At 34.9% G+C, this 72,089-nt stretch overlaps 5 long non-coding RNA genes and 2 pseudogenes across 6 annotated transcripts in view; 6 read left to right on the top strand and 1 right to left on the bottom strand.

Moving 5' to 3' along the window:
* LOC144354878 (uncharacterized) overlaps positions 1 to 414 on the top strand; it is a 7,446-nt gene extending 7,032 nt beyond the window's left edge. The window contains exon 2 of the long non-coding RNA XR_013421091.2: positions 211 to 414. This is a non-coding gene — a long non-coding RNA (uncharacterized LOC144354878). The remainder of the gene's footprint in view (positions 1 to 210) is intronic.
* Positions 415 to 4,409: 3,995 nt separating this feature from the next.
* On the top strand, positions 4,410 to 19,359 carry LOC146729917 (uncharacterized; annotated as a pseudogene).
* Positions 16,569 to 17,067, top strand: LOC146729918 (uncharacterized). The gene is made up of 2 exons (XR_014927984.1): positions 16,569 to 16,720; positions 16,880 to 17,067. It is a non-coding gene; the product is annotated as an uncharacterized LOC146729918 (long non-coding RNA).
* Positions 19,360 to 19,420: 61 nt separating the features above from the next.
* LOC146729919 (P2X purinoceptor 7-like) lies at positions 19,421 to 20,644 on the bottom strand (annotated as a pseudogene).
* Positions 20,645 to 26,479: 5,835 nt separating this feature from the next.
* Positions 26,480 to 27,205, top strand: LOC146729920 (uncharacterized). The gene is made up of 4 exons (XR_014927938.1): positions 26,480 to 26,588; positions 26,685 to 26,793; positions 26,891 to 27,006; positions 27,104 to 27,205. It is a non-coding gene; the product is annotated as an uncharacterized LOC146729920 (long non-coding RNA).
* A 1,816-nt stretch (positions 27,206 to 29,021) lies between these two features.
* Positions 29,022 to 30,061, top strand: LOC146729921 (uncharacterized). Its single transcript, XR_014927820.1, has 3 exons — positions 29,022 to 29,135; positions 29,741 to 29,858; positions 29,956 to 30,061. It is a non-coding gene; the product is annotated as an uncharacterized LOC146729921 (long non-coding RNA).
* Positions 30,062 to 32,069: 2,008 nt separating this feature from the next.
* Positions 32,070 to 33,014, top strand: LOC146729922 (uncharacterized). Of its 2 annotated transcripts, XR_014927992.1 has the most exons (4): positions 32,289 to 32,397; positions 32,494 to 32,602; positions 32,700 to 32,815; positions 32,913 to 33,014. It is a non-coding gene; the product is annotated as an uncharacterized LOC146729922 (long non-coding RNA). The 2 variants fall into 2 exon arrangements; XR_014927991.1 differs by lacking the exons at positions 32,289 to 32,397; positions 32,494 to 32,602 and adding an exon at positions 32,070 to 32,183.
* Positions 33,015 to 72,089: the final 39,075 nt, after the last annotated feature.

Raw genomic sequence — 72,089 nt, forward strand, 5'->3', positions numbered from 1 at the left:
CCCTGGGGCTGCCATGTTTGTTTATTAGAGGGCACTTACGAGCGTAATCATTCCATATTTAGAATTTATGTTCCCTAATATGGTAGGATGAAAATAGCCTGTGCAATACCCAAAGTTAGAGCACACTGTAACTGTTTCGGTGACAGTTTTATAATAATAAACAATATAATCTTAATAAGTACATTTCAACTATTAACATTTCTGATCTAGGTATCCAGATAGTGAATAAAGTTTTAGTAAAAGTGGAAAGACTAGAGAGTGGGATGCCACTAAAGCCGACATAGTGGATGAAACTACCAACAACAGAGACATGGGAGACACTGGTATCATCAAAAGGGAACAAAGCAACTACCAGGCAAGATTTGATTGGTTAGTTCCTTAGCTGTTGTCATAGTTACCTGAATAAAGCCGAAATGGTTGAAAAAATCAAGGTACAGTTATACCTGATTGCATGCATTGCTATACAAAACATAAACCATGGCTGTAAACAAATATTATCAGAATTTCTTCACATTACTTAAGAATGAGGTCTATTAATTACTTAATTATGTACTTATGACAAGATTTCAAAGTTGGCTGACTTGTTGAGCTGTGTTTTTACAGTATTTTGTATTATAACATTTCCCAAGTTCCCAACAAAAAATATTGTTTCTGGTTCCAGAGTTTTGAAATGATTACATAATGTCATGTGACTGGTATATACCGGCAGTATATACCAATGCATAGTGCACCAGAAAGTTGTGTTATTTCAGACTTGCATGCAGGTTTTTTTTGTTATTTCTTGTTGTTTGTTGTTTCTCCTCTCCCAGAGTTGTGAAATTTATAAAAATGTCTGAAATTAAAGATGCAATATGGACGAGAATTGACATTTTTGTTCACAGTCGTTTGATACTACATCCTGTAGAAGAGATTGTAATGTGATTTATCAGAATCTAAAAGCGTAACTCTTGTAACGCACTAAATAATATTCGTTCAGTGAAACAACAAAACACGCGTCTACGGTTTGTTATTGTACGTACAGGCAAAACCAATGTAAATACAGGAATTGCAACGTCATAGGTTGATAATGCGCATGCGTTAGGGCTTAGTACACAGTCTCTCGCTGTGATTACCCCCGGTAGTACCACACTAGAAGCAAGCATGTCTGCGCCACTGAAAAGGAAAGGACGACCTTTCGTTACTGACTCAGCCAAAAAACGCATCACCGAGAAAAGAAATGCCGGGAAAATAAATATTTTCGGCGAGATAGGGCGGTGGAACACGATTAAGTCGGAAATGAATTTCCAAACCAATGTGGCAGTGGCGAAATCGATCGGTAAGTTGACTGATATACGTTTGTTTTGTTTTGTCCATTATGAATTTTTTTTTTATCACGTCGTATTCCATCATTAATATTTCACATTCATTTTAATAATTTGTTCATCGTTACTGTCGACAATTCAGTGTCAACAGTCAGTTGTCAGCAAGTTGGCAGTCATCGAAGTATGCGGCTGGACAGTGACTGCCGACGTATCTGTGTTAATTTCGGTGTTTAAGATGATAATATTCTTCTGTTTTTTATATTGTAATGTAACTGATTGTTGATTGGATTATTATTCTATATTGTCTTCCATCACAGGTAGATGCTTTATATGCTTTGACATGGGTTGGCTTGCAGCAGCATTACCGGTAGATTATTTTTAAAATAATATTGGTGACTTACACTTAGGTACTATATGTATACCAAGCAACCTGAGGCTGGAGTAGCTAAAGTACAAGTAGTTACATCTACCCCTGTAACTGGTGAACACAAAATACTAGACGGACCAAGCTTGTCGGATATATCAACAGAATCTGATGGAGGGTAATGTTTTTTGTTATTATGTTTTGTGTATCGAGTAGATGGAAGGTTCTCTGACCTCTGAAATGCATATTTGAGCCATTTACAAAGATACTGTGTATACAATTTGAGTTTCAAAGGCATGTCATGTTCTAATTGCTGGTTAATGAATTTCTTATTAAAAATTATTCTTAAAGTGAAGCAAATTACCAATTCTAGTGTCAGTCATATATTGTATCACATGGCACATTAGCAAAAATTTACTAGCATATTTCTGATTTATTCTAAAGTGTGAGATTCAGTATGCATATTTTTCAGTAGCCAGTATGCATATTTTTCAGTAGCTTGATTGTCAAAATTTTTCACACATACTTGTAACATTCAAATTCATCTTTTTCCATGTTTGCAACAGAAGGGGAAGTAGCACTCTTACTGCTATGTCAGGAGTGGAAACTGTTTCAGCTACAGAGAGTGTATGCAGCACTAGCAAACCATCTACATCAGCTAAATACAGTGGTAGTCAGAAGTATGTTACCCTTATTGTCACACGCAACGTAATATTACCGTAATTGGTATAGTACAGGTGTGATGGTTCAAATACCAAAATGGCAACAGTAACAGAAAGACTTCCCTGGCTGCGATGATAAAATACGAACACGGAGCCAACAGATGAGGTTTCAACTGGTACTGGAATTATTATACTCTGCAAACATCAAGTACAAAAACTCGGTAAAACTCCACTACTCCAATAACTAGATACTTAAACTCCAATACAACTCAACGAGATCTCCGATCTGAACTCAGTGCTAAACAATTCCCCTATATATACCCACATTGTCTATAAATAGACCATTACATCAGCATACATAATGAGTCTGGCACTTACTACAAATTTCTAGAATGTTCCATTACCTTCTATTGCCTCCTACAGTGTTCTATTACCTATTCAACCAGTTTCTAAACAAAATCTAGAATATTCCACCCAAACACAGTACAGTTCTAGAACATTCTCAGTGACACGGGAGTGGTAAATAAGTCGTATGCGACACTTATGTTACAACTGCTTAAATGCATCTTTAAATATGAATCAATATTCTTATGCTATGCTTTTGTGTACTTGACAAGTAAACTGAATATTCTGATTGTGATGTTTTTCACCAGTTGAAAAATAACCATTTTACAAATGTTTTTTGTTCACTACAGGCATAGAGGTATGTGCCTTGTTTCAGCTGCAGAGAGTGTATGCAGTACTAGCAAACCCTCAACATCAGGTGAATACAGTGGCAGTCAGAGGTATTTTAGCAGTATTTCTGAGTTGTAATCAATAGTTGATTAAAATATATAGCTGATTTTAACCTAAATAATTTCAATGTCCAAGCTTGCAAGCACATTTGTGATATCAGTAAGTTCCATTAAGACTATAACTTACTATAGCCTGTTTGTAGTGTAGTACCAGGAATTTATAAATTTACTTCCATCATCTGAATCAAACAATATTCTACACCTTGTGCCTCATACCATGGAACTATAAACCTATGGTTTATAGTTCCATGCTCATACAGACCTAATGGGTTAATTAGCTGATTACATACCAGTCTGTGAAGGGATGATGTTTTACTTTCCCATGCATTTCTCAATATCATACCCAGCCCCAATTCGTAACCTTGGTTACATTTTGCTCCACACCTGCATCAACACATAGTTAATTAACTAAAGCCATCTGTGCTTGCATTTCATCAGACTTCTTTGTTTCATGTCAACACATAGTTAATTAAATTAATCCATCTGTGCTTGCATTTCATCAGACTTCTTTGTTTCATGTCAACACATAGTTAATTAAATTAATCCATCTTTGCTTATATTTCATCAGACTTCTTTGTTTCATGTCAACACATAGTTAATTAAATTAATCCATCTTTGCTTATATTTCATCAGACTTCTTTGTTTCATGTCAACACATAGTTAATTAAATTAATCCATCTTTGCTTATATTTTATCAGACTTCTTTGTTTCATGTCAACACATAGTTAATTAACTAAAGCCATCTGTGCTTGCATTTCATCAGACTTCTTTGTTTCATGTCAACACATAGTTAATTAAATTAATCCATCTGTGCTTGCATTTCATCAGACTTCTTTGTTTCATGTCAACACATAGTTAATTAAATTAATCCATCTTTGCTTATATTTTTAATGCTGCTTTTGTTTCTTGTTTACATTCTGTATGCCTATTCATTTAGTTGTTTATTCCATAATCCCCATATCAACATCCAATCAAAACTCTTCATATTGCAATCACTTTATTACCTCCAATAATATGTTGTTTGTCTAATTATAGTATATTTTACTTGACAGGTGAAAAGAGAAACCATCAATTGAAAAAAACACTGTCATCATCTTTCACAGATCCATTACAGTATGTCATACTTCTAATGATTTATTGTTACTACTAAATGTTTTGACCTAGCATGCATGCAAAGTGTTATAATACATATTGCATGGGTAAGACACTGTGATGTTAAATTCTCTAACCACACTGTGCTCATTACACACTGAGTATTGATGTTACTTTTGATAATGAAGAGCAGATCATGACTGACAGTGATGAAGATGATGCTGAATATGAGTCTAGCTTTGATATTACACTAAAGTGAGTTCTACATTATACTTCACTTGCATAATATGATGGTTGCCAAAATGTAATGTTAATTGACTCTTTTTAGAGCCATGTTTTCACAAAAGACCCCAAAAAGGTACTCATAGATAGATTCACTTGTAAATGCATGCTTTCATCTACACCTAAATCCTGAGCATACATGTACTAAAAACTTTCAAATTTTACACATGAATAAAATGTGTATTTAGTTAATCAGCCTATTCTAGATGGCTTTTTAATTTTTTTTATTAATATTACAATAAAAACATGTTGTCATGACAGTAATGTTAATAAGTCTAACGCAATAAATTGGCATGTCCTTTTATAGAGTGGTTAACATAATGCAAAAATGTTTAATTTTGTTTTGTCCACAATTTTCCAGTCCACAAGGCATGGATGATTTTTCGTGTGAGTCGGATATCAGTTTTGATGATGAAAATGTCACAGAAAGCAGCACAATAGAAGAAACTGGCAATGGAAGTAGGAAAATTGTGTCAGAAGAAGACATTGGCACTTTGTTAGGCGGACATTTTATCATGGCTTTTGTTGACCAAATCCTACTTCTGGTCAATGCAACCCCAGTCTTGGTGTGTAATCAGTGTCAAGGATGTGTCAAGATCAACCTTACGTACAGGGGAACAGCTATGTATTTAAAATGGGTAAGTCTCAACTGCACTTAGTATTACTGAATGTAATAGTGGATGATATAAACTGATGGACTGAAAGTTTTACTTTGTTGACCAAATCCTACTTCTGGTCAATGCAACCCCAGTCTTGGTGTGTGATCAGTGTCAAGGATGTGTCAATATCAACCTTACGTACAGGTGAACAGCTATGTATTTAAAATGGGTAAGTCTCAACTGCACTTAGTATTACTGAATGTAATAGTGGATGATATTAACTGATGGACTGAAAGTTTTACTTTGTTGACCAAATCCTACTTCTGGTCAATGCAACCCCAGTCTTGGTGTGTAATCAGTGTCAAGGATGTGTCAAGATAAACCTTACGTACAGGGGAACAGCTACGTATTTAAAATGGGTAAGTCTCAACTGCACTTAATATTACTGAATGTAATAGTGGATGATATTAACTGATGGACTGAAAGTTTTACTTTGTTGACCAAATCCTACTTCTGGCCAATGCGACCACAGTCTTGGTGTGTAATCAGTGTCAAGGATGTGTCAAGATCAACCTTACGTACAGGTGAACAGCTATGTATTTAAAATGGGTAAGTCTCAACTGCACTTAGTATTACTGAATGTAATAGTGGATGATATTAACTGATGGACTGAAAGTTTTACTTTGTTGACCAAATCCTACTTCTGGCCAATGCAACCCCAGTCTTGGTGTGTAATCAGTGTCAAGGATGTGTCAAGATCAACCTTACGTACAGGTGAACAGCTATGTATTTAAAATGGGTAAGTCTCAACTGTACTTAATATTACTGAATGTAATAGTGGATGATATAAACTGATGGACTGAAAGTTTTACTTTGTTGACCAAATCCTACTTCTGGTCAATGCAACCCCAGTCTTGGTGTGTAATCAGTGTCAAGGATGTGTCAAGATCAACCTTACGTACAGGTGAACAGCTATGTATTTAAAATGGGTAAGTCTCAACTGTACTTAGTATTACTGAATGTAATAGTGGATGATATTAACTGATGGACTGAAAGTTTTACTTTGTTGACCAAATCCTACTTCTGGCCAATGCAACCCCAGTCTTGGTGTGTAATCAGTGTCAAGGATGTGTCAAGATCAACCTTACGTACAGGTGAACAGCTATGTATTTAAAATGGGTAAGTCTCAACTGTACTTAGTATTACTGAATGTAATAGTGGATGATATAAACTGATGGACTGAAAGTTTTACTTTGTTGACCAAATCCTACTTCTGGTCAATGCAACCCCAGTCTTGGTGTGTAATCAGTGTCAAGGATGTGTCAAGATCAACCTTACGTACAGGTGAACAGCTATGTATTTAAAATGGGTAAGTCTCAACTGTACTTAGTATTACTGAATGTAATAGTGGATGATATTAACTGATGGACTGAAAGTTTTACTTTGTTGACCAAATCCTACTTCTGGCCAATGCAACCCCAGTCTTGGTGTGTAATCAGTGTCAAGGATGTGTCAAGATCAACCTTACGTACAGGTGAACAGCTATGTATTTAAAATGGGTAAGTCTCAACTGCACTTAGTATTACTGAATGTAATAGTGGATGATATTAACTGATGGACTGAAAGTTTTACTTTGTTGACCAAATCCTACTTCTGGCCAATGCAACCCCAGTCTTGGTGTGTAATCAGTGTCAAGGATGTGTCAAGATCAACCTTACGTACAGGTGAACAGCTATGTATTTAAAATGGGTAAGTCTCAACTGCACTTAGTATTACTGAATGTAATAGTGGATGATATTAACTGATGGACTGAAAGTTTTACTTTGTTGACCAAATCCTACTTCTGGCCAATGCAACCCCAGTCTTGGTGTGTAATCAGTGTCAAGGATGTGTCAAGATAAACCTTACGTACAGGTGAACAGCTATGTATTTAAAATGGGTAAGTCTCAACTGCACTTAGTATTACTGAATGTAATAGTGGATGATATAAACTGATGGACTGAAAGTTTTACTTTGTTGACCAAATCCTACTTCTGGTCAATGCAACCCCAGTCTTGGTGTGTAATCAGTGTCAAGGATGTGTCAAGATCAACCTTACGTACAGGTGAACAGCTATGTATTTAAAATGGGTAAGTCTCAACTGCACTTAGTATTACCGAATGTAATAGTGGATGATATTAACTGATGGACTGAAAGTTTTACTTTGTTGACCAAATCCTACTTCTGGTCAATGCAACCCCAGTCTTGGTGTGTAATCAGTGTCAAGGATGTGTCAAGATCAACCTTACGTACAGGGGAACAGCTATGTATTTAAAATGGGTAAGTCTCAACTGCACTTAATATTACTGAATGTAATATTGGATGATATTAACTGATGGACTGAAAGTTTTACTTTGTTGCCATTATCAAATAAACGTTTGAACATTGCAATACCAGTTTCATAAAGCATTGGAAACTTGGTTAATGGAAATATAATGTACTGTAAAATTCTTTATTTTCGCTGGAATTAATTTTTGCTTAAAAGACTTTTTGGGGTGCTTTGTATGGAATATATTTTTCACTGATTTTTGATGAGTTGAATGTAAAATATAGGAAAAACATCATCCCTTCAGCGAAAATAAAGTATTTACCGTACATATATACTGTAAAATACTTTATTTTAGCTGGAATTAAATTTTGTTGAAAATAATCTTTAGATGTTTTGTATAGAATTTATTTTCACTTGACGAGTTGAATGTAAAATATAGGAAAAAAGGTATGGTATATTCGCTGGATTTTTTTCCCACTGAATTATTCCTTTTGCGAAAATAGCAAAAATAAATTCCAAGCGAAAATAAAGTATTTTACAGTACTTGCTACCTGTCAAGACACAGTTCACATTTTGTAAAGATGGAAATTATAAATATTGAATGACACTTGATTTAAAACTTGTTTTTTGTGTTTAATTGAAAGGTATGTGCTGCTGGTCACTGTAATTACAGTTGGTGTTCTCAACCCATTCTAAATAGGGGAATGCACAGTGGTGATTTGCTCACTGCAGCTGCTGTGATGTTATCTGGGAATAACTTCTCCAAGATAAGTTTTTTCACCAAGGTGTTGAACATGAAGATGATGTCATCAGATGTGTTCTATCGTATACAGAGGCATTATCTTGTTCCTTCTATTGACAATCTATGGGTTCAGTATCAACAGGAAATTATTCAGAAATATTCTGGTGAAAAATTAGTTTTGCTTGATATGAATTATAAGTGTTGTAGATACTGTATTTGCTCTACTACTAGTGCATACATATGTGTGATTGTGATCAAAATATTTTGCATTTTTAAAGATCCACTATACATGCAACTACACATGTTGGTTAAAGATGTGCTGCTAATAATGTAAATACTGTATTGTATTTTTAAAGATCCACTATACATGCAACTACACATGTTGGTTGAAGATGTGCTGCTAATAATGTAAATACTGTATTGCATTTTTAAAGATGCACTATACATACAACTACACATGTTGGTTAAAGATGTGCTGCTAACAATGTAAATACTGTATTGTATTTTTAAAGATCCACTATACATGCAACTACACATGTTGGTTGAAGATGTGCTGCTAATAATGTAAATACTGTATTGTATTTTTAAAGATCCACTATACATGCAACTACACATGTTGGTTGAAGATGTGCTGCTAATAATGTAAATACTGTATTGCATTTTTAAAGATCCACTATACATGCAACTACACATGTTGGTTAAAGATGTGCTGCTAATAATGTAAATACTGTATTGCATTTTTAAAGATGGCACTATACATGCAACTACACATGTTGGTTGAAGATGTGCTGCTAATAATGTAAATACTGTATTGAATTTTTAAAGATGGCACTATACATGCAACTACACATGTTGGTTAAAGATGTGCTGCTAATAATGTAAATACTCTATTGCATTTCTAAAGATGCACTATACATACAACTACACATGTTGGTTAAAGATGTGCTGCTAATAATGTAAATACTGTATTGCATTTTTAAAGATCCACTATACATGCAACTACACATGTTGGTTAAAGATGTGCTGCTAATAATGTAAATACTGTATTGCATTTTTAAAGATCCACTATACATGCAACTACACATGTTGGTTAAAGATGTGCTGCTAATAATGTAAATACTGTATTGCATTTTTAAAGATGGCACTATACATGCAACTACACATGTTGGTTAAAGATGTGCTGCTAATAATGTAAATACTGTATTGCATTTTTAAAGATCCACTATACATGCAACTACACATGTTGGTTAAAGATGTGCTGCTAATAATGTAAATACTGTATTGCATTTTTAAAGATCCACTATACATGCAACTACACATGTTGGTTAAAGATGTTCTGCTAATAATGTAAATACTGTATTGCATTTTTAAAGATGCACTATACATACAACTACGCATGTTGGTTAAAGATGTGCTGTTAATAATGTAAATACTGTATTGTATTTTTAAAGATGCACTATACATGCAACTACACATGTTGGTTAAAGATGTGCTGCTAATAATGTAAATACTGTATTGAATTTTTAAAGATGGCACTATACATGCAACTACACATGTTGGTTAAAGATGTGCTGCTAATAATGTAAATACTGTATTGCATTTCTAAAGATGCACTATACATACAACTACACATGTTGGTTAAAGATGTGCTGCTAATAATGTAAATACTGTATTGCATTTTTAAAGATCCACTATACATGCAACTACACATGTTGGTTAAAGATGTGCTGCTAATAATGTAAATACTGTATTGCATTTTTAAAGATGCACTATACATGCAACTACACATGTTGATTAAAGATGTGCTGCTAATAATGTAAATACTGTATTGCATTTTTAAAGATGCACTATACATGCAACTACACATGTTGGTTAAAGATGTGCTGCTAATAATGTAAATACTGTATTGCATTTTTTAGCTGCCTACTAACAGATGTAGTCATTAGTCACCCAAACATTAATGATTTGGATGGATGCTTGTATTGAAATGACTGGACATAGAAAACTTCCTACTTAGTTCATAAATTAAACTTATATTGTTAACAAATCTACTACTACCAAAGTAACTAAACTATGAGTTTTGAAATTTGCAAGTATGTGTACTTAGTCCGTGTATTACACTTTAACTTGTAGGTGATGGGAGAATGGATTCCCCTGGACACAGTGCTCAGTATTGCACATACACTTTTATGGAGAACAAGTCTAAAGACATTGTGTCTATAATAACAATGGATAAAAGAGTCACAGGTAAAAAATGTACCAACTTAGAGAGAGCTTGTTTCAAAGCTGGAATCACATACCGGGAGATAAAAGGGCACAGATTGCAGAGATAGTGACTGATGCTCATCCACAAATTGGAGCTGATACGAGTAAGCTAAATTCTGTTCACATTTATAGCAATTTAGTCATAGCTGAATAAATGAGCTGGCAAGCTATAGTATAATGTTAACTGGTAATATTACTATGAAAATGATCACAAAATATGTAGCGTTGCTTTAAACTGATATTTTTAAATTTTTGTTAAAAACCGCTAATCTGATTGCTTTGTCACTATACATATAGGTATCTCAGGCAGACCTCTCTCAGATTTGTTCATTTTCTAATTATATCTTCAGTTCTTTAATTAAAATGTTCATTGCTAACAGTGGGGCAATCTCAGCCGAGAAGCTACTTGTTTTAAATGCAACTTTGTTATTACTAGATAGTTTGAATGATGATCACCTCACTGGAACATGCTGTCTCACTTTCATTAGAGATAAACAAATCTTTATTTATTTTTGCAGAGAATATATATCCAGAAATAAAGCACTCCTTGCATATATGGCATACTGCTAAGAATCTTACCAAGAAAATTGTTAAAGTAGGTGTTTTACTGAAATATAAACAAAAACATTTTTGACAATCTGGTTCATAATTGTACTTGGCAACAGGAAATTACCTGGCCATTATTTATGCCTTTAGGATTGTTTTTATTCAAATCACTGTTGCTGTTATAACCAATATGCATGGTTATTTAACTTGTTAAGGTAGCGAGAAGGGAAACTTTCACTTTTTTCTTGATTTTTCAAAAATTGATAAAACGGTTACTTTAGACCTTGATACACCACCCCAGGTTTACAAAAGATCGAAATTGCGAAATAACGTTGCTCAAATTTGTGTTTTAAAACACTAGCAGAAAAGACTACAACTGCCGTTTCGTGGATATTTGCATAGTGTTTATCTTTGGAAGGAATTAAATGATAACATCTTATCTGTATACTCTGTTGTTGACGATTCTGATATAACGGGTGATAAGCTTCTAGTTGCAAACAATGCGTGTTTATCTAACGTCCATTGTCAGCATTATTGTCAGTCGAGACTTCGTCGGAGAAACATGGTGATAAGGTACTCATTTCGCCCAACCTTCCGCTTTTACATCGACCGCTTATCGCTTAATTTCCGACCACGCGGTCTTGTCCGACCGGAAACCGACCGCATTTTAATCGCGTTTTTTTTTCGCTCGCTCGCTCATTGAAAACATTTACCGCTCGCCCAAACACTGAAAACTGGCACATGGGTGGTCGAAATGGTGGTTTTGATAGTAAAGTGTGAACATACAACTAGTATTAACTATTATTACATTCTGAACGACACTTCAAATCTAATAGCTGTATTACACTTGTATCGTGAAAGCAACAAACAATCGAAATTATCAACGAAAGACGAGATTTTTCTAGATATTTACAAACATACTGTCATGACAAACGTATGTAAAATTAACAAATACACAAAGAGGTGTAATATTAGGTTTTATTTTAGGCTTAGAAATATTTTCTTTCACTCAGCCCATGCATGTAACTGCCATTTAGCTTTAAGGTCCTTCAGCATCGGGGGAAAACAACATTAATTATACAAAACACATTGCGAAGACTCAACAATCAGGAAAGAAACCCCAGACAACCCTGTCGTACTTGTGTTGAAATACATTTTGTATTTCACGTCAGAATATTGTTTAAAATAAAATATTCAGTCCAAGCCAAATCGAGGTCAAAGGGTCAGGTTGCGTGCATATAATTATATATAGTTAAAACAAAAAGTATTTGAACTTTTGTCATCTGTTCAACATCTATAAAAACCAGAAAGACAATTATAAGACAATGTGAACCTCGGAAATTATTCTGTTAGTCCGAATCTTAAATGCGCGCGAGCGAGCAGGTGGGCGGTGATATTTCGGGGTTTGCGCGTTCGAAAATAAAGCGGAAATTGTCCGGTCGAATTCAACAAGCGGTCGCAAAAGCGAGAGAAAAGGGTGATTGGAAAGCGGAAGCGGGCGGGAGGTTGTGCGAAAGGAGTACTGTAACTTTGCACAACTTTCTTTTAAATCGTTTTATTTTCCAAGTCAATATTCTATTTTACTAATACATTTTATCTCTAACGCAATGGCGAAGAAAAGAAAGAAAGCGTTGACAGACGAGGCAAAGAAAAATCTGCCACTCAGTGTCGCACTCTGACACAGCAATTTTTTTTCAAACATCGGCCATTTTGTTTCACCATGAAAACCGTTTTATTAGATGTCTTATCTGAGACACTTGAAGGATTAGCTTGTTTGTAAACTGTCAGCGTGTACAATGGGACAGTAATGTTTGTCAGAGGATTATCCCTCGTTGTTCGTTTGCATAACAATGGAAAACCCGAACGTTCCTGGAGTACGGACTCAAATGCCAGCAGTTTTCTTCATTTTTCGCGCTCGAGCTTGAAATTATTCATTATCTGACACTCTTTATGAGTTCTATGATATCAGTGGTTAATATGTTTGGCCATTTTTAGTGTATATTTATAATAATGCAGCAAATCTACAGTGTTTTATTAACCAAAACTGTTTTTCGCGTTTTTCTCGAGTTGAAGTTTTGATCGAGAACGACTCATTGGGACCGCCGCCAAATCAAGTGCGTTCGGACTTGGACATTCAAACTCGCAGTTATCGTTCAAAAGATAATGATGGTGCGAAATTTGTCTGGGTTTTTAAAGAAAATGCTTTGTCACAGAATAATAGTCTGTTAAAGGTGCCAAGTATGAAATAATTTGGGGACAAAAAAACAAACCTGCATAGAAATCGGAATAATAGGTCTTTTGATTGTCGGAGACGCATTTCAATGGACTTGATTACGGACAATGCATAACTTAAATTTCACCAGGAAATTCCGCAGTGTGCTCTCGCAATCGCGTACTTAGTCATTTTTACAAGGTTCGCCATTTTTGATGTCACGTGATAATTATGTAAACAATGTCTGTCCAGTTTGTGCGAACTTGCACCTCTATACTTAGTCTTTTGATATATATAACCTAAATTACTGTTCTGAACGAGACAACAGACAGAGAATGTTTTATTTAAAAACGTCACAAAACCTTCTCGCTACCTTAAACTACATGATGGTGTTAATTCTTTGAAGGCACATTAACTTATGCTTATCTCATTTATATTACAATGAATCAATCATATTCTGTATAACCATTTGTTTCAGGCTGGGCAAGTCAAAGATTGTAAGATGCTACTAAAATGGGCAAAGCATATTGCTAACCACTTTTGGTACTGCTGCCAACAGGCTTCCACAGAAATGGAGTTTCTGGTAAGATTTTTGACTCCTGTGTGTGAAGCACACAATGGGAGTCTTTGCAGTGTATCTGTACGTGGGTATGTGAGTGTCCGTCTGTTCCACTGATATCTCAAGAATCATACACCGGTTTTTGATGAAACTTGGTACATGGATGTCATAGGACACTGCACAGACCTGGTAATATCAGTACATATTAATTACCTACTTTGCATAATTAATTAATTTTCAGCTTTTCCACTGGTTTCTCAAGTACTAATAATCACATATCAATGAATCTAGGACTATGCAGAGACCCAATTAGTTTTCGGTCAATATTTATGCTTATGGTTAAATTCTGTTCATATTAATTCCCTATTAGCATAATTCATATTATAAACTTGGTACAGAGATGGTCTGTTACATTGCGCAGACCTTATTAGTTTTACACTCAAATCTGTTAATTCCCTAATTAGCATAAGTCATATTATAAACTTGGTACAGAGATGGTCTGTTACATTGCACAGACCTTATTAGTTTTACACTCAAATCTGTTAATTACCTAATTAGCATAATTCATATTATAAACTTGGTACAGAGATGGTCTGTTACATTGCGCAGACCTTATTAGTTTTACACTCAAATCTGTTAATTACCTGATTTGCATAATAAGTTTTCAGCGTTTCCATAAATATGTTAAATACAAGTAATTTTGAATTCATTTTCTCCATTATTCTTAGCACATGGGAGTTCTTTCTAATCTTTCTTTGATTTGATAGTGTGCATGAAAACTGTAATCCCAATTGCTTTGATATTTTATATATAGCTACCTTTAGTTGACCTTTCTCAGATTTGTTTCTTTTAAGCTAATGTTTGTGCAAAAATCTTACTGAATGCAGATTACGTTCAAAACTGGTGGCCATTGTTTTATTCTTGCATAATGCACATGAATTATTCACTATCAAATCCAAAATGATTGATTACAGTTTTATGTAGCCACATTTTATGCATATCACCTCAACAATGTGATGTTACATGCCTATAATATAAATGTACTATGTGCATGGCAATACTTTGTTTCAATGATTGTAATTGTGTTCTCATTACAGGGAATGTGGGGTGGTTTATTACACCATGTTGTAAATGAACATGAGTGGAGCTTGACTGTGGACCAGGCTGGAACTGGTCAGTGCCTCCATGGCCCCTTAACTGAAGAAGCTAGTGGTAATCGAGGGTGGTTACAGAGAGGTAGCAAGGCACTTGATGAATTGCGCAATATTGTATTCGATAAACGCTTTCTGAAAAAAATACCTTACTACTTAAATGCTAGGTGAGCTTAACAATCAAGATTACAAGGCTGTCATTTCCTTTTTTAATTCGGTCTCGGTCTGTCCGTGCGGAGTCATATCTCAGAATCCCTCGGATCGATTCCGTTCATTCTTTGCATGTGCTTAGTACTTTATGTGTGACATATGCACATGCAGTGGTTTAGCGATTTGATTCAAAATGGCCGACTGGCAGCCATCTTGTTTTTTGAAAATGTTGTATTTTGGACATGCTTTGTCAGTTGTCATTCAAACTTGGTACATAGATTATACATGTTAGGATACATGTCCATGACGATTTATTTCACAATTGGATCAAAGATGGTCGACTGGCAGGCATCTTGTTTTTGTTTTTTTATGCGGTATCTTGGACGTGCTCTGTCAGTTTTCATTCAAATTTGGCACATACATGTACTTTATACATGTTAGGATGCATGTCCATGACAATTTGTTTCAAAATCTGGTCAAGGATGGCCGTTTGACAGCCATCTGACTTTTTGGTCTTACTACTATATTTCCTCAATTTATGTAACATTTTTATTCGTATTTGGCACATACATCATACATATCAGTGTGTTTCATAATCAGATCAAAGATGGCCGAATAACGGTTGTTGACTCCCATGTGCGAAGCACAAAATGGGAGTCTTTGCAGTTAGTGTGTCTGTATGTGTGTATGTGTGTATGTGTGTATGTATGTGTGTATGTGTTCCACTGCTATCTCAAGAACCATACATCGGTTTTTGATGAAACTTGGTGCATAGATGCTCTGGGCCAATGCGCAGATTTGATTAGGTTTTGGTAAAAATCCATGCTCGTTAATTACCTAATTTGCATGATAATTAGCTAATTTTTAGCTGTTCTATGATTGTTCCACCGATATCTAAAGAACCACTCATTGGATTTTGATGAAACTTGGTACATAGATGATCTGAACATATGCGCAGATTTGATTAATTTTTGGTAAAAATCCGTGCATATTAATTACCTAATTTGCATGATAATTAGCTATTTTTTAGTGGTTCCATGACTTTTCCACTGATATCTAAACAACCACTCATTGGATTTTGATGAAACTTGGTACATAGATGCTCTGAACTAATGCTAGGTTTTGATTAGTTTTTGGTAATAATCCGTGGTTACTAATTACCTAATTTGCATAATGATTAGTCAATTTTCGGTTTTTCCACTGATATCTCAAGTACTAATCATCGTATTTCAATGAAACTTGGTACATAGATCCTTTAGGACTATGCAGAGACCTGATTAGTTTTAGGGTAAATAATTGTGCATATTAATTACCTAATTTGCATAATTAATTTTCAGCTTTTCTACTGATATCTAAAGTACTAATCATCACATTTCAATGAATCTAGAATTATGCAGACCCAATTAGTTTCCGGTAAATATTTGTGCATATTAATCACCTAATTTGCATAATTAACCAACTTTCACACTGATATCTCAGGTACTATACATCACATATCAATGAATGTACATGGATGCTGTAGGACAATAGACAGACCTGAATAATTGTGGGTTAAAATCTGTACATATTAATTACCTAATTTGCATAATTAACCAATTTTAAGCTTTCACACTGATATCTAAATTACCGTAAAAACTCCAAAATTTCGACCGGTTTTAAATAATTGGTGTTAGAAATGTGACATGTTTTTAGAGTCAAAATTAAGGTGCATTTTCGGACGGTCGAATTTTTCAGAATAGAAATCAGCAAATGAAAAAATGGGGATGATAGACAGTGTGCTTCATTAGTTTTTAAAAAATGCAATGTCCGTCAATTGACGTAAACTTCCTCATGTTTCACGGTAAAAGCAAAGGTCGTGGCCGAGTTGTAACTCAAAATCTAAACAAAGTCATCAATCAGTGAGTATTATGACAAGCAAAACAAAACATCAAGACGCGGAGAAGAGGTCAGCGCAAAACTAATAGGTCAAAAGACAAAGCTGTCTCGCACTACCTAGGAAAACTTGCGAATGTTCGAAGTACAGGTACCCATTGGACAAAAGATACATGGAAGTTTAGCAAACTATCTCCCCGACCCAGTGCAATGTATCCGGTTAGAATCAAAGCTCACGTGTCCCTTATTTGAGGGACCAAATTCTGCCGTAAATTCGCCCTTGGATTAAAAAATAAAATGGGATTTAAGAAAATAAAATGGGACTTTTAAGGTGTATTTTGGCGTCGTTTTTCGGACATTTCAATCAATCCTGCCGGCTAAAATAGAGTAAGTTTTACCGTAGTCATTGACGTCTGTCTATTCAAGAGTACACGCGTATGATTTTTATCGTGACTAGCGTGAGCGGGTAAGCTTCCTTTCGAGAATGAGCTGTTATCACTGTGAACAATGTTAAATTATTCTTCAGATGCCCAGTTTATTTTTTAAAAACAACTAATTTTTTTATTTAAAAAAATCATGCCGTTTTCGCGTCAAAATCCAAGCCAAAATATCGTACTACAACATCAATCTCTTCCGCATTGCGTTCAATAACATTAACATATTTAAATAAGCTATGGTAATTTGAACACGTTGGCATCATCCAGCTTTTTGATTGGTTAATTAGCGATTTGACCTATTTGACCTAAGAGAACATGGCGGATATCCTACAGCATCAAACGTTTATACGAGACCGGAATCATTCGCTTACGATGAAACTAAGTTGACTTTTATTTGTATTTCATAACCATTCAACAAATTTATTTTGTGTACATTATTATAATCACTACTGAGTACAGTAATAATCAACAATTCAGAAACGCGGCATGCCGAGATTTTTGTGTTCGTTTTTATTTGAAACTTCGTTTATTTAGAATATATTTTCGTTACCAATAAAATAAAAATCTCTCAGTCAATCAGAAACCCGGATTCATGCCTTCGAGGAAGGTCCCGTTTGAACGCTCACATCGGTTTTTTTTTCGTTTGGGGGAAAACTAAAACTGGTCGCAATTTTCGAATAAGAATGGGTCGGCAATTTTTAGTGGAGTCGAAAATTTGGAGGTAAATAAAACACCGAAACCCGGCAAATAAATAGGCGACCGAATTTTTAGAGGGGTCGAAATTTTGGAGTTTTCACGGTACTAATTATTCCATTTCAATGAAACTTAGTACAAAGATGCTCTAGGACAATGTACAAACCTAATTAGTTTGGGGTAAAAATCTGTTCATATTAATTCCCTAATAAGCATAATAATTCATAATTTGTTGGTTCTAATCACATTTCAATTAAACTTGGAGACATAGATTTTCTGTTACATTGCGCAGACCTCATTAATTTTACACTCAAATCTGGTCATATTAATTTTCTGATTTGCATAATTAGTTTTCAGCTAAGTAATTTCGAATTATATTTAATGTGTCTCCAATACTCTCAGCACATGGGAGTTCTTTCTAAGCTTTCTTTGATTTTTATTTTTGGCCATATTACTACTACACAAAACACGTGTTTTGATGTAAATAAACAATCTGTTGTATACGCCACTTGGAACTCAAGTTTCAAGGACACGTTAGCGACGACCCCTCCGCTTTAATATTACGAGCACAAAGAGAACTTCCAAAAATTTAACTGGGACTGTTTCATTTTCAATGACTTGTTGGAATAAGATTTTGTGTCTTTATAATAAAAAAGACATTGTATTAATGAAAGTATTGTTTTTTACTACATCTACAGAGAGATAGGTGAGCTGGAAACATTTCAGCAGCAGATATTGCAATATGCCGGTAAACGGTTTGCTCTCCACTCCACCAGTTTATAGAGCAAGAAACCGTCTTGCAGCAATGGATCGTAATGTAAATTACAATAGAGAGATCAGAAAAAAACAGAACGGGGAGATCATGTGAGTATAAAATTAGTTTTATTCCCTGAGGATTTAGTATCTTGATGCATAAATCTTGTACAGAAAATAAAAACAAGATTTGAACCAAAACTTAAATACTGAGCAGTAAAAATACTATGAAAGTATTACAATACTACAAAGTATGCATATTGACTAGTGTGATGTGGTTGCACTGACAGATGTATAATATATTTTTACTGTATCTAGGTACAAAAGAATCTTCAATAAAAAAAGTGGTTGATGGTTGGTGGTACCAATCAAAACTGAGAAGACATATCCTCATATTGTGCAATTAAAATCCAACATTTTGGATCTAAGAATGGCTGACAGACAGGGGATGTACAGAACAATGATACTTGAACCTGATGACCCAAGACGCATTTCTGCTAACATTGCACTTATACCACCACCTGCAACAGCTACATTGGTACAGGAGCAAGTTTCACGCATGATAGAAACATCCTAGGGCACTATACACCCAAGTCATACATTCATCAAATTGTACAGTCAATTTTGTAGCTGTAACCCTATCCCAGACGGGAAGGAATAAAACCTTTGTATTGGCTATAAGGATTGGGAAACCGATCCCTTATGCCCCACACGCAGCAACTCGGTATCACTCGTCGGTTACCAGCCGATAAACAATCATGCTGCCATAAAATAAATTACCTATATGCAGCATGGCGATTAGCTTTGTGTATATCCTGGTCATCATCCATGACCAGAAGGTCATTCCTGAAAGCCCTTGCAATAGCTAGGACTCCCTCGTGCACAATCATCTCTCTGAATTCCTGTAAAAGAAATTAAAATATCATTCAGAAAACTTAGTATGTGATAGATAATAGCAGGTACACATTTTTTTCCATTTTGTGTTTTGTAGTTGATGAAAATTCAGAAACTGATAAATCGTAATAATGCTGTATTTACTGTATTGTAGAATTTAAACAAAAAATGGCATTTATTGTATCCTAAATCATAAAAAATATGTCTTTGACCACTGATGTACCTGTATTTGTATGTGCTACTACATAATACATACCAGAGTTTCTGAAAGGTTTATTCCTGCTATATATTCCTAAATGATTAGAGGTAGACCATTACAAATTCTGGGTGAGACAATGGCAGAAAAACGATACAAAATATTGTTTTCTATCCCTTAGTTTTGTGATGAGTTTGCTGTATTTTTTTATATTTTCACTCTGAGTAATATTTTTTTCCAAAATATAAGTGCACAGAATTTTTTTTCTGTTATTGGTTCTAGCAGGATTTTTTTCCCCAAGAAATTTTTCTTTGTTCAATTCTGCCACCCCCAAGTTTCTAATGGTCATTTTCTGACAGTGTGAAATAAAATATTGAACTTACTCTTGTTTGTGACAGACACTGTTGTGGAAGCCATCCACAACAGATGCGTTCTGGCAGTGTTGGCATCTGTCAACACTTTTCATAGATGCACTAGTCTGGTACTTCAGCTGTTGGTGGTGGGTGGTATCCCTGCTGTTGAACTGGTGGCTTCACCAGATCAAACACCAAGCTTGGTTGGCGACTTATTAATCGCTTTACTAAAGCCAACAGCTGTTACCTTGTCATGGCTTCACAGGTTGTCTACCATTGAATAGAATAACACAAAATTCAATATTTACATACAATAATATATATGTTGATTTTGTTACCAGAGATATTTCATACTTTTTTTGTGTATTTGAAATAAATTATGAAATTTATGCATTACTCACGATTGCTGAATGCTCCATTTGTTCTCTCTCTTCATTTCCCTCTGCTACTGCAACTTCTCTATCTCTTCCCCGTATGTTACTCACTGCTTGTAATATTAGATCTGTTTAATTCGTTTAAAAGAATCCTCTCATTAGTAAATAGCGCCCTCACTCCACAATATTTAGAATGAGTGGTTGGTCAAAAGTTTGATGAGTCAGGTGCATCTATTGGCTAAGCTTGTTGTACATAGATGCAAATGAGTATAGGAACCATTAATGCTGTAGGGTGTACTGGGAGGGGTGGAGGATTTCATGTTTGTAATGACTGGTTGTAATGTGGTATCTCGTTGTTTTCAAGATGCAGCCTGATATTTGTTGCTTTCTTGGTTGTTCAATTGTGGCTAAAATTTGTGTGGTGGGTGGGAGATGTGTTTATTGTTTGTTGAGTCATTGTTTAGATACCCTGCAGCTTGAAATGGTATGGGCCAAATCCAAATTCGATATGGTGGTGTTGAATATCCGTGCGATATGGCAGTGTCATCTAAAAACCACGCATCAAAATGATTTCTGTTTATTTATTTACTGTTGTAGATCCTGAGAACTAGCCATTGAATATGATGTCGGGAATAAATGGTTTTCTGAACAAGCTTTATTAATTATTGCTGGCAATATTCCAGTATGAATTGGGAGCAAACTGTGACACCAAATCTAGTTGTTGTATTATTATGCTTCTAAATTTTTTTTTTAAATAAAATAAATTAAATAGAAATATTATGTGTATTTTTGTATGTGGAAACATGGCTTGCCCACTAAAAATATAAAGAAGTGTGGTCTGCAGTTCTTTTTTTTTTATTTTTTTATTTGTGAAAAAAACTGGAGTGTAAACAATAAAACACTCACAGTGCAAGGCTAGTTCACCAACATGTCTATTCTTTTGCTTGAGTGTGAAAGTACATGGTTTAGTGACTACCTCTTATATTTTTAAATTTTAGAATTTTTTTTATTTGGGAAGGTTCTTCTATAAAAATAGAACAGATGAAATGAATTAATTTTAATATTTTATTTTAATTTCATAAGTAAAGCAAATTCAATATCTGAGACGTATATCGTAGATGTATTCACTGCGCCTAGGCTATCAAATCTATAGGAACAAGTTATAAGTCATGCCATAGTATGTTTACAGGTGAGAGAATTGTATACCTTCTCTAATTATAGCATAACTAGATACTCACTGCTTGTAATATTAATGAATTAATTTTAATAAAATGATTTAATTTCAGAACTAAAGCTGCATCACTACCTGTGGAATAATATTTTAAAAGATTTCAACTGTGGCTAGACTGACCCCCCCTAGGGCTAAAAGTTATATGTCATGCCATAGTATGTTTACAGGTGAGAGAATTGTATACCTTCTCTATTTATAGCATAACTAGATACTCACTGCTTGCAATATTAATCAATTAATTTTAATATTTTATTTTAATTTCAGAACTACCAAGGTAAAGCAAATTCAATATCTGAGACGTATATCGTAGATGTATTCACTGCGCCTAGACTATCAAATCTATGGGAACAAGTTACAAGTCATGCCATTGTATGTTTACAGGTGAGAGAATTGTATACCTTCTCTAATTATAGCATAACTAGATACTCACAGCTTGTAATATTAATGAATTAATTTTAATATTTTATTTTAATTTCAGAACTACCGGGGTAAAGCAAATTCAATATCTGAGACGTATATCGTAGATGTATTCACTGCGCTTAGGCTATCAAATCTATGGGAACAAGTTACAAGTCATGCCATAGTATGTATACAGGTGAGAGAATTGTATTACTTTCTCTAATTATAGCATAACTAGATACTCACTGCTTGTAATATTAGATCTGTTTAATTCGTTTAAAAGATTCCTCTCATTAGTAAATAGCGCCCTCACTCCACAATATTTAGAATGAGTGGTTGGTCAAAAGTTTGATGAGTCAGGTGCATCTATTGGCTAAGCTTGTTGTACATAGATGCAAATGAGTATAGGAATCATTAATGCTGTAGGGTGTACTGGGAGGGGTGGAGGATTTCATGTTTGTAATGACTGGTTGTAATGTGGTATCTCGTTGTTTTCAAGATGCAGCCTGATATTTGTTGCTTTCTTGGTTGTTCAATTGTGGCTAAAATTTGTGTGGTGGGTGGGAGATGTGTTTATTGTTTGTTGAGTCATTGTTTAGACACCCTGCAGCTTGAAATGGTATGGTCCAAATCCAAATTCGATATGGTGGTGTTGAATATCTGTGCGATATGGCAGTGTCATCTAAAAACCACGCATCAAAATGATTTCTGTTTATTTATTTACTGTTGTAGATCCTGAGAACTAGCCATTGAATATGATGTCGGGAATAAATGGTTTTCTGAACAAGCTTTATTAATTATTGCTGGCAATATTCCAGTATGAATTGGGAGCAAACTGTGACACCAAATCTAGTCGTTGTATTGTTATGCTTCTAAATTTTTTTTTTTAAATAAAATAAATTAAATAAAAATATTATGTGTATTTTTGTATGTGGAAACATGGCTTGCCCACTAAAAAATATAAAGAAGTGTGGTCTGCAGTTCTTTTTTTTTAATTTTTTTATTTGTGAAAAAAAATGGAGTGTAAACAATAAAACACTCACAGTGCAAGGCTAGTTCACCAACATGTCTATTCTCTTGCTTGAGTGTGAAAGTACATGGTTTAGTGACTACCTCTTATATTTTTAAATTTTAGAATTTTTTTTTATTTGGGAAGGTTCTTCTATAAAAATAGAACAGATGTAATGAATTAATTTTAATATTTTATTTTAATTTCAGAAGTAAAGCAAGTTCAATATCTGAGACGTATATCGTACACGTATTCACTACGCCTAGGCTACCAAATCTATAGAAACAAGTTATAAGTCATGGCATAGTATGTTTACAGGTGAGAGAATTGTATACCTTCTCTAATTATAGCATAACTAGATACTCACTCCTTGTAATATTAATGAATTAATTTTAATATTTTATTTTAATTTCAGAACTACCGGGGTAAAGCAAATTCAATATCTGAGACGTATATCGTAGATGTATTCACTGCGCCTTGGCTATCAAATCTATGGGAACAAGTTACAAGTCATGCCATAGTATGTTTACTGGTGAGAGAATTGTATACCTTCTCTGATTTTAGCATAACCATAACTAGATACTCACTGCTTGTAATATTAATGAATTAATTTTAATATTTTATTTTAATTTCAGAACTAAAGCAAATTCAATATCTGAGACGTATATCGTAGATGTATTCACTGCGCCTAGGCTATCAAATCTATGGGAACAAGTTACAAGTCATGCCATAGTATGTTTACAGGTGAGAGAATTGTATACCTTCTCTAATTATAGCATAACTAGATACTCACTGCTTGTAATATTAATGAATTAATTTTAATATTTTATTTTAATTTCAGAATTACCGGGGTAAAGCAAATTCAATATCTTAGACGTATATCGTAGATGTATTCACTGCGCCTAGGCTATCAAATCTATGGGAACAAGTTACAAGTCATGCCATAGTATGTTTACAGGTGAGAGAATTGTATACCTTCTCTAATTATAGCATAACTAGATACTCACTGCTTGTAATATTAATGAATTAATTTTAATATTTTATTTTAATTTCAGAACTACCGGGGTAAAGCAAATTCAATATCTGAGACGTATATCGTAGATGTGTTCATTGCGCCTAGGCTATCAAATCTATGGGAACAAGTTACAAGTCATGCCATAGTATGTTTACAGGTGAGAGAATTGTATACCTTCTCTAATTATAGCATAACTAGATACTCACTGCTTGTAATATTAATGAATTAATTTTAATATTTTATTTTAATTTCAGAACTACCGGGGTAAAGCAAATTCAATATCTGAGACGTATATCGTAGATGTGTTCACTGCGCCTAGGCTATCAAATCTATGGGAACAAGTTACAAGTCATGCCATAGTATGTTTACAGGTGAGAGAATTGTATACCTTCTCTGATTATAGCATAACTAGATACTCACTGCTTGTAATATTAATGAATTAATTTTAACATTTTATTTTAATTTCAGAACTAAAGCAAATTCAATATCTGAGACGTATATCGTAGATGTATTCACTGCGCCTAGGCTATCAAATCTATAGGAACAAGTTATAAGTCATGCCATAGTATGTTTACAGGTGAGAGAATTGTATACCTTCTCTAATTATAACATAACTAGATACTCACTGCTTGTAATATTAATGAATTAATTTTAATAATTTGATTTAATTTCAGAACTAAAGCAAGTTCAATATCTGAGACGTATATCGTAGATGTATTCACTGCGCCTAGGTTATCAAATCTATAGGAACAAGTTATAAGTCATGCCATAGTATGTTTACAGGTGAGAGAATTGTATACCTTCTCTAATTATAGCATAACTAGATACTCACAGCTTGTAATATTAATGAATTAATTTTAATATTTTATTTTAATTTCAGAACTACCGGGGTAAAGCAAATTCAATATCTGAGACGTATATCGTAGATGTATTCACTGCGCTTAGGCTATCAAATCTATGGGAACAAGTTACAAGTCATGCCATAGTATGTATACAGGTGAGAGAATTGTATTACTTTCTCTAATTATAGCATAACTAGATACTCACTGCTTGTAATATTAGATCTGTTTAATTCGTTTAAAAGATTCCTCTCATTAGTAAATAGCGCCCTCACTCCACAATATTTAGAATGAGTGGTTGGTCAAAAGTTTGATGAGTCAGGTGCATCTATTGGCTAAGCTTGTTGTACATAGATGCAAATGAGTATAGGAATCATTAATGCTGTAGGGTGTACTGGGAGGGGTGGAGGATTTCATGTTTGTAATGACTGGTTGTAATGTGGTATCTCGTTGTTTTCAAGATGCAGCCTGATATTTGTTGCTTTCTTGGTTGTTCAATTGTGGCTAAAATTTGTGTGGTGGGTGGGAGATGTGTTTATTGTTTGTTGAGTCATTGTTTAGACACCCTGCAGCTTGAAATGGTATGGTCCAAATCCAAATTCGATATGGTGGTGTTGAATATCTGTGCGATATGGCAGTGTCATCTAAAAACCATGCATCAAAATGATTTCTGTTTATTTATTTACTGTTGTAGATTCTGAGAACTAGCCATTGAATATGATGTCGGGAATAAATGGTTTTCTGAACAAGCTTTATTAATTATTGCTGGCAATATTCCAGTATGAATTGGGAGCAAACTGTGACACCAAATCTAGTTGTTGTATTGTTATGCTTCTAAAAAATTTTTTTTTTAAAATAAAATAAATTAAATAGAAATATTATGTGTATTTTTGTATGTGGAAACATGGCTTGCCCACTAAAAATATAAAGAAGTGTGGTCTGCAGTTCTTTTTTTTTATTTTTTTATTTGTGAAAAAAACTGGAGTGTAAACAATAAAACACTCACAGTGCAAGGCTAGTTCACCAACATGTCTATTCTTTTGCTTGAGTGTGAAAGTACATGGTTTAGTGACTACCTCTTATATTTTTAAATTTTAGAATTTTTTTTTATTTGGGAAGGTTCTTCTATAAAAATAGAACAGATGTAATGAATTAATTTTAATATTTTATTTTAATTTCAGAACTAAAGCAAATTCAATATCTGAGACGTATATCGTAGATGTATTCACTGCGCCTAGGCTATCAAATCTATCGGAACAAGTTATAAGTCATGCCATAGTATGTTTACAGGTGAGAGAATTGTATACCTTCTCTAATTATAGCATAACTAGATACTCACTGCTTGTAATATTAATGAATTAATTTTAATAATTTTATTTAATGTCAGCACTAAAGCAAGTTCAATATCTGAGACGTATATCGTAGATGTATTCACTGCGCCTAGGCTATCAAATCTATAGGAACAAGTTATATGTCATGGCAAAGTATATTTACAGGTGAGAGAATTGTATACCTTCTCTAATTATAGCATAACTAGATACTCACTGCTTGTAATATTAATGAATTAATTTTAATATTTTATTTAATTTCAGAACTAAAGCAAATTCAATATCTGAGACGTATATCGTAGATGTATTCACTGCGCCTAGGTTATCAATTCAATGGAAACAAGTTACAAGTCATGCCATAGTATGTTTACAGGTGAGAGAATTGTATACCTTCTCTAATTATAGCATAACTATATACTCACTGCTTGTAATATTAATGAATTAATTTTAATAATTTGATTTAATTTCAGAACTAAAGCTGCATCACTACCTGTGGAATCAAATTTTAAAAGATTTCAACTGTGGCTAGACTGACCCCCCCCCCCTAGGGCTAAAAGTTATATGTCATGCCATAGTATGTTTACAGGTGAGAGAATTGTATACCTTCTCTAATTATAGCACAACTAGATACTCACTGCTTGTAATATTAATAAATTAATTTTATTATTTTATTTTAATTTCAGAACTACCGGGGTAAAGCAAATTCAATATCTGAGACGTATATCGTAGATGTATTCACTGCGCCTAGGCTATCAAATCTATGGGAACAAGTTACAAGTCATGCCATAGTATGTTTACAGGTGAGAGAATTGTATACCTTCTCTAATTATAGCATAACTAGATACTCACTGCTTGTAATATTAATGAATTAATTTTAATATTTTATTTTAATTTCAGAACTAAAGCAAATTCAATATCTGAGACGTATATTGTTGATGTATTCACTGCGCCTAGGCTATCAATTCTATGGGAACAAGTTACAAGTCATGCCATAGTATGTTTACAGGTGAGAGAATTGTATACCTTCTCTAATTATAGCATAACTAGATACTCACTGCTTGTAATATTAATGAATTAATTTTAATAATTTGATTTAATTTCAGAACTAAAGCTGCATCACTACCTCTGGAATCAAATTTTAAAAGATTTCAACTGTGGCTAGACTGACCCCCCCCCCCCCCCCCCTAGGGCTAAAAGTTATATGTCATGCCATAGTATGTTTACAGGTGAGAGAATTGTATACCTTCTCTAATTATAGCATAACTAGATACTCACTGCTTGTAATATTAGAATTGTAATGAATTAATTTCAATATTTTATTTTAATTTCAGGACTAAAGCAAGTTCAATATCTGAGACGTATATCGTAGATGTATTCACTGCGCTTAGGCTATCAAATCTATAGGAACAAGTTACAAGTCATGCCATAGTATGTTTACAAGTGAGAGAATTGTATACCTTCTCTAATTATAGCATAACTAGATACTCACTGCTTGTAAGATTAATGAATTAATTTTAATATTTTATTTTAATTTCAGAACTACTGGGGTAAAGCAAATTCAATATCTGAGACATATATCGTAGATGTATTCACTGCGCCTAGGCTATCAAATCTATGGGAACAAGTTACAAGTCATGCCATAGTATGTTTACAGGTGAGAGAATTGTATACCTTCTCTAATTATAGCATAACTAGATACTCACTGCTTGTAATATTAGAATTGTAATGAATTAATTTTAATATTTTATTTTAATTTCAGCACTAAAGCAAGTTCAATATCTGAGACGTATATCGTAGATGTATTCACTGCGCCTAGGCTATCAAATCTATAGGAACAAGTTATATGTCATGGCAAAGTATATTTACAGGTGAGAGAATTGTATACCTTCTCTAATTATAGCATAACTAGATACTCACTGCTTGTAATATTAATGAATTAATTTTAATATTTTATTTAATTTCAGAACTAAAGCAAATTCAATATCTGAGACGTATATCGTAGATGTATTCACTGCGCCTAGGTTATCAATTCAATGGAAACAAGTTACAAGTCATGCCATAGTATGTTTACAGGTGAGAGAATTGTATACCTTCTCTAATTATAGCATAACTAGATACTCACTGCTTGTAATATTAATGAATTAATTTTAATAATTTGATTTAATTTCAGAACTAAAGCTGCATCACTACCTGTGGAATCAAATTTTAAAAGATTTCAACTGTGGCTAGACTGACCCCCCCCCCCCTAGGGCTAAAAGTTATATGTCATGCCATAGTATGTTTACAGGTGAGAGAATTGTATACCTTCTCTAATTATAGCACAACTAGATACTCACTGCTTGTAATATTAATAAATTAATTTTATTATTTTATTTTAATTTCAGAACTACCGGGGTAAAGCAAATTCAATATCTGAGACGTATATCGTAGATGTATTCACTGCGCCTAGGCTATCAAATCTATGGGAACAAGTTACAAGTCATGCCATAGTATGTTTACAGGTGAGAGAATTGCATACCTTCTCTAATTATAGCACAACTAGATACTCACTGCTTGTAATATTAATAAATTAATTTTAATATTTTATTTTAATTTCAGAACTACTGGGGTAAAGCAAATTCAATATCTGAGACGTATATCGTAGATGTATTCACTGCGCCTAGGCTATCAATTCTATGGGAACAAGTTACAAGTCATGCCATAGTATGTTTACAGGTGAGAGAATTGTATACCTTCTCTAATTATAGCATAACTAGATACTCACTGCTTGTAATATTAGAATTGTAATGAATTAATTTTAATATTTTATTTTAATTTCAGCACTAAAGCAAGTTCAATATCTGAGACGTATATCGTAGATGTATTCACTGCGCCTAGGCTATCAAATCTATAGGAACAAGTTATATGTCATGGCAAAGTATATTTACAGGTGAGAGAATTGTATACCTTCTCTAATTATAGCATAACTAGATACTCACTGCTTGTAATATTAATGAATTAATTTTAATATTTTATTTAATTTCAGAACTAAAGCAAATTCAATATCTGAGACGTATATCGTAGATGTATTCACTGCGCCTAGGTTATCAATTCAATGGAAACAAGTTACAAGTCATGCCATAGTAGATAGATAGATAGATAGAATTTTTTATTTGGAACGTACCAATGAAAACTTGAGTAAAGTCCAAAAAAAAAAAAAAGTCCAAAAAAAGTATGTTTACAGGTGAGAGAATTGTATACCTTCTCTAATTATAGCATAACTATATACTCACTGCTTGTAATATTAATGAATTAATTTTAATAATTTGATTTAATTTCAGAACTAAAGCTGCATCACTACCTGTGGAATCAAATTTTAAAAGATTTCAACTGTGGCTAGACTGACCCCCCCCCCCCCTAGGGCTAAAAGTTATATGTCATGCCATAGTATGTTTACAGGTGAGAGAATTGTATACCTTCTCTAATTATAGCACAACTAGATACTCACTGCTTGTAATATTAATAAATTAATTTTATTATTTTATTTTAATTTCAGAACTACCGGGGTAAAGCAAATTCAATATCTGAGACGTATATCGTAGATGTATTCACTGCGCCTAGGCTATCAAATCTATGGGAACAAGTTACAAGTCATGCCATAGTATGTTTACAGGTGAGAGAATTGTATACCTTCTCTAATTATAGCATAACTAGATACTCACTGCTTGTAATATTAATGAATTAATTTTAATAATTTGATTTAATTTCAGAACTAAAGCAAGTTCAATATCTGAGACGTATATCGTAGATGTATTCACTGCGCCTAGGCTATCAAATCTATGGGAACAAGTTACAAGTCATGGCATAGTATGTTTACAGGTGAGAGAATTGTATACCTTCTCTAATTATAGCATAACTAGATACTCACTCCTTGTAATATTAATGAATTAATTTTAATATTTTATTTTAATTTCAGAACTAAAGCAAATTCAATATCTGAGACGTATATTGTTGATGTATTCACTGCGCCTAGGCTATCAATTCTATGGGAACAAGTTACAAGTCATGCCATAGTATGTTTACAGGTGAGAGAATTGTATACCTTCTCTAATTATAGCATAACTAGATACTCACTGCTTGTAATATTAATGAATTAATTTTAATAATTTGATTTAATTTCAGAACTAAAGCTGCATCACTACCTCTGGAATCAAATTTTAAAAGATTTCAACTGTGGCTAGACTGACCCCCCCCCCCCCCCCCTAGGGCTAAAAGTTATATGTCATGCCATAGTATGTTTACAGGTGAGAGAATTGTATACCTTCTCTAATTATAGCATAACTAGATACTCACTGCTTGTAATATTAATAAATTAATTTCAATATTTTATTTTAATTTCAGGACTAAAGCAAGTTCAATATCTGAGACGTATATCGTAGATGTATTCACTGCGCCTAGGCTATCAAATCTATAGGAACAAGTTATATGTCATGGCAAAGTATGTTTACAGGTGAGAGAATTGTATACCTTCTCTAATTATAGCATAACTAGATACTCACTGCTTGTAAGATTAATGAATTAATTTTAATATTTTATTTTAATTTCAGAACTACTGGGGTAAAGCAAATTCAATATCTGAGACATATATCGTAGATGTATTCACTGCGCCTAGGCTATCAAATCTATGGGAACAAGTTACAAGTCATGCCATAGTATGTTTACAGGTGAGAGAATTGTATACCTTCTCTAATTATAGCATAACTAGATACTCACTGCTTGTAATATTAGAATTGTAATGAATTAATTTTAATATTTTATTTTAATTTCAGCACTAAAGCAAGTTCAATATCTGAGACGTATATCGTAGATGTATTCACTGCGCCTAGGCTATCAAATCTATAGGAACAAGTTATATGTCATGGCAAAGTATATTTACAGGTGAGAGAATTGTATACCTTCTCTAATTATAGCATAACTAGATACTCACTGCTTGTAATATTAATGAATTAATTTTAATATTTTATTTAATTTCAGAACTAAAGCAAATTCAATATCTGAGACGTATATCGTAGATGTATTCACTGCGCCTAGGTTATCAATTCAATGGAAACAAGTTACAAGTCATGCCATAGTATGTTTACAGGTGAGAGAATTGTATACCTTCTCTAATTATAGCATAACTAGATACTCACTGCTTGTAATATTAATGAATTAATTTTAATAATTTGATTTAATTTCAGAACTAAAGCTGCATCACTACCTGTGGAATCAAATTTTAAAAGATTTCAACTGTGGCTAGACTGACCCCCCCCCCCTAGGGCTAAAAGTTATATGTCATGCCATAGTATGTTTACAGGTGAGAGAATTGTATACCTTCTCTAATTATAGCACAACTAGATACTCACTGCTTGTAATATTAATAAATTAATTTTATTATTTTATTTTAATTTCAGAACTACCGGGGTAAAGCAAATTCAATATCTGAGACGTATATCGTAGATGTATTCACTGCGCCTAGGCTATCAAATCTATGGGAACAAGTTACAAGTCATGCCATAGTATGTTTACAGGTGAGAGAATTGTATACCTTCTCTAATTATAGCACAACTAGATACTCACTGCTTGTAATATTAATAAATTAATTTTAATATTTTATTTTAATTTCAGAACTACTGGGGTAAAGCAAATTCAATATCTGAGACGTATATCGTAGATGTATTCACTGCGCCTAGGCTATCAATTCTATGGGAACAAGTTACAAGTCATGCCATAGTATGTTTACAGGTGAGAGAATTGTATACCTTCTCTAATTATAGCATAACTAGATACTCACTGCTTGTAATATTAGAATTGTAATGAATTAATTTTAATATTTTATTTTAATTTCAGCACTAAAGCAAGTTCAATATCTGAGACGTATATCGTAGATGTATTCACTGCGCCTAGGCTATCAAATCTATAGGAACAAGTTATATGTCATGGCAAAGTATATTTACAGGTGAGAGAATTGTATACCTTCTCTAATTATAGCATAACTAGATACTCACTGCTTGTAATATTAATGAATTAATTTTAATATTTTATTTAATTTCAGAACTAAAGCAAATTCAATATCTGAGACGTATATCGTAGATGTATTCACTGCGCCTAGGTTATCAATTCAATGGAAACAAGTTACAAGTCATGCCATAGTATGTTTACAGGTGAGAGAATTGTATACCTTCTCTAATTATAGCATAACTATATACTCACTGCTTGTAATATTAATGAATTAATTTTAATAATTTGATTTAATTTCAGAACTAAAGCTGCATCACTACCTGTGGAATCAAATTTTAAAAGATTTCAACTGTGGCTAGACTGACCCCCCCCCCCTAGGGCTAAAAGTTATATGTCATGCCATAGTATGTTTACAGGTGAGAGAATTGTATACCTTCTCTAATTATAGCACAACTAGATACTCACTGCTTGTAATATTAATAAATTAATTTTATTATTTTATTTTAATTTCAGAACTACCGGGGTAAAGCAAATTCAATATCTGAGACGTATATCGTAGATGTATTCACTGCGCCTAGGCTATCAAATCTATGGGAACAAGTTACAAGTCATGCCATAGTATGTTTACAGGTGAGAGAATTGTATACCTTCTCTAATTATAGCATAACTAGATACTCACTGCTTGTAATATTAATGAATTAATTTTAATAATTTGATTTAATTTCAGAACTAAAGCAAGTTCAATATCTGAGACGTATATCGTAGATGTATTCACTGCGCCTAGGCTATCAAATCTATGGGAACAAGTTACAAGTCATGGCATAGTATGTTTACAGGTGAGAGAATTGTATACCTTCTCTAATTATAGCATAACTAGATACTCACTGCTTGTAATATTAATGAATTAATTTTAATATTTTATTTTAATTTCAGAACTACCGGGGTAAAGCAAATTCAATATCTGAGACGTATATGGTAGATGTATTCACTGCGCCTAGGCTATCAAATCTATGGGAACAAGTTACAAGTCATGCCATAGTATGTTTACAAGTGAGAGAATTGTATACCTTCTCTAATTATAGCATAACTAGATACTCACTCCTTGTAATATTAATGAATTAATTTTAATATTTTATTTTAATTTCAGAACTAAAGCAAATTCAATATCTGAGACGTATATTGTTGATGTATTCACTGCGCCTAGTCTATCAATTCTATGGGAACAAGTTACAAGTCATGCCATAGTATGTTTACAGGTGAGAGAATTGTATACCTTCTCTAATTATAGCATAACTAGATACTCACTGCTTGTAATATTAATGAATTAATTTTAATAATTTGATTTAATTTCAGAACTAAAGCTGCATCACTACCTCTGGAATCAAATTTTAAAAGATTTCAACTGTGGCTAGACTGACCCCCCCCCCTGGGCTAAAAGTTATATGTCATGCCATAGTATGTTTACAGGTGAGAGAATTGTATACCTTCTCTAATTATAGCACAACTAGATACTCACTGCTTGTAATATTAATAAATTAATTTTAATATTTTATTTTAATTTCAGAACTACCGGGGTAAAGCAAATTCAATATCTGAGACGTATATCGTTGATGTATTCACTGCGCCTAGGCTATCAAATCTATGGGAACAAGTTACAAGTCATGCCATAGTATGTTTACAGGTGAGAGAATTGTATACCTTCTCTAATTATAGCATAACTAGATACTCACTGCTTGTAATATTAGATCTGTTTAATTCGTTTAAAAGATTCCTCTCATTAGTAAATAGCGCCCTCACTCCACAATATTTAGAATGAGTGGTTGGTCAAAAGTTTGATGAGTCAGGTGCATCTATTGGCTAAGCTTGTTGTACATAGATGCAAATGAGTATAGGAACCATTAATGCTTTAGGGTGTACTGGGAGGGGTGGAGGATTTCATGTTTGTAATGACTGGTTGTAATGTGGTATCTCGTTGTTTTCAAGATGCAGCCTGATATTTGTTGCTTTCTTGGTTGTTCAATTGTGGCTAAAATTTGTGTGGTGGGTGGGAGATGTGTTTATTGTTAGTTGAGTCATTATTTAGACACCCTGCAGCTTGAAATGGTATTGGCCAAATCCAAATTCGATATGGTGGTGTTGAATATCTGTGCGATATGGCAGTGTCATCTAAAAACCACGCATCAAAATGATTTCTGTTTATTTATTTACTGTTGTAGATCCTGAGAACTAGCCATTGAATATGATGTCGGGAATAAATGGTTTTCTGAACAAGCTTTATTAATTATTGCTGGCAATATTCCAGTATGAATTGGGAGCAAACTGTGACACCAAATCTAGTCGTTGTATTGTTATGCTTCTAAAATTTTTTTTTTAAATAAAATAAATTAAATAGAAATATTATGTGTATTTTTGTATGTGGAAACATGGCTTGCCCACTAAAAAATATAAAGAAGTGTGGTCTGCAGTTCTTTTTTTTTTAATTTTTTTATTTGTGAAAAAAACTGGAGTGTAAATAATAAAACACTCATAGTGCAAGGCTAGTTCACCAACATGTCTATTCTCTTGCTTGAGTGTGAAAGTACATGGTTTAGTGACTACCTCTTATATTTTTAAATTTTAGAATTTTTTTTATTTGGGAAGGTTCTTCTATAAAAAAGAGAACAGATGAAATGAATTAATTTTAATATTTTATTTTAATTTCAGAAGTAAAGCAAATTCAATATCTGAGACGTATATCGTAGATGTATTCACTGCGCCTAGGCTATCAAATCTATGGGAACAAGTTACAAGTCATGCCATAGTATGTTTACAGGTGAGAGAATTGTAGACCTTCTCTATTTATAGCATAACTAGATACTCACTGCTTGTAATATTAATGAATTAATTTTAATATTTTATTTTAATTTCAGAACTAAAGCAAATTCAATATCTGAGACGTATATCGTAGATGTAGTCACTGCGCCTAGGCTATCAAATCTATGGGAACAAGTTACAAGTCATGCCATAGTATGTTTACAGGTGAGAGAATTGTATACCTTCTCTAATTATAGCATAACTAGATACTCACTGCTTGTAATATTAGAATTGTAATGAATTAATTTTAATATTTTATTTTAATTTCAGAACTAAAGCAAGTTCAATATCTGAGAAGTATATCGTAGATGTATTCACTGCGCCTAGACTATCAAATCTATAGGAACAAGTTATAAGTCATGGCATAGTATGTTTACAGGTGAGAGAATTGTATACCTTCTCTAATTATAGCATAACTAGATACTCACTGCTTGTAATATTAATGAATTAATTTTAATATTTTATTTCAATTTCAGAACTACCGGGGTAAAGCAAATTCAATATCTGAGACGTATATCGTAGATGTATTCACTGCGCCTAGGCTATCAAATCTATAGGAACAAGTTACAAGTCATGCCATAGTATGTTTACAGGTGAGAGAATTGTATACCTTCTCTAATTATAGCATAACTAGATACTCACTGCTTGTAATATTAATGAATTAATTTTAATAATTTGATTTAATTTCAGAACTAAAGCAAGTTCAATATCTGAGACGTATATCGTAGATGTATTCACTGCGCCTAGACTATCAAATCTATAGGAACAAGTTGTAAGTCATGGCATAGTATGTTTACAGGTGAGAGAATTGTATACCTTCTCTAATTATAGCATAACTAGATACTCGCTGCTTGTAATATTAATGAATTAATTTTAATATTTTATTTTAATTTCAGAACTACAGGGGTAAAGCAAATTCAATATCTGAGACAAATATCGTAGATGTATTCACTGCGCCTAGGCTATCAAATCTATAGGAACAAGTTACAAGTCATGCCATAGTATGTTTACAGGTGAGAGAATTGTATACCTTCTCTAATTATAGCATAACTAGATACTCACTGCTTGTAATATTAGAATTGTAATGAATTAATTTTAATATTTTATTTTAATTTCAGCACTAAAGCAAGTTCAATATCTGAGACGTATATCGTAGATGTATTCACTGCGCCTAGGCTATCAAATCTATAGGAACAAGTTATATGTCATGGCAAAGTATATTTACAGGTGAGAGAATTGTATACCTTCTCTAATTATAGCATAACTAGATACTCACTGCTTGTAATATTAATGAATTAATTTTAATATTTTATTTCAATTTCAGAACTACCGGGGTAAAGCAAATTCAATATCTGAGACGTATATCGTAGATGTATTCACTGCGCCTAGGCTATCAAATCTATATGAACAAGTTACAAGTCATGCCATAGTATGTTTACAGGTGAGAGAATTGTATACCTTCTCTAATTATAGCATAACTAGATACTCACTGCTTGTAATATTAATGAATTAATTTTAATAATTTGATTTAATTTCAGAACTAAAGCAAGTTCAATATCTGAGACGTATATCGTAGATGTATTCACTGCGCCTAGACTATCAAATCTATAGGAACAAGTTATAAGTCATGGCATAGTATGTTTACAGGTGAGAGAATTGTATACCTTCTCTAATTATAGCATAACTAGATACTCGCTGCTTGTAATATTAATGAATTAATTTTAATATTTTATTTTAATTTCAGAACTACAGGGGTAAAGCAAATTCAATATCTGAGACAAATATCGTAGATGTATTCACTGCGCCTAGGCTATCAAATCTATAGGAACAAGTTACAAGTCATGCCATAGTATGTTTACAGGTGAGAGAATTGTATACCTTCTCTAATTATAGCATAACTAGATACTCACTGCTTGTAATATTAATGAATTAATTTTAATAATTTGATTTAATTTCAGTACTAAAGCAAGTTCAATATCTGAGACGTATATCGTAGATGTATTCACTGCGCCTAGGCTATCAAATCTATAGGAACAAGTTATAAGTCATGCCATAGTATGTTTACAGGTGAGAGAATTGTATACCTTCTCTAATTATAGCATAACTAGATACTCACTGCTTGTAATATTAGAATTGTAATGAATTAATTTTAATATTTTATTTTAATTTCAGGACTAAAGCAAGTTCAATATCTGAGACGTATATCGTAGATGTATTCACTGCGCCTAGGCTATCAAATCTATAGGAACAAGTTATAAGTCATGGCATAGTATGTTTACAGGTGAGAGAATTGTATACCTTCTCTAATTATAGCATAACTAGATACTCACTGCTTGTAATATTAATGAATTAATTTTAATAATTTGATTTAATTTCAGAACTAAAGCTGCATCACTACCTGTGGAATCAAATTTTAAAAGATTTCAACTGTGGCTAGACTGACCCCCCCCTAGGGCTAAAAGTTATATGTCATGCCATAGTATGTTTACAGGTGAGAGAATTGTATACCTTCTCTAATTATAGCATAACTAGATACTCACTGCTTGTAATATTAGAATTGTAATGAATTAATTTTAATATTTTATTTTAATTTCAGAACTAAAGCAAGTTCAATATCTGAGAAGTATATCGTAGATGTATTCACTGCGCCTAGACTATCAAACCTATGGGAACAAGTTACAAGTCATGCCATAGTATGTTTACAGGTGAGAGAATTGTATACCTTCTCTAATTATAGCATAACTAGATACTCACTGCTTGTAATATTAATGAATTAATTTTAATATTTTATTTCAATTTCAGAACTACCGGGGTAAAGCAAATTCAATATCTGAGACGTATATCGTAGATGTATTCACTGCGCCTAGGCTATCAAATCTATAGGAACAAGTTACAAGTCATGCCATAGTATGTTTACAGGTGAGAGAATTGTATACCTTCTCTAATTATAGCATAACTAGATACTCACTGCTTGTAATATTAATGAATTAATTTTAAAAATTTGATTTAATTTCAGAACTAAAGCAAGTTCAATATCTGAGACGTATATCGTAGATGTATTCACTGCGCCTAGACTATCATATCTATAGGAACAAGTTATAAGTCATGGCATAGTATGTTTACAGGTGAGAGAATTGTATACCTTCTCTAATTATAGCATAACTAGATACTCGCTGCTTGTAATATTAATGAATTAATTTTAATATTTTATTTTAATTTCAGAACTACAGGGGTAAAGCAAATTCAATATCTGAGACAAATATCGTAGATGTATTCACTGCGCCTAGGCTATCAAATCTATAGGAACAAGTTACAAGTCATGCCATAGTATGTTTACAGGTGAGAGAATTGTATACCTTCTCTAATTATAGCATTACTAGATACTCACTGCTTGTAATATTAATGAATTAATTTTAATAATTTGATTTAATTTCAGTACTAAAGCAAGTTCAATATCTGAGACGTATATCGTAGATGTATTCACTGCGCCTAGGCTATCAAATCTATAGGAACAAGTTATAAGTCATGCCATAGTATGTTTACAGGTGAGAGAATTGTATACCTTCTCTAATTATAGCATAACTAGATACTCACTGCTTGTAATATTAGAATTGTAATGAATTAATTTCAATATTTTATTTTAATTTCAGGACTAAAGCAAGTTCAATATCTGAGACGTATATCGTAGATGTATTCACTGCGCCTAGGCTATCAAATCTATAGGAACAAGTTATATGTCATGGCAAAGTATGTTTACAGTTGAGAGAATTGTATACCTTCTCTAATTATAGCATAACTAGATACTCACTGCTTGTAAGATTAATGAATTAATTTTAATATTTTATTTTAATTTCAGAACTACCGGGGTAAAGCAAATTCTATATCTGAGACGTATATCGTAGATGTATTCACTGCGCCTAGGCTATCAAATCTATGGGAACAAGTTACAAGTCATGCCATAGAATGTTTTCAGGTGAGAGAATTGTATACCTTCTCTAATTATAGCATAACTAGATACTCACTGCTTGTAATATTAATGAATTAATTTTAATATTTTATTTTAATTAGCGTGCAAAGTTGTCCAAAGCGATTGCAAAGTTGGTAGATTTGCGTGTTTACTTGACCTAAGTTGTTTTTATATCGAACCCTGCAGTTGTAACGTATGAAAAATGAATAAAATCCATTTGAAGCCTCCCATGTTAGCAGACTGTCATGTGAGCCAGCCGTAATATGTACAAACACACCCTAAAAATGTGAAAAGCAATTAAAAAGTTGGTGGATTTGGGTGTATATTCCCCCTAAGACATTTCATATAGAACCTTGCAGTTAAATTTAGAACGAAAATATGAAAAATCTATTATAGCTATTTATATTAGCAGATTGCATCACTGTCCAAGCGCAAAGAGATTAACAAAGTGCTTACAAAGTTGTGAAAAGCTCGTGCAAAGTTGTCAGATTTACATGGAAATGTTACCTATGTTGTTACATTATCGAGACCAGCAGTAAAATGTTTGCGAAAGTGAATAAATATGTCGTAAAAGTCGTTTGAATATCACAGTGGCCCCCGAAAGATGTAGAATTTTGAAATACTTCAAAACATTAAATGGCCGCCAATAACGATAAATTTCAATGGACTCTGAAAGATGAGTGGTCAGGTGATCGACCTATTATGAAAGTAAAGTTTAATCGGTCGTGGTTAGTACTTGCATGGGAGACAACCTGAGCAAACTAGCCGGTAAGTTTTTTTTTTTGCAGTCTGCACCTGTTTGGTTTACGCTGTTAAAACAGCGTGCAAAGTTGTCCAAAGCGATTGCAAAGTTGGTAGATTTGCGTGTTTACTTGACCTAAGTTGTTTTCATATCGAACCCAGCAGTTATAACGTATGGAAAATGAATAAAATCCATTTGAAGCCTCCCATGTTAGCAGACTGTCATGTGAGCCAGCCGTAATATGTACAAACACACCCTAAAAATGTGAAAAGCAATTAAAAAGTTGGTGGATTTGGGTGTATATTCCCCCTAAGACATTTCATATAGAACCTCGCAGTTAAATTTAGAACGAAAATATGAAAAATCTATTATAGCTATTTATATTAGCAGATTGCATCACTGTCCAAGCGCAAAGTGATTAACAAAGTGCTTACAAAGTTGTGAAAAGCTCGTGCAAAGTTGTCAGATTTACATGGAAATGTTACCTATGTTGTTACATTATCGAGACCAGCAGTTAAATGTTCGCGAAAGTGAATAAATATGTCGTAAAAGTCGTTTGAATATCACAGTGGCCCCCGAAAGATGTAGAATTTTGAAATACTTCAAAACATTAAATGGCCGCCAATAACGATAAATTTCAATGGACTCTGAAAGATGAGTGGTCAGGTGATCGACCTATTATGAAAGTAAAGTTTAATCGGTCGTGGTTAGTACTTGCATGGGAGACAACCTGAGCAAACTAGCCGGTAAGTTTTTTTTTTTGCAGTCTGCACCTGTTTGGTTTACGCTGTTAAAACAGCGTGCAAAGTTGTCCAAAGCGATTGCAAAGTTGGTAGATTTGCGTGTTTACTTGACCTAAGTTGTTTTTATATCGAACCCTGCAGTTATAACGTATGGAAAATGAATAAAATCCATTTGAAGCCTCCCATGTTAGCAGACTGTCATGTGAGCCAGCCGTAATATGTACAAACACACCCTAAAAATGTGAAAAGCAATTAAAAAGTTGGTGGATTTGGGTGTATATTCCCCCTAAGACATTTCATATAGAACCTCGCAGTTAAATTTAGAACGAAAATATGAAAAATCTATTATAGCTATTTATATTAGCAGATTGCATCACTGTCCAAGCGCAAAGTGATTAACAAAGTGCTTACAAAGTTGTGAAAAGCTCGTGCAAAGTTGTCAGATTTACATGGAAATGTCACCTATGTTGTTACATTATCGAGACCAGCAGTTAAATGTTAGCGAAAGTGAATAAATATGTCGTAAAAGTCGTTTGAATATCACAGTGGCCCCCGATGGATGTAGAATTTTTAAATACTTCAAAACACTAAATGGCCGCCAATAACGGTAAATTTCAAAGGACTCTGATAGATGAGTGGTCAGGTGATCGACCTATTATGAAAGTAAAGTTTAATCGGTCGTGGTTAGTACTTGCATGGGAGACAACCTGAGCAAACTAGCCGGTAAGTTTTTTTTTTTGCAGTCTGCACCTGTTTGGTTTACGCTGTTAAAACAGCGTGCAAAGTTGTCCAAAGCGATTGCAAAGTTGGTAGATTTGCGTGTTTACTTGACCTAAGTTGTTTTTATATCGAACCCTGCAGTTATAACGTATGGAAAATGAATAAAATCCATTTGAAGCCTCCCATGTTAGCAGACTGTCATGTGAGCCAGCCGTAATATGTACAAACACACCCTAAAAATGTGAAAAGCAATTAAAAAGTTGGTGGATTTGGGTGTATATTCCCCCTAAGACATTTCATATAGAACCTCGCAGTTAAATTTAGAACGAAAATATGAAAAATCTATTATAGCTATTTATATTAGCAGATTGCATCACTGTCCAAGCGCAAAGTGATTAACAAAGTGCTTACAAAGTTGTGAAAAGCTCGTGCAAAGTTGTCAGATTTACATGGAAATGTTACCTATGTTGTTACATTATCGAGACCAGCAGTTAAATGTTCGCGAAAGTGAATAAATATGTCGTAAAAGTCGTTTGAATATCACAGTGGCCACCGAAGGATGTAGAATTTTGAAATACTTCAAAACATTAAATGGCCGCCAATAACGATAAATTTCAAAGGACTCTGATAGATGAGGGGTCAGGTGATCGACCTATTATGAAAGTAAAGTTTAAACTGTCGTGTTTAGTACTTGCATGTGAGACAACCTGAGCAAACTAGCCGGTAAGTTTTTTTTTTTTTTTTTGCAGTCTGCACCTGTTTGGTTTAAGCTGTTAAAACAGCGTGCAAAGTTGTCCAATGCGATTGCAAAGTTGGTAGATTTGCGTGTTTACTTGACCTAAGTTGTTTTTATATCGAACCCTGCAGTTATAACGTATGAAAAATGAATAAAATCCATTTGAAGCCTCCCATGTTAGCAGACTGTCATGTGAGCCCACCGTAATATGTACAAACACACCCTAAAAAAGTGAAAAGCAATTAAAAAGTGGGTGGATTTGGGTGTATATTCCCCCTAAGACATTTCATATAGAACCCCGCAGTTAAATTTAGAACGAAAATATGAAAAATCTAATATAGCTATTTATATTAGCAGATTGCATCACAGCACAAGCGCAAAGTGATTAACAAAGTGCTTACAAAGTTGTGAAAAGCTCGTGCAAAGTTGTCAGATTTACATGGAAATGTTACCTATGTTGTTTCATTATCGAGACCAGCAGTTAAATGTTCGCGAAAGTGAATAAATATGTCGTAAAAGTCGTATGAATATCACAGTGGCCCCGAAAAATGTAGAAATTTGAAACACTTCCAAACATTACATGGCCGCCAATAACGGTAAATTTCAAAGGATTCTGATAGATGAGTGGTCAGGTGATCGACCTATTATGAAAGTGAAGTTTAATCGGTCGTGGTTAGTACTTGCATGGGAGACAACCTGAGCAAACTAGCCGGTAAGTTTTTCTTTTTTTACAGTCTGCACCTGTTTGGTTTAAGCTGTTAAAACAGCGTGCAAAGTTGTCCAAAGCGATTGCAAAGTTGGTAGATTTGCGTGTTTACTTGACCTAAGTTGTTTTTATATCGAACCCTGCAGTTATAACGTATGAAAAATGAATAAAATCCATTTGAAGCCTCCCATGTTAGCAGACTGTCATGTGAGCCCACCGTAATATGTACAAACACACCCTAAAAATGTGAAAAGCAATTAAAAAGTGGGTGGATTTGGGTGTATATTCCCCCTAAGACATTTCATATAGAACCCCGCAGTTAAATTTAGAACGAAAATATGAAAAATCTAATATAGCTATTTATATTAGCAGATTGCATCACAGCACAAGCGCAAAGTGATTAACAAAGTGCTTAAAAAGTTGTGAAAAGCTCGTGCAAAGTTGTCAGATTTACATGGAAATGTTACCTATGTTGTTTCATTATCGAGACCAGCAGTTAAATGTTCGCGAAAGTGAATAAATATGTCGTAAAAGTCGTTTGAATATCACAGTGGCCCCGAAAAATGTAGAATTTTGAAACACTTCCAAACATTACATGGCCGCCAATAACGGTAAATTTCAAAGGATTCTGATAGATGAGTGGTCAGGTGATCGACCTATTATGAAAGTGAAGTTTAATCGGTCGTGGTTAGTACTTGCATGGGAGACAACCTGAGCAAACTAGCCGGTAAGTTTTTCTTTTTTTACAGTCTGCACCTGTTTGGTTTAAGCTGTTAAAACAGCGTGCAAAGTTGTCCAAAGCGATTGCAAAGTTGGTAGATTTGCGTGTTTACTTGACCTAAGTTGTTTTTATATCGAACCCTGCAGTTATAACGTATGAAAAAAGAATAAAATCCATTTGAAGCATCCCATGTTAGCAGACTGTCATGTGAGCCCACCGTAATATGTACAAACACACCCTAAAAATGTGAAAAGCAATTAAAAAGTGGGTGGATTTGGGTGTATATTCCCCCTAAGACATTTCATATAGAACCCCGCAGTTAAATTTAGAACGAAAATATGAAAAATCTAATATAGCTATTTATATTAGCAGATTGCATCACAGCACAAGCGCAAAGTGATTAACAAAGTGCTTACAAAGTTGTGAAAAGCTCGTGCAAAGTTGTCAGATTTACATGGAAATGTTACCTATGTTGTTTCATTATCGAGACCAGCAGTTAAATGTTCGCGAAAGTGAATAAATATGTCGTAAAAGTCGTTTGAATATCACAGTGGCCCCGAAAGATGTAGAATTTTGAAACACTTCCAAACATTACATGGCCGCCAATAACGGTAAATTTCAAAGGATTCTGATAGATGAGTGGTCAGGTGATCGACCTATTATGAAAGTGAAGTTTAATCGGTCGTGGTTAGTACTTGCATGGGAGACAACCTGAGCAAACTAGCCGGTAAGTTTTTCTTTTTTTTGCAGTCTGCACCTGTTTGGTTTAAGCTGTTAAAACAGCGTGCAAAGTTGTCCAAAGCGATTGCAAAGTTGGTAGATTTGCGTGTTTACTTGACCTAAGTTGTTTTTATATCGAACCCTGCAGTTATAACGTATGAAAAATGAATAAAATCCATTTGAAGCCTCCCATGTTAGCAGACTGTCATGTGAGCCCGCTGTAATATGTACAAACACACCCTAAAAATGTGAAAAGCAATTAAAAAGTGGGTGGATTTGCGTGTATATTCCCCCTAAGACATTTCATATAGAACCCCGCAGTTAAATTTAGAACGAAAATATGAAAAATCTAATATAGCTATTTATATTAGCAGATTGCATCGCTGCCCAAGCGCAAAGTGATTAACAAAGTGCTTACAAAGTTGTGAAAAGCTCGTGCAAAGTTGTCAGATTTACATGGAAATGTTACCTATGTTGTTACATTATCGAGACCAGCAGTTAAATGTTCGCGAAAGTGAATAAATATGTCGTAAAAGTCGTTTGAATATCACAGTGGCCCCGAAAGATGTAGAATTTTGAAACACTTCCAAACATTACATGGTCGCCAATAACGGTAAATTTCAAAGGATTCTGATAGATGAGTGGTCAGGTGATCGACCTATTATGAAAGTGAAGTTTAATCGGTCGTGGTTAGTACTTGCATGGGAGACAACCTGAGCAAACTAGCCGGTTAGTTTTTCTTTTTTTTTGCAGTCTGCACCTGTTTGGTTTAAGCTGTTAAAACAGCGTGCAAAGTTGTCCAAAGCGATTGCAAAGTTGGTAGATTTGCGTGTTTACTTGACCTAAGTTGTTTTTATATCGAACCCTGCAGTTATAACGTATGAAAAATGAATAAAATCCATTTGAAGCCTCCCATGTTAGCAGACTGTCATGTGAGCCCACCGTAATATGTACAAACACACCCTAAAAATGTGAAAAGCAATTAAAAAGTGGGTGGATTTGGGTGTATATTCCCCCTAAGACATTTCATATAGAACCCCGCAGTTAAATTTAGAACGAACATATGAAAAATCTAATATAGCTATTTATATTAGCAGATTGCATTACAGCACAAGCGCAAAGTGATTAACAAAGTGCTTACAAAGTTGTGAAAAGCTCGTGCAAAGTTGTCAGATTTACATGGAAATGTTACCTATGTTGTTTCATTATCGAGACCAGCAGTTAAATGTTCGCGAAAGTGAATAAATATGTCGTAAAAGTCGTTTGAATATCACAGTGGCCCCGAAAAATGTAGAATTTTGAAACACTTCCAAACATTACATGGCCGCCAATAACGGTAAATTTCAAAGGATTCTGATAGATGAGTGGTCAGGTGATCGACCTATTATGAAAGTAAAGTTTAATCGGTCGTGGTTAGTACTTGCATGGGAGACAACCTGAGCAAACTAGCCGGTAAGTTTTTTTTTGCAGTCTGCACCTTTTTGGTTTAAGCTGTTAAACAGCGTGCAAAGTTGTCCAAAGCGATTGTAAAGTTGGTAGATTTGCGTGTTTACTTGACCTAAGTTGTTTTTATATCGAACCCTGCAGTTATAACGTATGAAAAATGAATAAAATCCATTTGAAGCCTCCCATGTTAGCAGACTGTCATGTGAGCCCGCTGTAATATGTACAAACACACCCTAAAAATGTGAAAAGCAATTAAAAAGTTGGTGGATTTGCGTGTATATTCCCCCTAAGACATTTCATATAGAACCCCGCAGTTAAATTTAGAACAAAAATATGAAAAATCTAATATAGCTATTTATATTAGCAGATTGCATCGCTGCCCAAGCGCAAAGTGATTAACAAAGTGCTTACAAAGTTGTGAAAAGCTCGTGCAAAGTTGTCAGATTTACATGGAAATGTTACCTATGTTGTTACATTATCGAGACCAGCAGTTAAATGTTCGCGAAAGTGAATAAATATGTCGTAAACGTCGTTTGAATATCACAGTGGCCCCCGAAGGATGTAGAATTTTGAAATACTTCAAAACATTAAATGGCCGCCAATAACGATAAATTTTAAAGTATTCTGATAGATGAGTGGTCAGGTGATCGACCTATTATGAAAGTAAAGTTTAGTCGGTCGTGGTTAGTACTTGCATGGGAGACAACGTGAGCAAACTAGCCGGTAAGTTTTTCTCTTTTTTTGCAGTCTGCACCTGTTTGGTTTAAGCTGTTAAAACAGCGTGCAAAGTTGTCCAATGCGATTGCAAAAATGGTAGATTTGCGTGTTTACTTGACCTAAGTTGTTTTTATATCGAGCCCTGCAGTTATAACGTATGAAAAATGAATAAAATCCATTTGAAGCCTCCCATGTTAGTAGACTGTCATGTGAGCCCGCCGTAATATGTACAAACACACCCTAAAATGTGAAAAGCAATTAAAAAGTTGGTGGATTTGCGTGTATATTCCCCCTAAGACATTTCATATAGAACCCCGCAGTTAAATTTAGAACGAAAATATGAAAAATCTAATATAGCTATTTATATTAGCAGATTGCATCACTGCCCAAGCGCAAAGTGATTAACAAAGTGCCTGCAAAGTTGTGAAAAGCTTGTGCAAAGTTGTCAGATTTACATGGAAATGTTACCTATGTTGTTACATTATCGAGACCAGCAGTTAAATGTTCGCGAAAGTGAATAAATATGTCGTAAAAGTCGTTTGAATATCAAAGTGGCCCCGAAGGATGTAGAATTTTGAAACACTTCCAAACATTACATGGCCGCCAATAACGATAAATTGCAAAGGATTCTGATAGATGAGTGGTCAGGTGATCGACCTATTATGAAAGTAAAGTTTAATCCGTCGTGGTTAGTACTTGCATGGGAGACAACCTGAGCAAACTAGCCGGTAAGTTTTTTTTTTTTTGCAGTCTGCACCTATTTGGTTTAAGCTGTTAAACAGTGTGCAAAGTTGTCCAAAGCGATTGCAAAGTTGGTAGATTTGAGTGTTTACTTGACCTAAGTTGTTTTTATATCGAACCCTGCAGTTATAACGTATGAAAAATGAATAAAATCCATTTGAAGCCTCCCATGTTAGCAGACTGTCATGTGAGCCCGCTGTAATATGTACAAACACACCCTAAAAATGTGAAAAGCAATTAAAAAGTTGGTGGATTTGCGTGTATATTCCCCTTAAGACATTTCATATAGAACCCCGCAGTTAAATTTAGAACGAAAATATGAAAAATCTAATATAGCTATTTATATTAGCAGATTGCATCGCTGCCCAAGCGCAAAGTGATTAACAAAGTGCTTACAAAGTTGTGAAAAGCTCGTGCAAAGTTGTCAGATTTACATGGAAATGTTACCTATGTTGTTTCATTATCGAGACCAGCAGTTAAATGTTCGCGAAAGTGAATAAATATGTCGTAAAAGTCGTTTGAATATCACAGTGGCCCCGAAAAATGTAGAATTTTGAAACACTTCCAAACATTACATGGCCGCCAATAACGGTAAATTTCAAAGGATTCTGATAGATGAGTGGTCAGGTGATCGACCTATTATGAAAGTAAAGTTTAATCGGTCGTGGTTAGTACTTGCATGGGAGACAACCTGAGCAAACTAGCCGGTAAGTTTTTTTTTGCAGTCTGCACCTTTTTGGTTTAAGCTGTTAAACAGCGTGCAAAGTTGTCCAAAGCGATTGTAAAGTTGGTAGATTTGCGTGTTTACTTGACCTAAGTTGTTTTTATATCGAACCCTGCAGTTATAACGTATGAAAAATGAATAAAATCCATTTGAAGCCTCCCATGTTAGCAGACTGTCATGTGAGCCCGCTGTAATATGTACAAACACACCCTAAAAATGTGAAAAGCAATTAAAAAGTTGGTGGATTTGCGTGTATATTCCCCCTAAGACATTTCATATAGAACCCCGCAGTTAAATTTAGAACAAAAATATGAAAAATCTAATATAGCTATTTATATTAGCAGATTGCATCGCTGCCCAAGCGCAAAGTGATTAACAAAGTGCTTACAAAGTTGTGAAAAGCTCGTGCAAAGTTGTCAGATTTACATGGAAATGTTACCTATGTTGTTACATTATCGAGACCAGCAGTTAAATGTTCGCGAAAGTGAATAAATATGTCGTAAACGTCGTTTGAATATCACAGTGGCCCCCGAAGGATGTAGAATTTTGAAATACTTCAAAACATTAAATGGCCGCCAATAACGATAAATTTTAAAGTATTCTGATAGATGAGTGGTCAGGTGATCGACCTATTATGAAAGTAAAGTTTAGTCGGTCGTGGTTAGTACTTGCATGGGAGACAACGTGAGCAAACTAGCCGGTAAGTTTTTCTCTTTTTTTGCAGTCTGCACCTGTTTGGTTTAAGCTGTTAAAACAGCGTGCAAAGTTGTCCAATGCGATTGCAAAAATGGTAGATTTGCGTGTTTACTTGACCTAAGTTGTTTTTATATCGAGCCCTGCAGTTATAACGTATGAAAAATGAATAAAATCCATTTGAAGCCTCCCATGTTAGTAGACTGTCATGTGAGCCCGCCGTAATATGTACAAACACACCCTAAAATGTGAAAAGCAATTAAAAAGTTGGTGGATTTGCGTGTATATTCCCCCTAAGACATTTCATATAGAACCCCGCAGTTAAATTTAGAACGAAAATATGAAAAATCTAATATAGCTATTTATATTAGCAGATTGCATCACTGCCCAAGCGCAAAGTGATTAACAAAGTGCCTGCAAAGTTGTGAAAAGCTTGTGCAAAGTTGTCAGATTTACATGGAAATGTTACCTATGTTGTTACATTATCGAGACCAGCAGTTAAATGTTCGCGAAAGTGAATAAATATGTCGTAAAAGTCGTTTGAATATCAAAGTGGCCCCGAAGGATGTAGAATTTTGAAACACTTCCAAACATTACATGGCCGCCAATAACGATAAATTGCAAAGGATTCTGATAGATGAGTGGTCAGGTGATCGACCTATTATGAAAGTAAAGTTTAATCCGTCGTGGTTAGTACTTGCATGGGAGACAACCTGAGCAAACTAGCCGGTAAGTTTTTTTTTTTTTGCAGTCTGCACCTATTTGGTTTAAGCTGTTAAACAGTGTGCAAAGTTGTCCAAAGCGATTGCAAAGTTGGTAGATTTGAGTGTTTACTTGACCTAAGTTGTTTTTATATCGAACCCTGCAGTTATAACGTATGAAAAATGAATAAAATCCATTTGAAGCCTCCCATGTTAGCAGACTGTCATGTGAGCCCGCTGTAATATGTACAAACACACCCTAAAAATGTGAAAAGCAATTAAAAAGTTGGTGGATTTGCGTGTATATTCCCCTTAAGACATTTCATATAGAACCCCGCAGTTAAATTTAGAACGAAAATATGAAAAATCTAATATAGCTATTTATATTAGCAGATTGCATCGCTGCCCAAGCGCAAAGTGATTAACAAAGTGCTTACAAAGTTGTGAAAAGCTCGTGCAAAGTTGTCAGATTTACATGGAAATGTTACCTATGTTGTTACATTATCGAGACCAGCAGTTAAATGTTCGCGAAAGTGAATAAATATGTCGTAAAAGTCGTTTGAATATCACAGTGGCCCCCGAAGGATGTAGAATTTTGAAATACTTCAAAACATTAAATGGCCGCCAATAACGATAAATTTTAAAGTATTCTGATAGATGAGTGGTCAGGTGATCGACCTATTATGAAAGTAAAGTTTAGTCGGTCGTGGTTAGTACTTGCATGGGAGACAACGTGAGCAAACTAGCCGGTAAGTTTTTCTCTTTTTTTGCAGTCTGCACCTGTTTGGTTTAAGCTGTTAAAACAGCGTGCAAAGTTGTCCAATGCGATTGCAAAAATGGTAGATTTGCGTGTTTACTTGACCTAAGTTGTTTTTATATCGAGCCCTGCAGTTATAACGTATGAAAAATGAATAAAATCCATTTGAAGCCTCCCATGTTAGTAGACTGTCATGTGAGCCCGCCGTAATATGTACAAACACACCCTAAAATGTGAAAAGCAATTAAAAAGTTGGTGGATTTGCGTGTATATTCCCCCTATGACATTTCATATAGAACCCCGCATTTAAATTTAAAACGAAAATATGATAAATCTAATATAGCTATTTATATTAGCAGATTGCATCGCTGCCCAAGCGCAAAGTGATTAACAAAGTGCTTACAAAGTTGTGAAAAGCTCGTGCAAAGTTGTCAGATTTACATGGAAATGTTAACTATGTTGTTACATTATCGAGACCAGCAGTTAAATGTTCGCGAAAGTGAATAAATATGTCGTAAAAGTCGTTTGAATGTCACAGTGGCCCCCGAAAGATGTAGAATTTTAAAATACTTCAAAACATTAAATGGCCGCCAATACCGATAAATTTCAAAGGATTCTGATAGATGAGTGGTCAGGTGATCGACCTATTATGAAAGTAAAGTTTAATCGGTCGTGGTTAGTACTTGCATGGGAGACAACCTGAGCAAACTAGCCGGTACGTTTTTTTTTTGCAGTCTGCACCTATTTGGTTTAAGCTGTTAAACAGCGTGCAAAGTTGTCCAAAGCGATTGCAAAGTTGGTAGATTTGCGTGTTTACTTGACCTAAGTTGTTTTTATATCGAACCCTGCAGTTATAACGTATGAAAAATGAATAAAATCCATTTGAAGCCTCCCATGTTAGCAGACTGTCATGTGAGCCCGCCGTAATATGTACAAACACACCCTAAAAATGTGAAAAGCAATTAAAAAGTGGGTGGATTTGGGTGTATATTCCCCCTAAGACATTTCATATAGAACCCCGCAGTTAAATTTAGAACGAAAATATGAAAAATCTAATATAGCTATTTATATTAGCAGATTGCATCACAGCACAAGCGCAAAGTGATTAACAAAGTGCTTACAAAGTTGTGAAAAGCTCGTGCAAAGTTGTCAGATTTACATGGAAATGTCACCTATGTTGTTACATTATCGAGACCAGCAGTTAAATGTTAGCGAAAGTGAATAAATATGTCGTAAAAGTCGTTTGAATATCACAGTGGCCCCCGATGGATGTAGAATTTTTAAATACTTCAAAACACTAAATGGCCGCCAATAACGGTAAATTTCAAAGGACTCTGATAGATGAGTGGTCAGGTGATCGACCTATTATGAAAGTAAAGTTTAATCGGTCGTGGTTAGTACTTGCATGGGAGACAACCTGAGCAAACTAGCCGGTTAGTTTTTTTTTTTTTTTGCAGTCTGCACCTGTTTGGTTTAAGCTGTTAAAACAGCGTGCAAAGTTGTCCAAAGCGATGGCAAAGTTGGTAGATTTGCGTGTTTACTTGACCTAAGTTGTTTTTATATCGAACCCTGCAGTTATAACGTATGAAAAATGAATAAAATCCATTTGAAGCCTCCCATGTTAGCAGAATGTCATGTGAGCCCACCGTAATATGTACAAACACACCCTAAAAATGTGAAAAGCAATTAAAAAATTGGTGGATTTGGGTGTATATTCCCCCTAAGACATTTCATATAGAACCCCCCAGTTAAATTTAGAACGAAAATATGAAAAATATAATATAGCTGTTTATATTAGCAGATTGCATCGCTGCCCAAGCGCAAAGTGATTAACAAAGTGCTTACAAAGTTGTGAAAATCTCGTGCAAAGTTGTCAGATTTACATGGAAATGTTACCTATTTTGTTACATTATCGAGACCAGCAGTTAAAAGTTCGCGAAAGTGAATAAATATGTCGTAAAAGTCGTTTGAATATCACAGTGGCCCCCGAAGGATGTAGAATTTTGAAACACTTCCAAACATTAAATGGCCGCCAATAACGATAAATTTCAAATGACTCTTATATATGAGTGGTCAGGTGATCGACCTATTATGCAAGTAAAGATTAATCGGTCGTGGTTATTACTTGCATGGGAGACAACCTGAGCAAACTAGCTGGTAAGTTTTTTTTTTGCAGTCTGCACCTGTTTGGTTTAAGCTGTTAAAACAGCGTGCAAAGTTGTCCAAAGCGATTGCAAAGTTGGTAGATTTGCGTGTTTACTTGACCTAAGTTGTTTTTATATCGAACCCTGCAGTTGCAACGTATGAAAAATGAATAAAATCCATTTGAAGCCTCCCATGTTAGCAGACTGTCATGTGAGCCAGCCGTAATATGTACAAACACACCCTAAAAATGTGAAAAGCAATTAAAAAGTTGGTGGATTTGGGTGTATATTCCCCCTAAGACATTTCATATAGAACCTTGCAGTTAAATTTAGAACGAAAATATGAAAAATCTATTATAGCTATTTATATTAGCAGATTGCATCACTGTCCAAGCGCAAAGAGATTAACAAAGTGCTTACAAAGTTGTGAAAAGCTCGTGCAAAGTTGTCAGATTTACATGGAAATGTTACCTATGTTGTTACATTATCGAGACCAGCAGTAAAATGTTTGCGAAAGTGAATAAATATGTCGTAAAAGTCGTTTGAATATCACAGTGGCCCCCGAAAGATGTAGAATTTTGAAATACTTCAAAACATTAAATGGCCGCCAATAACGATAAATTTCAATGGACTCTGAAAGATGAGTGGTCAGGTGATCGACCTATTATGAAAGTAAAGTTTAATCGGTCGTGGTTAGTACTTGCATGGGAGACAACCTGAGCAAACTAGCCGGTAAGTTTTTTTTTTTGCAGTCTGCACCTGTTTGGTTTACGCTGTTAAAACAGCGTGCAAAGTTGTCCAAAGCGATTGCAAAGTTGGTAGATTTGCGTGTTTACTTGACCTAAGTTGTTTTTATATCGAACCCTGCAGTTATAACGTATGGAAAATGAATAAAATCCATTTGAAGCCTCCCATGTTAGCAGACTGTCATGTGAGCCAGCCGTAATATGTACAAACACACCCTAAAAATGTGAAAAGCAATTAAAAAGTTGGTGGATTTGGGTGTATATTCCCCCTAAGACATTTCATATAGAACCTCGCAGTTAAATTTGGAACGAAAATATGAAAAATCTATTATAGCTATTTATATTAGCAGATTGCATCACTGTCCAAGCGCAAAGTGATTAACAAAGTGCTTACAAAGTTGTGAAAAGCTCGTGCAAAGTTGTCAGATTTACATGGAAATGTCACCTATGTTGTTACATTATCGAGACCAGCAGTTAAATGTTAGCGAAAGTGAATAAATATGTCGTAAAAGTCGTTTGAATATCACAGTGGCCCCCGATGGATGTAGAATTTTTAAATACTTCAAAACACTAAATGGCCGCCAATAACGGTAAATTTCAAAGGACTCTGATAGATGAGTGGTCAGGTGATCGACCTATTATGAAAGTAAAGTTTAATCGGTCGTGGTTAGTACTTGCATGGGAGACAACCTGAGCAAACTAGCCGGTAAGTTTTTTTTTTTGCAGTCTGCACCTGTTTGGTTTACGCTGTTAAAACAGCGTGCAAAGTTGTCCAAAGCGATTGCAAAGTTGGTAGATTTGCGTGTTTACTTGACCTAAGTTGTTTTTATATCGAACCCAGCAGTTATAACGTATGGAAAATGAATAAAATCCATTTGAAGCCTCCCATGTTAGCAGACTGTCATGTGAGCCAGCCGTAATATGTACAAACACACCCTAAAAATGTGAAAAGCAATTAAAAAGTTGGTGGATTTGGGTGTATATTCCCCCTAAGACATTTCATATAGAACCTCGCAGTTAAATTTAGAACGAAAATATGAAAAATCTATTATAGCTATTTATAGTAGCAGATTGCATCACTGTCCAAGCGCAAAGTGATTAACAAAGTGCTTACAAAGTTGTGAAAAGCTCGTGCAAAGTTGTCAGATTTACATGGAAATGTTACCTATGTTGTTACATTATCGAGACCAGCAGTTAAATGTTCGCGAAAGTGAATAAATATGTCGTAAAAGTCGTTTGAATATCACAGTGGCCCCCGAAAGATGTAGAATTTTGAAATACTTCAAAACATTAAATGGCCGCCAATAACGATAAATTTCAATGGACTCTGAAAGATGAGTGGTCAGGTGATCGACCTATTATGAAAGTAAAGTTTAATCGGTCGTGGTTAGTACTTGCATGGGAGACAACCTGAGCAAACTAGCCGGTAAGTTTTTTTTTTTGCAGTCTGCACCTGTTTGGTTTACGCTGTTAAAACAGCGTGCAAAGTTGTCCAAAGCGATTGCAAAGTTGGTAGATTTGCGTGTTTACTTGACCTAAGTTGTTTTTATATCGAACCCTGCAGTTATAACGTATGGAAAATGAATAAAATCCATTTGAAGCCTCCCATGTTAGCAGACTGTCATGTGAGCCAGCCGTAATATGTACAAACACACCCTAAAAATGTGAAAAGCAATTAAAAAGTTGGTGGATTTGGGTGTATATTCCCCCTAAGACATTTCATATAGAACCTCGCAGTTAAATTTAGAACGAAAATATGAAAAATCTATTATAGCTATTTATATTAGCAGATTGCATCACAGCACAAGCGCAAAGTGATTAACAAAGTGCTTACAAAGTTGTGAAAAGCTCGTGCAAAGTTGTCAGATTTACATGGAAATGTTACCTATGTTGTTTCATTATCGAGACCAGCAGTTAAATGTTCGCGAAAGTGAATAAATATGTCGTAAAAGTCGTATGAATATCACAGTGGCCCCGAAAAATGTAGAAATTTGAAACACTTCCAAACATTACATGGCCGCCAATAACGGTAAATTTCAAAGGATTCTGATAGATGAGTGGTCAGGTGATCGACCTATTATGAAAGTGAAGTTTAATCGGTCGTGGTTAGTACTTGCATGGGAGACAACCTGAGCAAACTAGCCGGTAAGTTTTTCTTTTTTTACAGTCTGCACCTGTTTGGTTTAAGCTGTTAAAACAGCGTGCAAAGTTGTCCAAAGCGATTGCAAAGTTGGTAGATTTGCGTGTTTACTTGACCTAAGTTGTTTTTATATCGAACCCTGCAGTTATAACGTATGAAAAATGAATAAAATCCATTTGAAGCCTCCCATGTTAGCAGACTGTCATGTGAGCCCACCGTAATATGTACAAACACACCCTAAAAATGTGAAAAGCAATTAAAAAGTGGGTGGATTTGGGTGTATATTCCCCCTAAGACATTTCATATAGAACCCCGCAGTTAAATTTAGAACGAAAATATGAAAAATCTAATATAGCTATTTATATTAGCAGATTGCATCACAGCACAAGCGCAAAGTGATTAACAAAGTGCTTGAAAAGTTGTGAAAAGCTCGTGCAAAGTTGTCAGATTTACATGGAAATGTTACCTATGTTGTTTCATTATCGAGACCAGCAGTTAAATGTTCGCGAAAGTGAATAAATATGTCGTAAAAGTCGTTTGAATATCACAGTGGCCCCGAAAAATGTAGAATTTTGAAACACTTCCAAACATTACATGGCCGCCAATAACGGTAAATTTCAAAGGATTCTGATAGATGAGTGGTCAGGTGATCGACCTATTATGAAAGTGAAGTTTAATCGGTCGTGGTTAGTACTTGCATGGGAGACAACCTGAGCAAACTAGCCGGTAAGTTTTTCTTTTTTTACAGTCTGCACCTGTTTGGTTTAAGCTGTTAAAACAGCGTGCAAAGTTGTCCAAAGCGATTGCAAAGTTGGTAGATTTGCGTGTTTACTTGACCTAAGTTGTTTTTATATCGAACCCTGCAGTTATAACGTATGAAAAAAGAATAAAATCCATTTGAAGCATCCCATGTTAGCAGACTGTCATGTGAGCCCACCGTAATATGTACAAACACACCCTAAAAATGTGAAAAGCAATTAAAAAGTGGGTGGATTTGGGTGTATATTCCCCCTAAGACATTTCATATAGAACCCCGCAGTTAAATTTAGAACGAAAATATGAAAAATCTAATATAGCTATTTATATTAGCAGATTGCATCACAGCACAAGCGCAAAGTGATTAACAAAGTGCTTACAAAGTTGTGAAAAGCTCGTGCAAAGTTGTCAGATTTACATGGAAATGTTACCTATGTTGTTTCATTATCGAGACCAGCAGTTAAATGTTCGCGAAAGTGAATAAATATGTCGTAAAAGTCGTTTGAATATCACAGTGGCCCCGAAAGATGTAGAATTTTGAAACACTTCCAAACATTACATGGCCGCCAATAACGGTAAATTTCAAAGGATTCTGATAGATGAGTGGTCAGGTGATCGACCTATTATGAAAGTGAAGTTTAATCGGTCGTGGTTAGTACTTGCATGGGAGACAACCTGAGCAAACTAGCCGGTAAGTTTTTCTTTTTTTTGCAGTCTGCACCTGTTTGGTTTAAGCTGTTAAAACAGCGTGCAAAGTTGTCCAAAGCGATTGCAAAGTTGGTAGATTTGCGTGTTTACTTGACCTAAGTTGTTTTTATATCGAACCCTGCAGTTATAACGTATGAAAAATGAATAAAATCCATTTGAAGCCTCCCATGTTAGCAGACTGTCATGTGAGCCCGCTGTAATATGTACAAACACACCCTAAAAATGTGAAAAGCAATTAAAAAGTGGGTGGATTTGCGTGTATATTCCCCCTAAGACATTTCATATAGAACCCCGCAGTTAAATTTAGAACGAAAATATGAAAAATCTAATATAGCTATTTATATTAGCAGATTGCATCGCTGCCCAAGCGCAAAGTGATTAACAAAGTGCTTACAAAGTTGTGAAAAGCTCGTGCAAAGTTGTCAGATTTACATGGAAATGTTACCTATGTTGTTACATTATCGAGACCAGCAGTTAAATGTTCGCGAAAGTGAATAAATATGTCGTAAAAGTCGTTTGAATATCACAGTGGCCCCGAAAGATGTAGAATTTTGAAACACTTCCAAACATTACATGGTCGCCAATAACGGTAAATTTCAAAGGATTCTGATAGATGAGTGGTCAGGTGATCGACCTATTATGAAAGTGAAGTTTAATCGGTCGTGGTTAGTACTTGCATGGGAGACAACCTGAGCAAACTAGCCGGTTAGTTTTTCTTTTTTTTTGCAGTCTGCACCTGTTTGGTTTAAGCTGTTAAAACAGCGTGCAAAGTTGTCCAAAGCGATTGCAAAGTTGGTAGATTTGCGTGTTTACTTGACCTAAGTTGTTTTTATATCGAACCCTGCAGTTATAACGTATGAAAAATGAATAAAATCCATTTGAAGCCTCCCATGTTAGCAGACTGTCATGTGAGCCCACCGTAATATGTACAAACACACCCTAAAAATGTGAAAAGCAATTAAAAAGTGGGTGGATTTGGGTGTATATTCCCCCTAAGACATTTCATATAGAACCCCGCAGTTAAATTTAGAACGAACATATGAAAAATCTAATATAGCTATTTATATTAGCAGATTGCATTACAGCACAAGCGCAAAGTGATTAACAAAGTGCTTACAAAGTTGTGAAAAGCTCGTGCAAAGTTGTCAGATTTACATGGAAATGTTACCTATGTTGTTTCATTATCGAGACCAGCAGTTAAATGTTCGCGAAAGTGAATAAATATGTCGTAAAAGTCGTTTGAATATCACAGTGGCCCCGAAAAATGTAGAATTTTGAAACACTTCCAAACATTACATGGCCGCCAATAACGGTAAATTTCAAAGGATTCTGATAGATGAGTGGTCAGGTGATCGACCTATTATGAAAGTAAAGTTTAATCGGTCGTGGTTAGTACTTGCATGGGAGACAACCTGAGCAAACTAGCCGGTAAGTTTTTTTTTGCAGTCTGCACCTTTTTGGTTTAAGCTGTTAAACAGCGTGCAAAGTTGTCCAAAGCGATTGTAAAGTTGGTAGATTTGCGTGTTTACTTGACCTAAGTTGTTTTTATATCGAACCCTGCAGTTATAACGTATGAAAAATGAATAAAATCCATTTGAAGCCTCCCATGTTAGCAGACTGTCATGTGAGCCCGCTGTAATATGTACAAACACACCCTAAAAATGTGAAAAGCAATTAAAAAGTTGGTGGATTTGCGTGTATATTCCCCCTAAGACATTTCATATAGAACCCCGCAGTTAAATTTAGAACAAAAATATGAAAAATCTAATATAGCTATTTATATTAGCAGATTGCATCGCTGCCCAAGCGCAAAGTGATTAACAAAGTGCTTACAAAGTTGTGAAAAGCTCGTGCAAAGTTGTCAGATTTACATGGAAATGTTACCTATGTTGTTACATTATCGAGACCAGCAGTTAAATGTTCGCGAAAGTGAATAAATATGTCGTAAACGTCGTTTGAATATCACAGTGGCCCCCGAAGGATGTAGAATTTTGAAATACTTCAAAACATTAAATGGCCGCCAATAACGATAAATTTTAAAGTATTCTGATAGATGAGTGGTCAGGTGATCGACCTATTATGAAAGTAAAGTTTAGTCGGTCGTGGTTAGTACTTGCATGGGAGACAACGTGAGCAAACTAGCCGGTAAGTTTTTCTCTTTTTTTGCAGTCTGCACCTGTTTGGTTTAAGCTGTTAAAACAGCGTGCAAAGTTGTCCAAAGAGATTGCAAATTTGGTGGATTTGCGTGTTTACTTGACCTAAGTTGTTTTTATATCGAACCCTGCAGGTTTAACGAATGAGAAATGAATAAAATCCATTTGAAGCCTCCCATGTTCGCATACTGTCATGTGAGCCCGCCGTAATATGTACAAACACACCCTAAAAATGTGAAAAGCAATTAAAAAGTTGGTGGATTTGCGTGTATATTCCCCCTAAGACATTTCATATAGAACCCCGCAGTTAAATTTAGAACGAAAATATGAAAAATCTAATATAGCTATTTATATTAGCAGATTGCATCGCTGCCCAAGCGCAAAGTGATTAACAAAGTGCTTGCAAAGTTGTGAAAAGCTCTTGCAAAGTTGTCAGATTTACATGAAAATGTTACCTATTTTGATACATTATCGAGAGCAGCAGTTAAAAGTTCGCGAAAGTGAATAAATATGTCGTAAAAGTCGTTTGAATATCACAGTGGCCCCCGAAGGATGTAGAATTGTGAAACACTTCCAAACATTAAATGGCCGCCAATAACGATAAATTTCAAAGGACTCTGATAGATGAGTGGTCAGGTGATCGACCTATTATGCAAGTAAAGTTTAATCGGTCGTGGTTAGTACTTGCATGAGAGACAACCTGAGCAAACTAGCCGGTAAGTTTGTTTTTTTTTTGCAGTCTGCACCTGTTTGGTTTAAGCTGTTAAACAGCGTGCAAAGTTGTCCAAAGCGATTGCAAAGTTGGTAGATTTGCGTGTTTACTTGACCTAAGTTGTTTTTATATCGAACCCTGCAGTTATAACGTATGAAAAATGAATAAAATCCATTTGAAGCCTCCCATGTTAGCAGACTGTCATGTGAGCCCGCCGTAATATGTACAAACACACCCTAAAAATGTGAAAAGCAATTAAAAAGTGGGTGGATTTGGGTGTATATTCCCCCTAAGACATTTCATATAGAACCCCGCAGTTAAATTTAGAACGAAAATATGAAAAATCTAATATAGCTATTTATATTAGCAGATTGCATCACAGCACAAGCGCAAAGTGATTAACAAAGTGCTTACAAAGTTGTGAAAAGCTCGTGCAAAGTTGTCAGATTTACATGGAAATGTTACCTATGTTGTTTCATTATCGAGACCAGCAGTTAAATGTTCGCGAAAGTGAATAAATATGTCGTAAAAGTCGTTTGAATATCGCAGTGGCCCCGAAAGATGTAGAATTTTGAAACACTTCCAAACATTACATGGCCGTCAATAACGGTAAATTTCAAAGGATTCTGATAGATGAGTGGTCAGGTGATCGACCTATTATGAAAGTGAAGTTTAATCGGTCGTGGTTAGTACTTGCATGGGAGACAACCTGAGCAAACTAGCCGGTTAGTTTTTCTTTTTTTTGCAGTCTGCACCTGTTTGGTTTAAGCTGTTAAAACAGCGTGCAAAGTTGTCCAAAGCGATTGCAAAGTTGGTAGATTTGCGTGTTTACTTGACCTAAGTTGTTATTATATCGAACCCTGCAGTTATAACGTGTGAAAAATGAATAAAATCCATTTGAAGCCTCCCATGTTAGCAGACTGTCATGTGAGCCCACCGTAATATGTACAAACACACCCTAAAAATGTGAAAAGCAATTAAAAAGTGGGTGGATTTGGGTGTATATTCCCCCTAAGACATTTCATATAGAACCCCGCAGTTAAATTTAGAACGAAAATATGAAAAATCTAATATAGCTATTTATATTAGCAGATTGCATCACTGCCCAAGCGCAAAGTGATTAACAAAGTGCCTGCAAAGTTGTGAAAAGCTCGTGCAAAGTTGTCAGATTTACATGGAAATGTTACCTATGTTGTTACATTATCGAGACCAGCAGTTAAATGTTCGCGAAAGTGAATAAATATGTCGTAAAAGTCGTTTGAATATCAAAGTGGCCCCGAAGGATGTAGAATTTTGAAACACTTCCAAACATTACATGGCCGCCAATAACGATAAATTGCAAAGGATTCTGATAGATGAGTGGTCAGGTGATCGACCTATTATGAAAGTAAAGTTTAATCCGTCGTGGTTAGTACTTGCATGGGAGACAACCTGAGCAAACTAGCCGGTAAGTTTTTTTTTTTTTTGCAGTCTGCACCTATTTGGTTTAAGCTGTTAAACAGTGTGCAAAGTTGTCCAAAGCGATTGCAAAGTTGGTAGATTTGAGTGTTTACTTGACCTAAGTTGTTTTTATATCGAACCCTGCAGTTATAACGTATGAAAAATGAATAAAATCCATTTGAAGCCTCCCATGTTAGCAGACTGTCATGTGAGCCCGCTGTAATATGTACAAACACACCCTAAAAATGTGAAAAGCAATTAAAAAGTTGGTGGATTTGCGTGTATATTCCCCTTAAGACATTTCATATAGATCCCCGCAGTTAAATTTAGAACGAAAATATGAAAAATCTAATATAGCTATTTATATTAGCAGATTGCATCGCTGCCCAAGCGCAAAGTGATTAACAAAGTGCTTACAAAGTTGTGAAAAGCTCGTGCAAAGTTGTCAGATTTACATGGAAATGTTACCTATGTTGTTACATTATCGAGACCAGCAGTTAAATGTTCGCGAAAGTGAATAAATATGTCGTAAAAGTCGTTTGAATATCACAGTGGCCCCCGAAGGATGTAGAATTTTGAAATACTTCAAAACATTAAATGGCCGCCAATAAAGATAAATTTTAAAGTATTCTGATAGATGAGTGGTCAGGTGATCGACCTATTATGAAAGTAAAGTTTAGTCGGTCGTGGTTAGTACTTGCATGGGAGACAACGTGAGCAAACTAGCCGGTAAGTTTTTCTCTTTTTTTGCAGTCTGCACCTGTTTGGTTTAAGCTGTTAAAACAGCGTGCAAAGTTGTCCAATGCGATTGCAAAAATGGTAGATTTGCGTGTTTACTTGACCTAAGTTGTTTTTATATCGAGCCCTGCAGTTATAACGTATGAAAAATGAATAAAATCCATTTGAAGCCTCCCATGTTAGTAGACTGTCATGTGAGCCCGCCGTAATATGTACAAACACACCCTAAAATGTGAAAAGCAATTAAAAAGTTGGTGGATTTGCGTGTATATTCCCCCTATGACATTTCATATAGAACCCCGCATTTAAATTTAAATCGAAAATATGATAAATCTAATATAGCTATTTATATTAGCAGATTGCATCGCTGCCCAAGCGCAAAGTGATTAACAAAGTGCTTACAAAGTTGTGAAAAGCTCGTGCAAAGTTGTCAGATTTACATGGAAATGTTAACTATGTTGTTACATTATCGAGACCAGCAGTTAAATGTTCGCGAAAGTGAATAAATATGTCGTAAAAGTCGTTTGAATGTCACAGTGGCCCCCGAAAGATGTAGAATTTTAAAATACTTCAAAACATTAAATGGCCGCCAATACCGATAAATTTCAAAGGATTCTGATAGATGAGTGGTCAGGTGATCGACCTATTATGAAAGTAAAGTTTAATCGGTCGTGGTTAGTACTTGCATGGGAGACAACCTGAGCAAACTAGCCGGTAAGTTTTTTTTTGCAGTCTGCACCTATTTGGTTTAAGCTGTTAAACAGCGTGCAAAGTTGTCCAAAGCGATTGCAAAGTTGGTAGATTTGCGTGTTTACTTGACCTAAGTTGTTTTTATATCGAACCCTGCAGTTATAACGTATGAAAAATGAATAAAATCCATTTGAAGCCTCCCATGTTAGCAGACTGTCATGTGAGCCCGCCGTAATATGTACAAACACACCCTAAAAATGTGAAAAGCAATTAAAAAGTGGGTGGATTTGGGTGTATATTCCCCCTAAGACATTTCATATAGAACCTCGCAGTTAAATTTAGAACGAAAATATGAAAAATCTAATATAGCTATTTATATTAGCAGATTGCATCACAGCACAAGCGCAAAGTGATTAACAAAGTGCTTACAAAGTTGTGAAAAGCTCGTGCAAAGTTGTCAGATTTACATGGAAATGTTACCTATGTTGTTTCATTATCGAGACCAGCAGTTAAATGTTCGCGAAAGTGAATAAATATGTCGTAAAAGTCGTTTGAATATCACAGTGGCCCCGAAAGATGTAGAATTTTGAAACACTTCCAAACATTACATGGCCGTCAATAACGGTAAATTTCAAAGGATTCTGATAGATGAGTGGTCAGGTGATCGACCTATTATGAAAGTGAAGTTTAATCGGTCGTGGTTAGTACTTGCATGGGAGACAACCTGAGCAAACTAGCCGGTTAGTTTTTCTTTTTTTTGCAGTCTGCACCTGTTTGGTTTAAGCTGTTAAAACAGCGTGCAAAGTTGTCCAAAGCGATTGCAAAGTTGGTAGATTTGCGTGTTTACTTGACCTAAGTTGTTATTATATCGAACCCTGCAGTTATAACGTATGAAAAATGAATAAAATCCATTTGAAGCCTCCCATGTTAGCAGACTGTCATGTGAGCCCACCGTAATATGTACAAACACACCCTAAAAATGTGAAAAGCAATTAAAAAGTGGGTGGATTTGGGTGTATATTCCCCCTAAGACATTTCATATAGAACCCCGCAGTTAAATTTAGAACGAAAATATGAAAAATCTAATATAGCTATTTATATTAGCAGATTGCATCACTGCCCAAGCGCAAAGTGATTAACAAAGTGCCTGCAAAGTTGTGAAAAGCTCGTGCAAAGTTGTCAGATTTACATGGAAATGTTACCTATGTTGTTACATTATCGAGACCAGCAGTTAAATGTTCGCGAAAGTGAATAAATATGTCGTAAAAGTCGTTTGAATATCAAAGTGGCCCCGAAGGATGTAGAATTTTGAAACACTTCCAAACATTACATGGCCGCCAATAACGATAAATTGCAAAGGATTCTGATAGATGAGTGGTCAGGTGATCGACCTATTATGAAAGTAAAGTTTAATCCGTCGTGGTTAGTACTTGCATGGGAGACAACCTGAGCAAACTAGCCGGTAAGTTTTTTTTTTTTTGCAGTCTGCACCTATTTGGTTTAAGCTGTTAAACAGCGTGCAAAGTTGTCCAAAGCGATTGCAAAGTTGGTAGATTTGAGTGTTTACTTGACCTAAGTTGTTTTTATATCGAACCCTGCAGTTATAACGTATGAAAAATGAATAAAATCCATTTGAAGCCTCCCATGTTAGCAGACTGTCATGTGAGCCCGCTGTAATATGTACAAGCACACCCTAAAAATGTGAAAAGCAATTAAAAAGTTGGTGGATTTGCGTGTATATTCCCCTTAAGACATTTCATATAGAACCCCGCAGTTAAATTTAGAACGAAAATATGAAAAATCTAATATAGCTATTTATATTAGCAGATTGCATCGCTGCCCAAGCGCAAAGTGATTAACAAAGTGCTTACAAAGTTGTGAAAAGCTCGTGCAAAGTTGTCAGATTTACATGGAAATGTTACCTATGTTGTTACATTATCGAGACCAGCAGTTAAATGTTCGCGAAAGTGAATAAATATGTCGTAAAAGTCGTTTGAATATCACAGTGGCCCCCGAAGGATGTAGAATTTTGAAATACTTCAAAACTTTAAATGGCCGCCAATAACGATAAATTTTAAAGTATTCTGATAGATGAGTGGTCAGGTGATCAACCTATTATGAAAGTAAAGTTTAGTCGGTCGTGGTTAGTACTTGCATGGGAGACAACGTGAGCAAACTAGCCGGTAAGTTTTTCTCTTTTTTTGCAGTCTGCACCTGTTTGGTTTAAGCTGTTAAAACAGCGTGCAAAGTTGTCCAATGCGATTGCAAAAATGGTAGATTTGCGTGTTTACTTGACCTAAGTTGTTTTTATATCGAGCCCTGCAGTTATAACGTATGAAAAATGAATAAAATCCATTTGAAGCCTCCCATGTTAGTAGACTGTCATGTGAGCCCGCCGTAATATGTACAAACACACCCTAAAATGTGAAAAGCAATTAAAAAGTTGGTGGATTTGCGTGTATATTCCCCCTATGACATTTCATATAGAACCCCGCATTTAAATTTAAAACGAAAATATGATAAATCTAATATAGCTATTTATATTAGCAGATTGCATCGCTGCCCAAGCGCAAAGTGATTAACAAAGTGCTTACAAAGTTGTGAAAAGCTCGTGCAAAGTTGTCAGATTTACATGGAAATGTTACCTATGTTGTTACATTATCGAGACCAGCAGTTAAAAGTTCGCGAAAGTGAATAAATATGTCGTAAAAGTCGTTTGAATATCACAGTGGCCCCCGAAGGATGTAGAATTTTGAAACACTTCCAAACATTAAATGGCCGCCAATAACGATAAATTTCAAATGACTCTTATAGATGAGTGGTCAGGTGATCGAACTATTATGCAAGTAAAGATTAGTCGGTCGTGGTTATTACTTGCATGGGAGACAACCTGAGCAAACTATCCGGTAAGTTTTTTTTTTTTGCAGTCTGCACCTGTTTGGTTTAAGCTGTTAAAACAGCGTGCAAAGTTGTCCAAAGCGATTGCAAAGTTGGTAGATTTGCGTGTTTACTTGACCTAAGTTGTTTTTATATCGTACCCTGCAGTTTTAACGTATGAAAAATGAATAAAATCCAATTGAAGCCTCCCATGTTAGCAGACTGTCATGTGAGCCCGCCGTAATATGTACAAACACACCCTAAAAATGTGAAAAGCAATTAAAAAGTTGGTAGATTTGGGTGTATATTCCCCCTAAGACATTTCATATAGAACCTCGCAGTTAAATTTAGAACGAATATTTGAAAAATCTAATATAGCTATTTATATTAGCAGATTGCATCGCTGCCCAAGCGCAAAGTGATTAACAAAGTGCTTAGAAAGTTGTGAAAAGCTCGTGCAAAGTTGTCAGATTTACATGGAAATGTCACCTATGTTGTTACATTATCGAGACCAGCAGTTAAATGTTAGCGAAAGTGAATAAATATGTCGTAAAAGTCGTTTGAATATCACAGTGGCCCCCGATGGATGTAGAATTTTGAAATACTTCAAAACACTAAATGGCCGCCAATAACGGTAAATTTCAAAGGACTCTGATGGATGAGTGGTCAGGTGATCGACCTATTATGAAAGTAAAGTTTAATCGGTCGTGGTTAGTACTTGCATGGGAGACAACCTGAGCAAACTAGCCGGTAAGTTTTTTTTTTTTTTTTGCAGTCTGCACCTGTTTGGTTTAAGCTGTTAAAACAGCGTGCAAAGTTGTCCAAAGCGATGGCAAAGTTGGTAGATTTGCGTGTTTACTTGACCTAAGTTGTTTTTATATCGAACCCTGCAGTTATAACGTATGAAAAATGAATAAAATCCATTTGAAGCCTCCCATGTTAGCAAAATGTCATGTGAGCCCGCCGTAATATGTACAAACACACCCTAAAAATGTGAAAAGCAATTAAAAAATTGGTGGATTTGGGTGTATATTCCCCCTAAGACATTTCATATAGAACCCCCCAGTTAAATTTAGAACGAAAATATGAAAAATATAATATAGCTGTTTATATGAGCAGATTGCATCGCTGCCCAAGCGCAAAGTGATTAACAAAGTGCTTACAAAGTTGTGAAAATCTCGTGCAAAGTTGTCAGATTTACATGGAAATGTTACCTATTTTGTTACATTATCGAGACCAGCAGTTAAAAGTTCGCGAAAGTGAATAAATATGTCGTAAAAGTCGTTTGAATATCACAGTGGCCCCCGAAGGATGTAGAATTTTGAAACACTTCCAAACATTAAATGGCCGCCAATAACGATAAATTTCAAATGACTCTTATATATGAGTGGTCAGGTGATCGACCTATTATGCAAGTAAAGATTAATCGGTCGTGGTTATTACTTGCATGGGAGACAACCTGAGCAAACTAGCTGGTAAGTTTTTTTTTTTGCAGTCTGCACCTGTTTGGTTTAAGCTGTTAAAACAGCGTGCAAAGTTGTCCAAAGCGATTGCAAAGTTGGTAGATTTGCGTGTTTACTTGACCTAAGTTGTTTTTATATCGAACCCTGCAGTTGTAACGTATGAAAAATGAATAAAATCCATTTGAAGCCTCCCATGTTAGCAGACTGTCATGTGAGCCAGCCGTAATATGTACAAACACACCCTAAAAATGTGAAAAGCAATTAAAAGGTTGGTGGATTTGGGTGTATATTCCCCCTAAAACATTTCATATAGAACCTCGCAGTTAAATTTAGAACGAAAATATGAAAAATCTATTATAGCTATTTATATTAGCAGATTGCATCACTGTCCAAGCGCAAAGTGATTAACAAAGTGCTTACAAAGTTGTGAAAAGCTCGTGCAAAGTTGTCAGATTTACATGGAAATGTTACCTATGTTGTTACATTATCGAGACCAGCAGTTAAATGTTCGCGAAAGTGAATAAATATGTCGTAAAAGTCGTTTGAATATCACAGTGGCCACCGAAGGATGTAGAATTTTGAAATACTTCAAAACATTAAATGGCCGCCAATAACGATAAATTTCAAAGGACTCTGATAGATGAGGGGTCAGGTGATCGACCTATTATGAAAGTAAAGTTTAAACTGTCGTGTTTAGTACTTGCATGTGAGACAACCTGAGCAAACTAGCCGGTAAGTTTTTTTTTTTTTTTTTGCAGTCTGCACCTGTTTGGTTTAAGCTGTTAAAACAGCGTGCAAAGTTGTCCAATGCGATTGCAAATTTGGTAGATTTGCGTGTTTACTTGACCTAAGTTGTTTTTATATCGAACCCTGCAGTTATAACGTATGAAAAATGAATAAAATCCATTTGAAGCCTCCCATGTTAGCAGACTGTCATGTGAGCCCACCGTAATATGTACAAACACACCCTAAAAATGTGAAAAGCAATTAAAAAGTGGGTGGATTTGGGTGTATATTCCCCCTAAGACATTTCATATAGAACCCCGCAGTTAAATTTAGAACGAAAATATGAAAAATCTAATATAGCTATTTATATTAGCAGATTGCATCACAGCACAAGCGCAAAGTGATTAACAAAGTGCTTACAAAGTTGTGAAAAGCTCGTGCAAAGTTGTCAGATTTACATGGAAATGTTACCTATGTTGTTTCATTATCGAGACCAGCAGTTAAATGTTCGCAAAAGTGAATAAATATGTCGTAAAAGTCGTTTGAATATCACAGTGGCCCCGAAAAATGTAGAATTTTGAAACACTTCCAAACATTACATGGCCGCCAATAACGGTAAATTTCAAAGGATTCTGATAGATGAGTGGTCAGGTGATCGACCTATTATGAAAGTGAAGTTTAATCGGTCGTGGTTAGTACTTGCAAGGGAGAAAACCTGAGCAAACTAGCCGGTAAGTTTTTCTTTTTTTACAGTCTGCACCTGTTTGGTTTAAGCTGTTAAAACAGCGTGCAAAGTTGTCCAAAGCGATTGCAAAGTTGGTAGATTTGCGTGTTTACTTGACCTAAGTTGTTTTTATATCGAACCCTGCAGTTATAACGCATGAAAAATGAATAAAATCCATTTGAAGCCTCCCATGTTAGCAGACTGTCATGTGAGCCCACCGTAATATGTACAAACACACCCTAAAAATGTGAAAAGCAATTAAAAAGTGGGTGGATTTGGGTGTATATTCCCCCTAAGACATTTCATATAGAACCCCGCAGTTAAATTTAGAACGAAAATATGAAAAATCTAATATAGCTATTTATATTAGCAGATTGCATCACAGCACAAGCGCAAAGTGATTAACAAAGTGCTTACAAAGTTGTGAAAAGCTCGTGCAAAGTTGTCAGATTTACATGGAAATGTTACCTATGTTGTTTCATTATCGAGACCAGCAGTTAAATGTTCGCGAAAGTGAATAAATATGTCGTAAAAGTCGTTTGAATATCACAGTGGCCCCGAAAGATGTAGAATTTTGAAACACTTCCAAACATTACATGGCCGCCAATAACGGTAAATTTCAAAGGATTCTGATAGATGAGTGGTCAGGTGATCGACCTATTATGAAAGTGAAGTTTAATCGGTCGTGGTTAGTACTTGCATGGGAGACAACCTGAGCAAACTAGCCGGTAAGTTTTTCTTTTTTTTTGCAGTCTGCACCTGTTTGGTTTAAGCTGTTAAAACAGCGTGCAAAGTTGTCCAAAGCGATTGCAAAGTTGGTAGATTTGCGTGTTTACTTGACCTAAGTTGTTTTTATATCGAACCCTGCAGTTATAACGTATGAAAAATGAATAAAATCCATTTGAAGCCTCCCATGTTAGCAGACTGTCATGTGAGCCCGCTGTAATATGTACAAACACACCCTAAAAATGTGAAAAGCAATTAAAAAGTGGGTGGATTTGCGTGTATATTCCCCCTAAGACATTTCATATAGAACCCCGCAGTTAAATTTAGAACGAAAATATGAAAAATCTAATATAGCTATTTATATTAGCAGATTGCATCGCTGCCCAAGCGCAAAGTGATTAACAAAGTGCTTACAAAGTTGTGAAAAGCTCGTGCAAAGTTGTCAGATTTACATGGAAATGTTACCTATGTTGTTACATTATCGAGACCAGCAGTTAAATGTTCGCGAAAGTGAATAAATATGTCGTAAAAGTCGTTTGAATATCACAGTGGCCCCGAAAGATGTAGAATTTTGAAACACTTCCAAACATTACATGGCCGCCAATAACGGTAAATTTCAAAGGATTCTGAAAGATGAGTGGTCAGGTGATCGACCTATTATGAAAGTGAAGTTTAATCGGTCGTGGTTAGTACTTGCATGGGAGACAACCTGAGCAAACTAGCCGGTTAGTTTTTCTTTTTTTTGCAGTCTGCACCTGTTTGGTTTAAGCTGTTAAAACAGCGTGCAAAGTTGTTCAAAGCGATTGCAAAGTTGGTAGATTTGCGTGTTTACTTGACCTAAGTTGTTTTTATATCGAACCCTGCAGTTATAACGTATGAAAAATGAATAAAATCCATTTGAAGCCTCCCGTGTTAGCAGACTGTCATGTGAGCCAGCCGTAATATGTACAAACACACCCTAAAAATGTGAAAAGCAATTAAAAAGTGGGTGGATTTGGGTGTATATTCCCCCTAAGACATTTCATATAGAACCCCGCAGTTAAATTTAGAACGAACATATGAAAAATCTAATATAGCTATTTATATTAGCAGATTGCATCACAGCACAAGCGCAAAGTGATTAACAAAGTGCTTACAAAGTTGTGAAAAACTCGTGCAAAGTTGTCAGATTTACATGGAAATGTTACCTATGTTGTTACATTATCAAGACCAGCAGTTAAATGTTCGCGAAAGTGAATAAATATGTCGTAAAAGTCGTTTGAATATCAAAGTGGCCCCGATGGATGTAGAATTTTGAAACACTTCCAAACATTACATGGCCGCCAATAACAATAAATTGCAAAGGATTCTGATAGATGAGTGGTCAGGTGATCGACCTATTATGAAAGTAAAGTTTAATCGGTCGTGGTTAGTACTTGCATGGGAGACAACCTGAGCAAACTAGCCGGTAAGTTTTTTTTTGCAGTCTGCACCTTTTTGGTTTAAGCTGTTAAACAGCGTGCAAAGTTGTCCAAAGCGATTGTAAAGTTGGTAGATTTGCGTCTTTACTTGACCTAAGTTGTTTTTATATCGAACCCTGCAGTTATAACGTATGAAAAATGAATAAAATCCATTTGAAGCCTCCCATGTTAGCAGACTGTCATGTGAGCCCGCTGTAATATGTACAAACACACCCTAAAAATGTGAAAAGCAATTAAAAAGTTGGTGGATTTGCGTGTATATTCCCCCTAAGACATTTCATATAGAACCCCGCAGTTAAATTTAGAACGAAAATATGAAAAATCTAATATAGCTATTTATATTAGCAGATTGCATCGCTGCCCAAGCGCAAAGTGATTAACAAAGTGCTTACAAAGTTGTGAAAAGCTCGTGCATAGTTGTCAGATTTACATGGAAATGTTACCTATGTTGTTACATTATCGAGACCAGCAGTTAAATGTTCGCGAAAGTGAATAAATATGTCGTAAACGTCGTTTGAATATCACAGTGGCCCCCGAAGGATGTAGAATTTTGAAATACTTCAAAACATTAAATGGCCGCCAATAACGATAAATTTTAAAGTATTCTGATAGATGAGTGGTCAGGTGATCGACCTATTATGAAAGTAAAGTTTAGTCGGTCGTGGTTAGTACTTGCATGGGAGACAACGTGAGCAAACTAGCCGGTAAGTTTTTCTCTTTTTTTGCAGTCTGCACCTGTTTGGTTTAAGCTGTTAAAACAGCGTGCAAAGTTGTCCAAAGCGATTGCAAATTTGGTGGATTTGCGTGTTTACTTGACCTAAGTTGTTTTTATATCGAACCCTGCAGGTTTAACGAATGAAAAAAGAATAAAATCCATTTGAAGCCTCCCATGTTCGCATACTGTCATGTGAGCCCGCCGTAATATGTACAAACACACCCTAAAAATGTGAAAAGCAATTAAAAAGTTGGTGGATTTGCGTGTATATTCCCCCTAAGACATTTCATATTGAACCCCGCAGTTAAATTTAGAACGAAAATATGAAAAATCTAATATAGCTATTTATATTAGCAGATTGCATCGCTGCCCAAGCGCAAAGTGATTAACAAAGTGCTTGCAAAGTTGTGAAAAGCTCTTGCAAAGTTGTCAGATTTACATGAAAATGTTACCTATTTTGATACATTATCGAGAGCAGCAGTTAAAAGTTCGCGAAAGTGAATAAATATGTCGTAAAAGTCGTTTGAATATCACAGTGGCCCCCGAAGGATGTAGAATTGTGAAACACTTCCAAACATTAAATGGCCGCCAATAACGATAAATTTCAAAGGACTCTGATAGATGAGTGGTCAGGTGATCGACCTATTATGCAAGTAAAGTTTAATCGGTCGTGGTTAGTACTTGCATGAGAGACAACCTGAGCAAACTAGCCGGTAAGTTTTTTTTTTTTTGCAGTCTGCACCTGTTTGGTTTAAGCTGTTAAACAGCGTGCAAAGTTGTCCAAAGCGATTGCAAAATTGGTAGATTTGCGTGTTTACTTGACCTAAGTTGTTTTTATATCGAACCCTGCAGTTATAACGTATGAAAAATGAATAAAATCCATTTGAAGCCTCCCATGTTAGCAGACTGTCATGTGAGCCCGCCGTAATATGTACAAACACACCCTAAAAATGTGAAAAGCAATTAAAAAGTGGGTGGATTTGGGTGTATATTCCCCCTAAGACATTTCATATAGAACCCCGCAGTTAAATTTAGAACGAAAATATGAAAAATCTAATATAGCTATTTATATTAGCAGATTGCAT

This window comes from Saccoglossus kowalevskii, chromosome 20, assembly GCF_978046115.1.
Source record: "Saccoglossus kowalevskii chromosome 20, keSacKowa6.1, whole genome shotgun sequence".
Taxonomy (NCBI): domain Eukaryota; kingdom Metazoa; phylum Hemichordata; class Enteropneusta; family Harrimaniidae; genus Saccoglossus; species Saccoglossus kowalevskii.